The sequence below is a fragment of the Pieris brassicae genome, chromosome 9 (genome assembly GCF_905147105.1).
Source record: "Pieris brassicae chromosome 9, ilPieBrab1.1, whole genome shotgun sequence".
Taxonomy (NCBI): domain Eukaryota; kingdom Metazoa; phylum Arthropoda; class Insecta; order Lepidoptera; family Pieridae; genus Pieris; species Pieris brassicae.
Window position 1 is genome coordinate 10529916 of NC_059673.1, and position 72089 is coordinate 10602004.

General features: G+C 33.2%; 1 protein-coding gene across 1 annotated transcript; it reads left to right on the forward strand.

The window, feature by feature from the left end:
* Nucleotides 1–20375: 20375 nt before the first annotated feature.
* On the forward strand, nt 20376–46132 carry LOC123714707. Its single transcript, XM_045669105.1, has 3 exons — nt 20376–20445; nt 26961–27436; nt 44355–46132. The coding sequence occupies exon 3, from the start codon at nt 44374–44376 to the stop codon at nt 46063–46065; it is 1692 nt and encodes a 563-aa protein (XP_045525061.1). The 5' UTR covers nt 20376–20445; nt 26961–27436; nt 44355–44373; the 3' UTR covers nt 46066–46132.
* The last annotated feature ends 25957 nt before the right edge of the window (nt 46133–72089 follow it).

Genomic DNA, 72089 nt, shown 5'->3' on the forward strand with positions numbered 1-72089 from the left:
AATACCAATACAAATAATTCTGTTATTTAATATGACAGCAGTATTTTTAAGAAATATATTTTACCCTTGATAGTGTCTACATAATAACATTTATCAAAACAGTTTGGCATGACGCCAGTTACATAAAGACAATAGTCAAGTTATTCAGTAAGTTTTGATACACCTGCGGTCGCTCTTGAGAATATTAATATAACTGTATCTAAGCCCGCATTCTGTGATAATCTTATTTTGTTTCTTGCGCCAAACTGTTTATAGTAAGCTTAGTTATAAGTCATAGTTACCGTAAGAATTTTTATAATGATAGGTTGGAATTTAATCACTAATTTATCATAGTAATATCCTACTCTTATTTTTACAGGAATAATTTTAGCAACATGCCCTACAACTTAAATAGGCAGGGCACGTGGTCCGTTACACAGATGACAGATAGTCTATAACAGGAACCGATTGGACTGATCCAAAGGGAAAAAGGGACAAAAGCACTCCAATAGAGCAATGTGCCGACGGGGTCGAAAGCGTAGCTTGAAAAAAATAGATAACCGACCTCACCGACCTGGATTGGCCTAGTGACTTAAGTGACAACCTCATTCCCGAGGTGGAGTTCCGTCGAATCACGCCTGATCAATGGAATTATTGGTTCTATATACCAGCCGCTAGTACGGTGAAGTAACATCGTGAGGAAACGGGTATTCCTTATACCCAAAATCACTACGTGACTAAAAATTAAGATTATCCAAGAAACGCATGCAATTTTGGGCCAAAACCTGTATAAAGGGTTGTGGCGCCACTGGATTATTAAAAAATAGCGATACATTCTTTCAAACCGGCACATTCTTGCGTTATTATGGTATTTAGGCAATAAATAACAAAATTTTCAATAATGAAAATTAAGTTTAAAGGCTCATTAAAAATAGCTCTCAAATAATAAAAAATATATTTGTCTAATTTTCTGAAAGCTTAGAGTGGCAAACTTGATTATAACATCTGAAGCTTCTTATCCATCACAATTTAACAAACAAACCAATGCAATATTGTTCAAAGTTTCGTTTCAAATTAGCGATTCCCCCAAACGGAGTGGTATTCGGCTGTGGGAGAAAACTCCCCCCCCCCCCCAATAAAAACTTTTTGATTAATTACGTTTTACGGCGATGTTCCAGTCAGGTGTCTCCGATACAGAGACTTAACGCGAAATGAGTTTCAGTTTTGTTTAATTTTCGGACACTCCAAAGCTTTATGTTTTTGCAAGAAATAATGGGCTTTTTCGAGTTCAAAACTTTTCATGTTTTAGGGTAATGCTATTATTCTTATTAAGAACGAACAGAGCAAAGAAAAAGAATAATTATTTAGAATAAAAACGAATTCATTAGCGCAACCAAGTCACTTATTATCGATACGAATTGCTCTCCCCTGGAAATATGTTTAGCCTAGACTAACCATTTTAATGTTCTTAGTATTCTTTATAATCTAAAGACGCACTAAATATTCTATAAAAGCAGGCATACGACCGTCTTACATGATATTTACTGCAGAAATTTCAATTGAAATTTAATTTCAACTTACGAGAAACTGAAGATTTAATTTATTACATTTTTGTTACCTTAACGGTACACTATCATAATCATCATTGTGCCCTTGTGGGGCTAAGCTTTCTGAAGTACATTTCGCCATTGCAATCTATTTAGTTCTTGCGTGCGACTTCGAACCCCTATGGTTTCAATGTCCTTGACAGCTCCATCCCACCAACGCAGCCTTGGTCTACCGAGTTTTCTCTTGCCACTCGTCAGTAAAGACATTGTCCCAACCACATGAGCCTCTTGCATTTTATCAATTGGACGACGTTGGCGTAATCAAGGATCTTATAAAGTTTTTTTCTATTACAAATAGCAAACTAGACTTGTAGAATTACAAAATTAAATTGATTAAAAACGTAAAAGCTAATCAAAAGAATCTTGAGTCACAATTGATACGTTGCAAAATACAATAAATAGTATATTTGTAAAAGTCACCATAAAATTCATATAAAAAAATAAGAAATCACTATTATACCTTTATCTTTAATGAGAATTAAATTTATATAGCAATGTTATTCATAATTAATGTTTTCAATTCCTATATTTTTGTGTGTTCTAATATGTAAACCTACTAACCTTTAGATTTAAGTTATTAAGTTGTAACTAACATAGTTATGGAACCATGTTTTCTGAAATAAACAATTTTTATTTATTTATTAAATATATTATTAAATATTTTACAGAAATCAAATAACAACAGCTAAATTTTAATATATAGATATTGTAAATATATTTTGATCAAACTATTTGTTCAATTAAATCGTAATTAAGGTGTTATTTCTTGTTTGTTCTTCGAAGAGGGTTTGTAATTGAAATTCATCTTTAGAAATTCTCCAGAGGCATTAAACTTAGGAATCTGTTATCCTTTGAATAAGAATTCCTGGAAACAATTTTATGACTGAAATGTGACTTGTACTTACAGAAATACCTTTCGTTAAACAATATTGTCTACGTTTAAACTAGATCATTTATTTTATGCACAACATTTACACTAAATTACAGTAATTAGTTATTACTATAGTAATACGAAGTCCCATTTTCCATTTGTTGAAGCGTTTTAGTTGTCCAACCAGCTGCCTTTGTCTTCTTAACAAAAACTTTTAACGAGTTAAAATAGTAACCAACTTGGCCAGTGATCACCGCACCTATAAACTATTACTCCAACAGGCAGCCCAACAGACCAACGACCCTACGAACGAATCGCTGTGATGGGCCCCAGTTTAGGTAAAAAAGCCTTGGCAGACCACGGCGAAGATGGGCGGAATGAAATGAAAAGGCATTTTGCCTAGATGGGATTTACTCCTATAACAATTATTAACAATAATAACCTAATTTAAGTCAGTTTATAACAATAATAATATCCTTTTAACACAGATACTTTTACATTCAAACACGCTTCTATTTCCATCTACCTTTAGGTTTGCCCTTTTTGGAGGAGGCCTCCAAATCCCGTCATTCCTCTCCCCACCTTGGGCACCAGCTTAGTACATTATGGCCCCACTCTTCGGTTCCTCAAGCCATACCCGCCAAACCACTTCGGTTTATTTATTTGTATTGTAACACCTTTAATTAGTTGTTTTTCTTAAATCTGTATTATTTATTTTGTCTACATTTTCTTCCCTATCATACATCGTTCTATTGATCTTTGACAGAACTGTAGCAATTTTGATATCCATATCACAGTATACAAATATAGAAGAGCTTTATTTGAATTACGAGGCTTGTTTTCTTATTTCTCATGACTTCTTTAAACACCCAAAAGCCCTTCGATACTTATTGCCTATAAAAATTGGGCTTAGATATAGGACCTACGCATAGTAATAATGAAATTGATTCGAGTTTATCAGTGAAAGAAATTCCATGTATATATTAAATATTTAGCAAAACTTAAAATTTGATCCAGTTTCTTATGTGCCGTCATGCCTTTGATATTCTTGTGTCGATTTCTTTTATACTAACCCATACATAGTTAAACATCAAAAATTAACTGGAAATATTAAAGTAAATAAGATACTTATTATTAAAATATAAACACATACATCGCGATCAATGTGACTATCGCAACTTGAAGCACCGTTTATTTAATCATGCAATTTTTAATTAATTCAGTTCAATAGTAGTCACGTTGAGAAAATAGACCAATTACTAAAGGGAAAATCGTTTATTTCTAAATACATATTCAATGACTTGACCGGACGCATCAAAGTAAAATTTAAATGAACTTTGGACCCTTGGCTTGATTAGTTGTCCCCATGTTAGTAATTGCTGGCTTTAAATTGAAACGAATCATTCAATTGTAACTTTCTAAATGATTAATTGGTTCTTTGAACCTTGATTATAGACTTAAGACGATTCATTGTTTAATATAGATAATTATATTATAAAATAATTAATTTAATTTATAGTAAACTATGAAACTAAAACAATACAATTAATCACTTAAAATATAACCTTCACTTTACTGTCGTATGCCAGACATGTTTCTAGAGTGGACAAAATGAGATCTCAGTAGAAGAGGGGGAATGATGACCGACAAGTGTTTCATTTATCTCGTAATCTGAGCTAGAGAGATAGGGTAGGAGATGGCAGTGAGCACTATATTAAAAACGTATACTAAATTTATATAATTGACTTAATACAATTTTTTTAGGTTTCGGCTGACAGTATGTCGCTGTACGTCGACCTTTTTATTAAAATTTGATATGAGGCGTGTTAGCTAACAGCCACAGCTATTATTGGGCTCAATAGCTTCAGTTTCTAATGTTATCTTATGGGGTAACAGTGTAGATGCCACTGCCGTATTTATAAGCCGGTACAGTGTAAATTTATTCGTAAATATCCTAATATGTATAAAAAAGGGACGTTACAAAAGCCCTTACTCACTGGTCGTAAAAACTGTTTCCACCTACATCAAGACTAAAAAATACAAAAAAAAATTACATCAATCAGGACCATTGACCTACTCGATTGACCTACCAGAAAATTTGAAGAATGAAATAAATAACTTGTGGTTTAACTTTAACTTCTTTACAAAATGTAAGTTTATTAATAATGTTAAGTACAGGTTTAAATACATTTAAAGTTTTATAATAGCACGTTATCTAGTTAAATAAAGTTTATTTTAATATCACAAAAAATATTACATTATTAAAGAAATAGACATTTTTAATTTTAAAATGTTGACTATGCTAACTTCACGGTGTCAGTATTTTGTGACGGTGTGCGGGTGTTGGTTTTTCGTGACGGTGAACGCGCGCATCGTACAAATTTACTCTCATCGTTTTTCCCTAATGCGCCAAAAGAACTATAACTTCATAAGTTTGGTCCCTGTGGCTGTGTAGGTTCAATTTATTGTTTACTTATTGCATACAAAATTTGGATTTAAATATAATACGCATATCCTGAAATTAATTTGCATTTATCATTGAAAAAATGCATTCATACATATTTAACAAACTAACAAATTTGATCCAGTATCTAAGATAACACGTTGGTATTTTATAACGCTGTCAGGTATTTATACATTTACTCAATCTAGAAGTGCTACTTGCAACAATAGGTAAGGGCAGTTTATGACGTACTATTGAGACAAAGAGGCTTTCAATGTTTTCAATAGACATTTCCTCGATTCAGGTATTTGCAATTTCAATTAATTTACCCTATTTTTCAGCACTTTGCTTCCCCAAATAAAGGGTAACACAAAGAACACGTAAAGTTTTCCCTCATGCGTTGTAAACTACCCTCTTATTTCAGTACTGCTTGGGGTCGGGCCTATTGCCTGGGGGAAACTATCAACGAATAACATATTTGCAGATGCATTAAAACCTTTTTAATCACATAAATTTAGATTAGACACAATAAGTAATAGTTTATCTTGTGTGTATAATGTTAAGAAATAATCATTTGTATCGTAAAAATAAACAAATTGTTTTTTTTGTAACCGGCAAAACCTACAACCATACTCGATCGGGAACAGATCGGACTTTAAAGTCGTGTAAATTTTTTCCCCTGTAATATAATAGTGAGGCAAACGAGCCCACGAGATTCCCAAAAACATCAGTCATCGCAGCCCACGGACAGCCATTTTTATTGGGCTGTCGTTGCCGGCCTAAGAGGGAGAGCTCACTACTACTACTACACTCTAACTTTGGAGGTCAAATCTCTGTGATAAGATTCCCACCGGGAGTCCATTCCGCAGTTTGCAAAAGAAAATGCATTGTGAAACGGATTATGGAAGACTTCCAGCCATCAAGGTGATGTTGATGAAATTTTGAATTGAAACGGCTCGTACGGTGTTGAGACGAGTCAGGAGGGATCAACCCAAAACAACTTTTCACAACACTCATCACAATGCACTTTGTGGGAAATGCTAAGAGACGCAAGATTTATTTTAGTTAAAAAATTAATGTAATTAATGTAACCAATTGTGGTGGTATGGAATAAATAACTTGATTTAAATGGAGAAAGAAAGCCACGGACAAAGTAATTTGGAAAAAGCTGGAGCAGGCCTTTACCCGTGAAGGGGTTCCAATCGACGGTACTGAAGGTAGCTAGAATATATTAAGAGAAGAAGAAGAAGAAAAAAAATCTAAGCTGCTTATTATATGTTTGTAATGATTGGAAATTAAACGGGCTTTCATTATTATTAACTTGCTTCAAAGAGACACGACTTTTTGCCTACAAAACCATACAATTGCCTTATCTTTGAAAATTTTCCTTTACGGTCTATTTACAATATGGCAAGTTTATAACCGGTTTTTACTATTTTCCCTGAATTCTGCATTATTTTTCTGCCATAAGGTGATGATGGGATCGATATTTGTTATGTATATTGTGTTTTTTTTTTCAATTTAAAACCACAAAGATTAATTTTAAATCGTTCGATTATTATTGTATACATATTCAGAAAAAAATGATTTTAGTGAATTCCGTTTTTCTATCCATCGAGATGTCGAACAGATTTGAAACTTATATATAGAAGAGGCGCGTTAAAGTCAAAATACTTTAAAGAATATTGAAAGGATGTGATGTACCAATGAATGAAGATATGGGAGATCAACGGCGCGACAAGTTGGTTCATTAGTATGGAAAAATGTATAACATCTTAAACAAGACTCTCTCTCTCTTTATTAAGGATAATCAATGTTTAATCAAATGAGTTATGAGATACATTATTTATCTTATTTTGAAATGAGTACACAAAATAGGTGACTAGCATTTTGTACCTGCCACATGTCGTAGTTTTATCATAATGTACTCATTGAAACGCACAAGAATTTGTTAATAAAGGAGAAAAAGGACCATTATTTATTCGTTAGAAGAGACTAATCGTAAAAGAGATGTAGTTTATATTTTGCAAATATAAATTAAAGTTTCTAGTTAATAGATTACTATTTTAGTGTCAGAAAATATGTTTAATTTTTGTAAAACTATCTTATGAATTACGGACTATATTGTTTAGTGAAACCTAAACATAACAATGAAATATACAGTATTTATCTTATTGTTTAAATACTATAAATGTTCCACCATTTTTTCTAATGTCGACCTAGATAAATAAACCTCTTTGTTGGAACATAACAAAAGTTAAATAAAATAATATTACAAATACTAAGTTTAAAACTTCTATTCGTATAGTGAAGATAGACTAGTAATCATTTTACTGCTCCAGATACCCCGTACAGTGTTCTACAATTAGATACAGCACCGTACAGTGAGCAACGCAGCTCATTCATGCGAGTGCCTGTTAAGTTTTCCTAATGTTCGTCTGATACGCTTGCAATTTTTAAGCGACTGCTGGTCACTGCTGGTTTTATAAATGCATCGTAAAGTACTTGGTAATTGCGTTCAGAGACTATGTATTTTAAGTATCATTTTGGCATATTGAATACTTTATTATATTTATATTTTTCTCGACAATATCGTATTCGTATAGTACTTTTTAATATGTTAGGATGATGTATTTTTGTAAATAAATATCATCAGTGAACATTTCACCACCAATTTTGAGACTAGCTCAATATTATCTACAATAACGAGCTGATTCGTAATATATGCACAATTAAAAGCCTTCTTGTAAGTGTTAAACGACCTTACAGACCTCGTACTTTATTTATATATAACAGTTACAATTGTATACAAATATATTGAAAACAAATAATACGATACATAATAAAACATATATATCTCAAGAAAATATTTATTTATTAACACTTACATTACAATATAAGAATTTAACATTACATTAAAAGGAGCAGGCAAATGGCGGCCTAATCGCTTTCGAGCGATCTCTTCCAGGCAACCACTGTAAGAAGAAATAAAAATAAAAAATTACACGTAGAACACACGAAAGCTTTGGTGCGTAATAAAATAGTCAAAAGTCGATAATTGTTCAGACCATCCAGCTTTAGCCCTCTCTGTTCTCATCTATCCTTGCCGTACCCATTCCCTAAGCACCACTCGGTCTCTATTGCCATACCCAAGTGTAGGACGAGCGGACCATTCTTTGTACTTTCTTGCCTCAGACGTACACCGCCGACGCGAGGTCCCGCTTCTTGTGGTTACACTTATATTCGTGGTCGTAAGCTCAATTGTCGTCGCGTTGTAACCAACCTTACTTGCAGGCACCTGCCGGGCCAGACGTCAAATATCGATTATTCGAGAGGGAATACAGTCTCATTCGCCCGGGAATGCGCTTCCTCCACCAAAAATGTACATCTTATCTTTAAAGCACTAAGGTCCATTTTGACATAACCGATGCATAAATCATTTCAGCTCCCTGTACCATAATAATAATTTAAACTGTAATATTATGTGTTAGAGTGCGTTTTTGAGTGTGGCCCCCGGATGAAATCAATGAATAGTTGTATTAAGGTTTCAGCGGCTCTCAGAATGCAATTTGGTAAACGATGATATTACTATGTGAGCGTAGTTCTGATGTAAGGGATATTTTTGTATACGAAATCTTACTCCCGTTACAATCTATGGGTTACATTCAGAAACGAGACTTCGAACAATTTCTCCAGTACACCAAATCAATCCATAGTTTTTAACATACGGGAGCCATACTAAACTGGTTGGTGAAAATTTTAGTGAGCATACTTGTGAGCTTATGTTTTTACGTTTAAAAAAGATATAAATGCTAGATTTTATTCCCTTTGGCGTAGAGACTCTTGGACCGTGGGGTTCAAGTGCAGAGGCGCTTATTAAAGATTAAGTTGGTGCCTGGTAGATAGTACCGCTGACCCCAGAGCAGGTGATTTTCTCGCTCATCGAATATGTATCGCAATACATCGAAGAAATTCTGCCAGCGTTAAAGGTGCACTGGAACAGCGACCAAAGTTAAATTTATTTAATTTTATTATTATACATTTTTGAAGAGAAACTTCTTTATCGGCGTTGTAAAAAAAATTATTCCGTTACGCACCATATTTTCCGTAACGCGCCATCTTTTTGTTGTCCCTACCACGGATGATTCGAAGAGATTCGAAGCCACTCCATACATGTGTACTAGTACAAGCACACATTTTATGTTATTTTTATATTTCGATTATTATATTGTGTTTCGTTAGTTAGAAATGTTGTCTGTCGAGCGCCGATTTTTATCGATACAGAAATATTATCTTGATAAATAGTGTTTTTAATAGGTCATTCCGGTAACAAATCGTTAACATTTATATTTAAAATATCTTAATTGATTATAGAATGCCAAACCTTCGATCATCTTTCCTAGTAGAACGGACGGCCTATAATTAATGCAATTAATCGACCTTCAAAAATTTATTAAACTGTCGTTATAATGTTATATAAGACGTTTTAATATATAATAACGATATTAAAAACGATGAAGTTTGTTTACTAAACCATTTGAATGAAATAATACCGTGTGTTAAATTCGTGCAGTGCCATCTATTGAAATGTGCAACTCAATTATTGTAGCAATGTTAAATTTAAAATTTAGTATCAGTCAAGTTTAATACAAAACTTTTGTTAGAATTAGTTTGGATAGTTTATATTCCAGAAACTAAATATGATTATCTTATATTGATCATTAAAATTATAATAAATAATGGCCTTTAGTAGTACATTATATAATCGATCGACACAGCGCGACAGCTAGTTATATATAGTAAATATACGGGCTGTTGCGCGGTGCCGCTCGTAAGCCGCAGTCGGCCCGCGAGATAGCGGTGCAGGGGTGAAGGGCTCATAATACATATGAATATGAAGGAGAAAGGAAGAAGTAGGAAGGAGAGATTTTTGCAATGGCAATGAGATATATTTAAATGCTTTCACGCTTAATAATAAATACAAAATGCCTTACGTAGTTCGCAGTGAGTAGCGCGCGTGAGTGGAGGCGCGAGTTGGGGGACGGAAGGACGCCATATATATTACTTGAGAATTACGAAAATATTCTTAATCCCTTCGAATGATAATTCCCTGTCCAAGATGAAATGATTACAACCAGTCAAACGTATTTTCGGTCTCTAAACATTTATTTTCTAAATTAAAAAAAAATCCAGTTCATTGCCTTCTCAACAACATACCAGACCTCGCCAGGTATCGATTACGAGGGCTGTTGTTTTTTTTATTATTACTATTTAGATACTTTTTATCATATTTATATGCCAACCCTCGATTATTATTATACAATACTTGAATATATACATATTTTTTGTATTTATCCATAAAAAAGGAAAACTAATCTTTATAAAACATATATCAACGGATATAAATAAATCATTTGGCATATCTTCCCTTAACAGAACAGTAAGAAGAAGAGTTTTCCTGAGCGTATAAAATTCTTATCAGATCGGAATTTGTCACTATTTATCAAGTTCCAGGTCAATATTTTCATGTCAACCCTTTGGAGGTCACTTTCAATGGCATACGTTATTTGTACTGAGAACAAATTGGACCCCGAAAATACAAAGGCTTTTGTCGGGAATGTTGAAATTCCGTTGTAAAATAAGTCATTTTACTATTATTTCTTGCTTTACACATTATATACATTATGCGTGACTCTTAACTCCGAGGTTTTGTTGTTGTTGTAAAATACTTTTATTTTTTTGGAACACGTATATTATTTTTAAAACTTTTTTCGATTTTGCCCCAATTCAAGTATTTTTTCGTGTTTATTATTTATTACAATATGGAATGGGGTTTGTGATCGCCTAGCACAAAGTGAGTATGGAGCCGTTGGCCATATTCCAGACACTTCAAAAGCTTGGTATCAGCCGTAAGTTCGTATATCATACTATCAACAGACACAACAGCACTTCGTCTGTCGGAGACCAGAAAAACTTATCGTGAGAAATGAAAATGCCTGCTAGAAGTCCGTCGCGTATCATAAAACAAGTCCTGAAACTCGGTGGTTATCGTCGATATACAGAACATGCCCTAAATCAATCTTGACCATTGAAAGAGCCTTATAACAGCAACATCAAAACGCCTTCTGGTGCGATACGCAGTTGACAAGCACAGAAATATGATCTTTACCGATGACAAAATTTTCACGATTGAAGAACAAGACAATAAGCAAAATGATAAAGTGTACGCTTACAGTTCTAATAAAGCTGCTCAAGCTCCGAAAGGTACAACATCATTCTGCGTCAGTGATGGTTTGGTGGGGCGTGTCTTATCAAGGAGGCACATAACTAAATTTTTGGGAGAAAAGGATTGAAAACATCTACAGATACAGTCTTGGCTCATGTTAAAAAAATGGTTTATTATTGTATATACAGGTATCACTAATTATACCACGTCATTAAATTTGTATTGCAGACATCGCTAGTCATCGGCAAAGAAGACAGAGTGTGTAGACCAAGAGAAAAAGCCGGCGTAAAAATCTCTCGGTACTCTTCAACATCAAATCATCTTACAACATGACTATGGCAGACATAGATAGAAGAAACCAGAAAGGAGAGAGATACGGTCTGCTCTTTATTCGTATTAAATTACAATACTGAACGGAAACCTCGCAGTCCAGTTTCCGGAAGCAGCACCTGTTCACAGGCATGACGTGTGAGCCAGCCATCGTTTTACTCAAGCATATTTGAGGCAATTAAACGACCCGTCACACAACGCCACCGCCTCAGTCACATTTGAGTAAGCATGACTTCCCAGTTAATAAAACTAAAACTGAACAAGCTGGTACGACCAAACAGCAGCACAAGATAAGTACAAAAGATTTAAAAATAATCACAAGACAGCAAGTACAAAAGATTAAAAAAGAATCACAAGACAGAAAGTGGAGCCGAAATATCATGCCACTGACATTCGCCACAAAATTTATTTCAAAACAAATATCGCAAATTAATTACAAGTAGCCTGTCTAGCACTAGTCCCAGACCCTTTTATCAACTAGATAATCGTTAACTTTATAGTAAGCCTTTTTACACAACTTTTCTATAATACATTTCTTATATTTATTAAAAGGCAGAGATAAAAAAAGCCTCTGGGATTTTATTAAAGAAAGGTATACCTTCTTTCAAAAAATAATTATAAATAACTTTAGATAGTCTAGTACGGGGAAATTGCAGCCTGCGTTTGTTCCGAGTATTAACATTATACGTATGTTCTATTCTAGTTAACTTATCGCTGCTTTTGTATCCATACATAATATTTTCATAAATATATTGCGAGGGAAAGGTAAGTATATTCATTCCTTGAATTTATCTTTCAGAGATTCCCTACATTTTAAATTATAGATTGCACGATAATTCTATTCTTTGGATGAAAATAGTTTCGACATCAGCAACATGACCCCATAATAATAAGGCATGAGTTATTAAGCTATGAAAGTAACTGAAATAAACAAGCCTAGCAGTATCAGTTAGTGAACGAATCTTTTTAACCGCGTAAGCTACTACTATATTTCTTGGAATTGCCATGGATGCCAAACTTCAATGATTTGTAGTGTGACAGTTGTATCATCCAGATTAAATTCCATATTATTTATAATTGATCTTCAATTCATGACCCTTGCATGATTGCACAAAATTTAATGCATTTAATTTTTCTGCATTAAGCAGAAGGTTAATCTTACTTAACCAATGAAAACCTCTCAGCAATACACTTAAAAATATAACGTGGACTTTCTAGCAGGATTCTGCACCTGGTCACAAGACACAAATACCCAAGCCTGGCTTGAAAACAATGTTCCGGACTTTATAAGAGCTGAAGATTATTCTCTTATCTAGCCCAGACCACAACCCTTAAGACTTCAAATTATGGTCAGTTTTAGAGGACGTGCCTGCTTTAAACTATACGGCGCCATTGAGTCACTTAAAAAATGTTTGGAGCAAGGAATGGCGAAATATCTCTTGGAAACAGTGCGTAAATCTATACATTCGTGGCCAAACAGTTAAGTATAAAACTGAAAAAACCTGTATAAAAGCCATAGATCACCATTTCGAATAACTAAAAGAAGTTATGGCTGGACTAGGTACAGTGAAGGCATAGTGAGAATGCCGGTCATGTAATAACTGATTTTGATGTTCGCACCATGTTAGAAGACGTAGAATTTAATTTCGCCCTTTTGGCGGCAAGAAATTGTAAGAATATTCTTGAAGTATGTGTATTTGGGTATAAAAAAATACTGTTTACTCAATATACGGGTTTTGGTTTCTTTTCTTATATCTGATACTTTTATCGAGATAGGAGGCTGATAATTAATTGTGTCATTTTTGGACAACAATGTTATACAAATATATAGCGCCTTTAAAAAATTAATAGCAATTGGTTGTAATATGAAAGAGCCACAGTATGTATGTTATTTAAAACAACAATAGAAATTATCCGAGCGTTAAATTTAGATAAAGGATAACCCAGATTAACAAAGGCTATATGTTTTCACAAAAAGACAATTTATAATGAAAACAATGAGTTTCCCTACGGGCACGGTAAACATAATACATGTCATACAACTTGACGAGCCGTGTTAGGGATTAACAATTATAATATACTAAAACATTTTCACATTTTCAAAGATATTTTGGAATAAATTTGTATCTTTTTAAAAACTATCATTTTACGCATCTCCGTCTACTAACTATAATTTTTACTTTGAAATAAAAATAACATATAGAATAATAAAATATAACATTTGATTTTAATAGCTTATAGAAAAACCCATGCACGTGTAAACAATAAAATAACAATTACTATGACAGTGTCACCAACGTCTGGCAACATACATTAAATATAAAATTGACTGTATTCTTTGTTACGGTTAGATTGCCAACCGCCGAAGACATGATTTTACCAAACACCACTTAAAACGCCGGCAACGCACTCGCAAGCCCTCTGGCATTGAGAGTGTCCATGGGCGGTGGTGTCACTTAACATCAGCCTGTGAGCCTCCTGCCCGTTTGCCCCCTGTTCTATTAAAAAAAAGCCATCAGTACAGAAGCACTGCTAGATACGAATTTAATACTCAGAGAGGGCTGCAAAATATCAAACATCAATGGTTTAAAGACATAATACGATTAAAAAAATGCTTTTACAAAAATATTCGATTCCTTTAATAAAAAGTATTGAAGTCAATTAATAAAATCTATTGCATGTCAACACTAGGTATTTCAGCTAAGAGCCAATTAATATTTAAAATTGATGGACTCCACTTTTCCATTTTTCATTCCAGTATTAACTGGAATGAGTTATGAAATCGATTTATTACATGAATTGGTTTTGATAGAGAATTTATCAACGATATGATTTTATTTTGATATTTTGAATTTAAATTTAAGACACGAGGCCTAAAACGGAGGAGCTGGGTTGCCTTGTTATCAGTACAAATATTTAATATTGAAGTTGAGATTATATGTTATAAAGAGTTCAAAACTCAAAACATAGCGATGAGAGTGCCGGAGAGTTTCTTGCCCGCTCTACGCCCTTGACTTGCGAACTGGTAGCAAATATAAATTTACAATTAATTTAACAGCTTTTCTAACGTCTATAAGTGTACTTGTTTAGCTATATAAATAAAAATATTTTGAGTTTGAGTTATACAGTACCAGCGTAGGTTATAAAGCAGCACGCAACACTAACACTGTCAGGTATCCTTAACATATGATGAAAATGAAGATGGCCTTTAAAAGTATTTTATAAAAATTATTCCGTCTTCAAAACTGACTGGCCTATTTTAATGTATAACATATACTTCCTATCCTCTACAAAACATATACTTGACTACATCATATACAAAACAATAAATATACTTGAATTTAAATCTCAAAGGAGACGATATCTCGATATTTACGAGAAATTTGTGGGTACGAAATTTTAGCTACAAAGCTTTCAAAGTTTAATAAGCCTAAATATATACGTCAAATATCCAATTTCCATTATATTACAGCCATACATGGCCACTTCATATTATTTTTTTGAAGACGGTAGTAAAATAATAAAACGTCATAATAGTCGAGTGCCACTGGAAGTACCAAGACTAAGTTATTTCTCGAGAAAAATTACGAGAGAAATAAAAGTTTTGTTGTTTCTTCAGATCTATTGATTAAGCACGTTTTCACATGATTGAATACATAGGAAAGATGAAGGCATTGATATAGTATATTATTTATGTATTTAGATGTCCCTTTTGGCACATGGAATAGTTTACGAACTCTCCCGATTCTAATTTTGAACACCAGTAGTACAAGATAGTATCGCTTCCAAATCTATCTGAGTAGTAGTGAGTTGGAGTAGACACTTATTTGTTCTTTGATCAGTCTAAATTAACAATACTTTGTGTTGGTAGGCGACGCAAAAAATCCGACTTGTAAACCTATCCCAGGGTAATTGAGTGACCACTAATGCCGGGCGCAATAAAACTTAATGGACCAATAAACATAAATAATGGATAAAGAATAAAACGTCAGCAATAACAGACAATTAATGTTAAGTATAAAGATTTCATTGGGGAGTTTAAAAAGCCTATTGATCTTTGTGAAAATTTTTGATTGAAGATTATGGATATTTCGCCAAAATCCATAGTTGTATAAGTCTAATATTCTCTAAAAGTTTTAAATTACATTAATTTGTTTAAGGTATATAAGCGCCATCTAGTAACAACAATACCAACTACTATTTTCCATAACAAAGTTTGTTCCATGATTATAATAGTTGTATAGAGTTTCGCTAGATGGCAGTTGATTCAATTTTTTTTATAAAAGCGTTAGATATCCAACAGCCTCAAGTCAAGTTCTGAATAATATAAACAACAAAGTAAGATTTTTATTTAACCGGTCCCGTTATTTGTTAAAGAATATGGTGGGCCGTGAGGTGATCAATCAATAATTAATCCATTGAGTAGCTAAAATTCTTCAACGAATTGAATCAAAAGTTATTTGTTGATATTTGTTGCTTCCATAACACGGTAAGTACACGATTATGAAAAAATTTTACATTTACAATCGGTGATACTTAAATTTTGTTACATTTAAATAATTCATACCATACATTTCTTATTTCGATTTACTATTAATAATAAATGGCTTTATTTATTATTCTGTTATAAGCTAATTATTTTCAAGCGTTTTTGCTGACACTTCCAAAATATTGCTTCGCGTCGCCACTGCAGTTTCTCGCGGCATTGCTCCGGCTGCGAGCAAAGTGTTCAACGACAGAATTGCGTGGTAATAAGGGGGGCGTTTAAAGCAAAGGAACGTAGAGCTAGAGCTAGAACGAGAGCATTCTTTTTCTTATTTGTTCTTAGCGTTTACACCAAAATATCAGCGAGCATGAATGAGAACCATGAACTAGAATTCTTGCACGATAGATATTTAGATCATACGAACGAATGCTCATTGCTCATTCGTGTCAATTCTTTGGTTGATATTAATCGGTCTCAAAAACTCAAAAAGAAAAGAAGGAAAAGACTTTAGTGGGTGAAAAATTTAACGCAGCGAATGATAATGTAGGTGAAACGCTGACATATATGCAAGAAGAAGAAAGTGGTCTATTCCAAAATTTCTGTAGAATGGCGTCAGAGGATTTTTACCATTTATTAACTCTGAGAAAATTCGAAAATCAGGGACGAATTTCAGAGACTTGTTTTAGGCTCGACTTGACAGGCGAGCCAATTTCATTCCAACGAATTATATTTGATTATTATTCCCTTTCCTTAATTTATCGTAGTTGTAGATTATCATGTCATTATTTATTAAAGGTCTGCGAAAGAGCTAATTAGTTTAAAAATGATTTATGAAGAAAGGAAAAATATCGACATTTCTTAGTTTAAGTTACAAGCTAAGTTTGAATGATATGCAAGGTCAAATAGTAGTTTTAAGTCCTGTAAATATATATATTTACTTTAATAAATATTGTAACTGAAATTAATTTACAACAAAATAAGCTACCATTACAGATAGCTCCAATTCCGAATTTACATCACATACAAAACAATACATACAAATAAAAAATCAACACAATTCAAAAGTAATAGATATAAATAGATACAAAAAGCCAAACTATTTATTACAGTATAGAAACTGACATGAAGCAAACCTTTTGTCTGTTCAGTCAACGGATAATTAAAAATACAGATCGCAGCTGTAAAAATCCTGCTGCAAGATTGTCAGATATGTCACTAACACAAATAGCACGAGAGGTAACGCAGGTGGCGGGCTCTGACTCGCCCATAAATATTATGAGGAATTTCCGGAGCAGTTGTCACCCGGGTATGGCGGGAGACGGGCACCCTTTAAGTTAACAAAGTCCCTTTTTCGGAAAGGGGAGATTTCGACATTCCCCTGCTGCCTAGCTACTTGGTCACACATCTGCCTGATTGCGTGCCTGATAGGCTATGATGTAGGGGTCCCTGTATTTAAAAAAAGTATATGAACTTCGATAATTGTTTCCATCTGTGTCACGTGTGCCCTTTTTGAGAAGATAGTTTTCCCAGAGGGTACGAATAGTAACGGCGGTCCATGTCGCCTCCAAACGTAATCATCAGGCACCCTGAGGAACAGGCGCAATGCGGGATTGCTTTCCTTTCCACGTAACAACTTTATCAACTAGATTCATGGTAAGCGCAAATGCTCGGCGCACTACGAGTTCGTTGTAGCCCACAGAACCTTTTATGAATAAAGTTGGATACTAGAGTGCGTGAAATAGGTACACACCATACATTTTCCAATACAGGTGCCTGATGAATTTGTTTTGTACCCGCTCCAGCATTATCCTATACTTTGTTTCACCAGGAGCCCAGATTGCGCCGACATGCTCCACGTGACTTCTCACTCATTAATTATACAAAACTATCTAAATAATGAATGTGATAATATTGAACAGGATTTCCAACACTGTAACCAAACTGTGTTCCAAAACTGTAGTTATTACCAAAAGTCAACGCATGTTTCAAGCTGCGTTCATAAATCCAATAATTCTTGTACAAAATATGAAATTTGATAGGGTTAGGATTCAAAAACGGTCAGTCATTATTGTAAATAAATTTTTCAAATAACTTAATTCACAATGAAGGCCGACTCGGCTAGGGTTATTTCCAACTTCGAGATGTCTGCTAACAATTACATCGGCGCATGGCAATTATTTTGTTATATTCTCATTGGCACGTGTACCACGGTGACTTAGGAAGTTTAATATGAAGTCACTGTACGATCGGAGATCTCTTGCCGATGTTACGTTCTTATATAAATTGTTAAATTACGAAATAGTTGTAGTTGTAGGATGTAGTATTTTCCGTCTGCAAAAACCAACCTAGGAGTTCCAGGCACCTCTCATTTGAATTCTTCGCGAATATAACGGATTAAACATTACTTATCAGTAGGCACAAGATCACGTGGCTGTTCACTAACTAGATGGAACGATCAAGTGAAAGACTCATCGTCCACAAAACTGTACACTGTCATAAGAGAGGCGCTGGATAGAAACCGGTGGAAACACATAGTCCGCTCTAGATGCTTCGTTACTGATCACGACGCTCAGACATGAGTTGCCCATTGAAGGGAGAGAGAGAGAGATCCAAAGCTATAGGATATATTGGGTAAAGGGCTGATCAACTATAAAGAAAATAATGTTTAGTGCCTATCTCATACATAATCCCCTGTTTGCTGGCAATTACTATTTTATATATATTTGTATTCTTATTTGTAGCATAATTTGGTAAAATATTGATTAAGGTCATAAACCTGGATAGTGTTTATAACTAGTATATTATTTTGTTTTGTTAAAAAATATGCTTAGGACTACTGTTGTTAAAAAAACCGAAAGAACATATATGAAATCGCAAACACAAGACTATCATAAAGTCGAATCTATTAATCGTATATCGGAACGTGAATCAAACTCAACTTTCAAATGCATAACTTTTCTCTGATTTAACCTTTTTGACAGTACTCAAGACATGACTTGAAGTGGTATATAGTTTTGATTGTAGCTTTCCCTTTTTATTTAAATCTAGATCTAGATTATAGCCATAAAATTGCCCCTAGCAGTTAGATAGATATAACACTTAACAGGCATCCCCGTTTTAATTGTAAAAGTATACAGGTTACCTTAAAATTGAATCATATTTTTATCTTCTGATTCAGAAAGAAACATCCGTGTCGAATATTCCTCGGTATTCAAGTAGACGTCCTTCAATGTCAGTAAACCGTTACTACCATATACAGATAAAAACAAATTTGACCCATATATAATACCTGAAACAGGACAATGTGTATAATGTAATAGGTGTATAATAATTATTGGTTACTTTCTTGAATAAATATATACATAAAATAATACAAATAGATTCTTAATCTAAGAAGTGCATTATAATAATAAAATAAATAAAACACTAAAAGAAATCTAAAAAATTAGATCTGTGTACTTTAATGCTGTCAGAATTTCATAAAAATTGCAAGCTTACATAGAGCGAGTAAATCAGCAGGCACTTCCAGACGCCAACTTCAATCTTTAATTAGGGCCTGGGTACTTGACGCCCACGTTCCAAGAGTTGTGAATGTTCTTGAGGCTGCTAATCTCGAAGGCACCAATAACATAGAAGACAAACACTATTAATCTATGTTTCTCATGCTTATATCTCATGATTACTATTATTAATAATTTATTGCAATAATGTAATGGTAGAACAATCGAAACTAGCATATTCTTAATTTGTCTTAAATGGAATTTTACATTTTAAATTATGAGTCATTAATCAGTCGATTCTTATATTATTTGATATAAAATATCATATTGATAAAATATACATACACATACATAAATATATATACATTTTTAGAATAATATTATTTTTCCAAAAGTAGTACGTTAAGTCCATTTTTTAAAACGTAGGAAGATTTTTTAATGTTTTTGGTAAATTATTATAAGCCTTGATTGCCATACAAAAGATATTTTTCCTTTACAATCCTAGATTATGTTTGGCACAGCCAATCTCTCCCCATGTCTACTTCACGAGATCACGAGACTAGTTCCGCAGGCTAGTTCCGAGGCAGGTATTCAACAACCGCAACCCTTCTGACTTAGGCTTAGTGAAATTTTACTAAGAAAAACACAATTTTCACCCAGAAACTTGTTCAACATATTCAGATCAAAAGCATATCATACAATTATAAAACACAAACAATAAATATAGTCATGATTACAGCTACTAGTCCCAAATTGATCCGCAAAAAATCGCCATCAAATGTAATTGCCCGTATAACGATCTTTTAAAGTAACTCCAAACGAAACAGGACTTTATTACATTGTAATAAAGTTATTAATCGCTAGCAAACAATAAAGGCACTTGTATGGTGGTATCAAACTAGCAATCATTATAACAAAGTAAACAGTGATGTGCGGTCGCTTACTATGTTAAATATATATGTTTATAAAAAGTGAATGTGGAGTGAAATGTGAGAAAAATTTTGTAAGTATTATAACATTATTGTTGTCATATGTCATTGTTTTTAAGAAATCAATTGTAATAAACAAATGTTTGCTCTCTAATTAGAAGTTATATGTTTATATACAAATTTTATTGCGTTTAGAATTTGTATAGTGCCTAGTATATAATTCGGAAATAGTTCAAAAAAGTCATTTTAAATGAATTTCTATGTGTCCGATTAAATCTATATAATGATAGTTATTATGTCGTGTGCCATACTTAGACGACCCGGTTTACATACTATGCCTTATTAATATAATACTATCTTCCAAGCATCTCATTTTACTTAAATAATGTTGAGTAATATAAAATACACAAAATTGGAACAGAATACAGAACTAAAAGATCAGAATTATTAATAGAGGAAAGAAAATTATTTAGAAGATGAATAGTTTTCCGTCCACTGTAACTTTTTTTTTCAACAACTTTAATTACTGGAACCTGGCATAGATGATGTCCATGTGCAGCCGTTATCGCCTGCTCAAATGATTTACGTCCAGTGTAAATAATAATAATATTTCTCGTTTGCATAGGTATTCATTAACTAATATTTTAAGTACAAATACGTTTGATAAACTTTATCATTAATTATAAAATGAATCGAACACACGAACATAGTGTCGAAACTTTATAGAACACTATGAATGTTAATGAGCATTATCTTAGTATTCACTAGTATTGTAGAAAATTAAGTCAACATAATATTACTTATTAGTCATAATTATTGTATAGGCTAGATTGTAGTGCACTCTCTTCCATGAGCTTTACTGTAGGGAAATTGTATAATCATTGAATAAATATAAAACTCTTTTTAAGGTCGTTTAAAAAGATTATTCACATTGTTAGAATCTCAGTGACAAGTTATGCGCTTACGTAATTATGTTATTATTTAACTGTGACTTTTAACTGTATACGTGACAAAAGAAATTCGCAAGATATTATGAAAGTAGTTTTAAATAGCTTAATTAAAAAATGAAGTAAAATGTGTCTTTAAATAATGTTATGAATGTAATAAGCGAAAATCCATATTGTATATTGATTTGATTAAACTAAAAATTACAATCATCATCATCATCAATGGTTATACAGCCCCTTGTGGGCCTTCTCAAGTATATTACGCCATCGCAATCTATTTCGTGCTTCTTGTGTCCAACTTCCAACAACTATTGCTTCTAGTTACCAAGTTTTCTCTTGCCACCAGATTGTGAGTTCAGTAAGGACTTCCGTTGTCCGCCATTTGGTGTAAATGTCTCAATCACTAGAGCCTTGTTGCATTATATAAATTGGATGTTGTTGGCGGCGATAAGGAACTTATAAAATTCTTCATTGTTTCAAATACGCCAAACACCGTCGCCGCAAACACGACGAAACTTACTAATAGTCAAACAAAAGCCATCATATCGTCTCCTCCCAATCTTCTGTTTAGTATTTGAGGGTCAATGATTCCTAAGACAAAATGCCTTGAGGTTTTAGTAGGCTTGACAGCTCAGCATGGTCATGGCAAAAACTCTCTTACCGCATTCTGTGATATTGCAGTATCACTATAGGTCAACATGACTTTCATTATGATCTTTGTTAACGAGGTTTGCATGCAACCTGTTTTTTTCTTTTCACCACCGAATGGGAAAACGGAAATGGAAAACTTTCTCATTGTTTGTAAAGGAAGGGCCAGCTTTAATAACTTAAATTATACTTCATCCATCTTATCACTTATTTAGAAGTAAATTCTTTATCGACCGTCAAATAGACATCATTAATTTAACTAATAATTGATGATTAAATTAAATAAACTCTCAAAGCGATAATTAATGAGATAGAAACCCATACAAAACTTTCCAGATTCTTCATTTTTTTAATTACCTAAATTTTGGATTGATTCTGATGATTCGGCTTAGCTACGAATTCCTCTAGGAACTTAATGGTATCTAAATCAAAACTTTATGTCAAATATTTATTCATGAACACACTTTTTAGTTAATTTTGAAGGTCTTTATACCATTTTAATCACCAAGTTTATTGTTTAGAAAACTGTTAAGAATCTGAAACCATTACACCTTTAAGTAATTAACTAAAATTAAATAAAATTTTAATTATAAATAATAAAAACAAATATATAAACAAAAAAAGGATTTGTCCTATATCAGTGTAGTTTCTCCCCATGTCTACTTCTTATTTCAACTTCTACATTCGACTTAAAAACATGTTTCTGTGCACGAATAAGGACATTTCTAAAATATAAATACAGGGAAGAGATAAAATTTTCAGCTTCTTAAACAAAGGTACGCAACTATCAAGACAATTTGCTCCACAAATTGCTCTAATGCATTTCTTTTGATAATAGGACAGATAAGAAATAATAGAAATAGAAAGAATAATTATTGATAATAAGACAAAAGCCGAATAAACATATTAATAATCTCATTATTTTAAATATCATTTTCTTATAAACCTAGTTACCAGAAAACTAATACCTGTTGCACATAACTTTCGATTCAAGATTTGCTTACATTTCTAAGTGACGGAATAACATAAATCACTTCGTATGCGGTGCAGTGTCTGGCCTAGAAACAACTCACTTTCACGGGATAACAATGGACTATTACACATTTATAGATTATGCATATTGCAGATTTGTATGAATTGCAATCTGGAATATATTCCAGTTGAAACTTCTCTTAATGTCGTGATGGGGCAGAGGGCACAGCAAGTATAAATCTCGTTCGTTCTTGAGCCTTGTTTGCCTCGCTCCAAGTATTTCCAGCCGTTTTGGCCCCATCTGCAACTGTACGACGCTAGGTTTGCTTGATCCAGCCATGCGCCTGCTTGGGGTTATGGTAGGAATTGCCTCGGAGTACATGGCCTATCCATTTCCACTTGTAGCGCATGATCTGTTGCACATTGGTGATCTTGCAGTTGAAAGATCATGCTGTTTAATAACCCATCGATAAAAGAGGGTTATTTTTAATTGAGATTAAAACCCCGAAAGGTTTAACAATTCAATTGAGTACTTTTGTTTACATTAAAAACAATGTACGGTGATTTATTATTATATTTCGGCGTTCATTCATACGTGAGCTCTGTGTAGGAAATTCATTTTAGCTATCAATCAATATTATGGCAGTGTTTTTAGTTATAAATAATAATTCGTACTTCAAAGTTGATCCTGGTTTTTGTATACATTTAGCACTATTTATTTTATTTACGGAAAAGATAATCGGTATATTATAAAAAAACTCTTTTATAAATTTGAAAAAATTGTATTGTTTATGCTTGGTTGGAGCAATCTTATGAATTTATAATGAGTAATTATTTAATGAAATTAATGTTTATTTTACCGTACTACACCTTGTCTTTAGTTTTTATAGTCTCTTACCGAGTGCTGATAGATTAATTAAAGTAAAGAGATAAAAAAAACCTTTCATTTTTTTCATTACACGAAATTGATCTCAATGTTTAATTAAAAGTGTGTATAATTGGTAATAATAATACTTTTGCCTTAACTTGTAACACGGTGTCGGTAAAATATAAGAAATTGTCCAATTAAGCAGTCCGTTATCGTAAAAAAATATTTATCAAAGTTTAAATCTTAAAGTTGGAAAGCCATACGAATAAAATGCTAAATAAATGTAAATAATAAGTAGTAAAAGACAATTTTTTACATAATATAAATTGAAATCTGTAATATTTTAGATATTTAGAAGATATATAAAGATAAGAAATATAAATAATTGTTTATAGCTGTAGTATTGTATAGACTGCGGTAAGAAGCATACAGGCCGGTCTTGTAGCTGTTTTGTTAAGTTTCGATTGTGTATCGGGTTAGATTCCCAATCAGGGAATCATTTCCGCTTCTGACGCTCCTTAATAGTCATTGCTTGGCATGACATTTTTCCTAAACAAGCTACCAGAAATAGTAATTACATGAGCGATCTTCTTGCCGATAATATGCCTGGGCCACTTATGTAGAATGTCTTCAGCGACCTGCGAGGGCGTTTGAGAAGAAAATTTATATAGATCCTTTTCATCAAATATTTACCATATCATATAAAAAGTAATAGTAATTTAATACAGTCTTTATATTTATAATTTTTATAAAAAGTTGCTGTTTATTATCAACAAAATATGAGTTAGGTTATTTTATGTTATTTTTGGAAAAACTTCATTTTTGCTATCGTTTTGTGGTTCTTTACAAAACCTATAAAAATAGAAATGAAAAAATCACGTAACTTCGAGTTTCAAATACTTTAGAGCTTTCATCTCTTGCCACAAAAGCTATTTAATATATGTTCAAAGATTAGCAAAACCCACATAATTACTTCAATCAAATTCATATAACCAAAACCAACAAATCGACTAAATATTTAGAAATGTCGTGAGTTGTTGCTTCGTGATTATATTTGAGATTTGACCTCAATCAAAAATAAGTCGTGCATTTCCCGTCCTGGATGTTCGAGCCATGTAAAACGATTTGGTATTAAGAAAGTTAAACGAAAGTGTGTACGGAATACATTAACAATATAACTAGTTGTGCCCTGCGGTTTTACTCACTGTGATTATGTCCATGAGTAATTGTAAAGTATGATAAAGAGTTCGTCAAGAAATGGACAGCAAAATTTTCAATGGAAACCCGTCCTAGATCGCTCTCGTGCTGCGCGTTCAACTAAATTGATAAAATAACTTTTAATAAGAGGAATTGTAGCTTTAAAGTTAGTGACTGTTTTGGCGGGTCTTCTTATGCCTTAGCGATTGCGATTTGATATTAATATATTGGGCATTGTAGAATTACAATGCCGAAGTCTATGAGCTGAAACGAGGAAATTCTGAATTCCATAAAACACACACTCCAATGGTCCGAAATATCATGGGACAGGCGCAAAACCAAAAGCTCTCCGTAGTCAAAATGTATTGGTGTGTTCAAATTCCAAAATTCGATTATAAAGAAAGATAGCGTGTAAACTATGTGAATTGAAATTATTTAGTTAAAGTTATATACTTGCATGTACCGGTAACAATTATTTATACTTTCAATAACAATATCCTTAGTTATTCATCATTCAGTGAAATTCAAGTTGTCGCGATCATTAAGCCGATATAAAGAACTCTTTTTACATAGTGGAAACGTTTTTACATACAACATTAATAATAACTATAAATTTACATAGGTACCTAGAGGTAAAAGTAGCATTGTTATAATTTGGTTCCATGGTGAGCCTTTATAAGCTCAACTAATATATAAACAAAACCATATAAATACGAGGTCGGCTATATTTACACTTTAACTTACATTTTTAAATAGACACTATTAAGTTATTGTCAGGTTGAAATATTATATAGTAACGCTGATACAAACTAAGCCACATTTTTCGTACCTTGATTCTAATCCTTACCCATATAAATTACTTCGCATTCCAGATATTAGTACCTGTAAATTACTTTTGATTAATAACTGACACTGACATTAATAGCATCTCGTGCTAAGGTGCCGGTCAGCGGGCTCCGACTCGCCCATAAATATCATGACGATATTTCAGGAGTTGTCTCCCAGGCCCGGCATGAGACGCCAACCCTCTAAGTTTATAATGACCCTTTTTAAGAAAGGGGAGACTTCGACACTCACCTGCTTACCTAGCTACTCGGTCACATCTGACTGACTGCGTGCCCGATATGCTAGTATGTAGGGGTTCCTTTATTAAAAAAATACTATTAAATTATTTCAATCACAAATTTAATTCTAGAGTTATTTATAATATATAAATTATTAATAATAAAAAATATAAAAACGTGTTTTTTCATTTGAAAACAATTTATTGTAATTTGTAAGATTTGGGAACCCTTTTAAGTAAAAAAAACACCTGTTAGTGTTCCCAGTTCTTCCATAACACACTGAAAAGTAAATTCCATAAAAAAATATGTATACTTTAATAATTTTTTTGTTTTTTCAACTGTTTTCAACACGCCTGAGTGCATGAGTGAGTGTACTAATGATTAGAATTGAAATGTAATAAACAACGCTCGATGTGACTGTAATGGTTTTATAATAGAGAATAAACTCGACAAAGATACCAAAGGTTCCTGTATGATGAAATGAGTGTATATATGATGAAGGGTTGCTAAATAGTTTCCAATTATATACGAAATCTACTGCGAGCAGAAGCTTTTTTAAACATTTTTTTACAGTAAATATATCGTAATTTTATAAAGTAAGATAATTGAAAAGTTGCTTCAAGAGTCGTAAAACCCTTAAAATCAGTGTTGTTGGTGGCAGCAACTGAAAGCTGAGTTGATTCCATTTAACTAAAGTAATTGTATTTTTTTATATATGAGTGGTTTAATCAAATAAACGTCTTTTTCTTCTTTAAAAGTTTTTGAAGAATGCCATACATTTACCAATACGTTATTTTTAACGAATTGGTTAACGTAATATGTACTTTTATACAGCCTAGATATAAAATATATTGAAAGTAAAACAAGCATAATATGTAATTGTTTGATTGCAGACACCGGAGGTCGTTAAGAACAGCGTGTTGAACAAATTGCTGGAGTTTCTACGGCTACCATAAGAAATCTTGTGTGTCATCGCTTTTACTTTTCCAAAAAATGACAGAACCGGAAATTGAAAAACTTAATTAATACAAGAAGCCGACTATTAAGTATGAAGAAACTTTAAAATAACAGTGATTGATATGAGAAATGGATAAACATCTATCTAAATCGAGAAGAGAAAACTCAATGTGAATTAAAACAATAAACTGACAATGTTAAGAACAACGAACTGTTACGTAATACGATTTGCACTCACACCAAATGAAGATTAACGAGCAAAAACAATGCCCATTTATAGATATGCAATTGAAAGTGTGAATTGAGCGTTAAGAATTTGCGGATGATTGCAGTGAGTATATCAAAGGTCATCTACGCATCTTGAAATGAAATGAAGAAAGAATAAAGTGAGCAATCAACCGGTGGATGGCGGGTAAGAAATAGAATCTTTTTGAACTTGTAACATGGCAAAAACCATTCTGCGTGTCTTTCATTGATAATTTCACTGTCATCGATGTTCGAACATGCCTCGTACTCTTACGATGTTTTACTACATCAAACATAGATATAATGAAATGTATTTCTATTTACATTGCATGGCTGTACTCCCCAAAATAAGAAATATTCACCAGAGGCAAAAATGTTTCTAATTCCTTCTTGTACATATTATGAAAATTTGTTTGCAAAGTGATTCATAGTTACATAAAAGGAAATATATGTTGTTTTCGTAATAAAATTTATGTAGAAACGGGGTTTGATGCTTTGAAAAGACGTTTTCTTTCGTCGATCCGTTTATTGCAGACATAATGGAATTGGATAATGCTTTGAATCACACGCATAGCTCTTTCATCATCACACTGACCAATACCCTTTATAATGATTTGTCTGAATCATTACAGAGACTAAAATCAGTATCGGCTTGCTACTTCATAATTAAGTTATTATGTCTTTGAATTCGTTCCGCCTTTTTTGCTTCCATACTTATCGTAAATAACTATCTTTCGTTCAATGACGCTTTGATACGGTTTAATTACATAGGTACTGTTATATAATGCTATCACGATTATTAAAATTATTACTTATTAAAAAATATGCTTTCGATAAATTTTCGTATAGACAAAGATTACATAATAAAATGTTTTTCACTGAATTTAAATACAATATAACATAAGAAGGTATATATATATATATATATAATTCTACTGTACGTGTGTATGTCACTGAACTCCTCTTAAGCGTACGAGTTTGGGTGACGCCATGGATCGTTTAGATTTACAAATCGGCCAATCAATCAATTTTGATGATTTTTTTTGTGTGTGTTCAAGTGGAGTCAAGAATGAAAAAAAAAATTACATTATTAGATATTTTGTACATGTGGACAGGACAATGTCTTTCGGGTTCGCAAGTATATTAATAAAGCGCTATTAATTTAACTGTTATATATTATCTTTCCTAATATTCTTGGTCCCAAAGGATTAATGATTACAAACGGGCTTAGAAATTATATATTTTGAGACGTTTTGTGACGTTTACGTAGATGTGAAAAGTGTTTTATGTGTATTCTTCCCGTTACATTATAAAATCTCAGAGTATTATCCTTATCTCATAAATCCTCTTAGCAAGAATTGCCTTGAAAATAATAAAAATAATAAGCCCTTGAATATTAGATTTTTACTGTTTTTTTTTATATCTTTGCGTGTGTAGTTGTAAGTGTAGTACATTAAATATCATATGAATATTTTACTTTACGGCAGTGATTACTACAAATGACGTTATAATACACAAAATAGTGCTTTGTATGATTGAGGCTAGAAATTTTTCCCACCATTCATACCACTCATGACGATCTCACCTTGTTTTCTGTTTATAACGATTTAATATACTGGTAGATCAAATAGTTTTAAATGTTTTTTAATTATATTTCATGCGCTTAATGAAATTATCTATTTCGATCCGTTAACGTTTCACGAATTATTTTTTCAATGCTATTTAAAATTTATCAATGAAAACAAAAGCTTCGAATACCTCTAAGTATCACTGAAAATGTTTAGAAAATGAAAAACGGCTTAATGTAGAAAGTTGCTAATACTTTTATTATTTTTCGAAGTAATGTCCGTTCCTCTCTACATATCGTCGTATTCGATGAAATCACTGAGAAAAGCAGGGGGCGCATTCTTCCTTAGGGGTCTTTTCTATGGCATTTTACGCATTTTTACGCTTTCACCGCATCTCGTTTTAAGAGCGTAAAGCGAATACCTCGAATTTTATCTGTCTGTATGGCGCATGACTTATTATCTCGATACCTGCCATGGTCAACAGTCCTCCAATGAGGAGGAGGATCCTACTTCGAGGGCGCTGCTGTCGAATTTTTTCCAAGATAACAGGCAAAGCAGTTCTAAACAGCGATTGATATACCAGTTTGCAGTAACTGTCCTTTCATCTTCTAGCACAACTGTCGTGAAATGACATTCCAGACCAAAGAATGAGGCAATCATCTTTATTCCTTGAATTCTGCATTTATCTAACATTTGGCGACACCAGTGCATGCGAAGGTGTTTCTGGTCGTCAGTTAAAGTATGGGGAATCCATCTGGTACAAAGCTTCCTGACGCCTAAATGTTCGTGTAATATTTTTTGAACTTGACTCATACCAATGCCTAGGCTTGCCCGTATCTGCTGATAGGTCACTCTCTTATCTCCCTTTATCATGCGTCGCACAGCACTGATGTTATCTTCAGTAGTCGCTGTTAACGGACGTCCCTCACGCGGATCATCATTGAGATTGCTACGTCCACGCTTAAACTCGTTAAACCAATTAGTAAATAGTGGCACGAGATGGGGCTTCATTTAGTAATGCTAATCGCAGCCTATCATAGCTTTGTTGTTGAGTAAGCCCATAACGAACGTCATAATAAATCATCGATCGAAAATTTTCTCGCGTTAGGTTCATTTTTACTGTGCAACAAGAGTTTTAGATTTGCCACCAATTCACAAAAACAAACGACAAATAATACTACATTAGGTTACCAAATACAATTGAAATTCAAAAAAGTTTTCATTAGCAATGTTTCTAACTGGCCAGTTCTAATCATTTTCAGTGTAACCCACGTATTGTCAAAAGATAGGTCTGTAACGCAAAGAGGCAGAATTAACTTTAAATCGTTTAATCTGGTTTAGATTTAAATAAAATCTCTGTCAACTAAATTTTGCTTAATGAGCATATTAAATAATGCTTTACAGTGACAAAACAAGAATAATTGTATATGTGCAAGTATGTTAGGAACTCGTAAGGGCAGCATTTCAGGCCAGCTATAATGTGTTGAAGAAGAGCAGTGTTGGCCTAGTGGCTTCAGCGTGCGACTCTCATCCCTGATGTCGTAGGTTCGATCCCCGGATGTGCACTGATGGATTTTCTTTCTATGTGCGTATTAAACATTAGCTCGAGCGGTGAAGGAAAACATCGTGGGGAAACCGGCTTGCCTTAGACCCAAAAAGTCGACGGCGTGCGTCAGGCACAGAAGGCTGATCACCTACTTGCCTATTCGATTAACAAATGATCATGAAACAGTTACAGAAATCTGAAGCCTAGACCTAAAAAGGTTGTAGCGCCATTGATTTATTTTTTATAATGTATTGAAATACTAAACACACGTACAACTATTCCTAGATATTTCATTTCATTTATTTCCAACAAAACATTTACAGTTAATTCAAATCAAAAATCTGTTGGTACACTCTCTCCATTTACTATCAATATGAACCCGATGGGACAACATTCCCACAAAGTGAGTGTACATACAAACGTTTGCCAGGACCCATATAATGTGTTTTCTTTGAATTTCCGTTCTTTTAGGAATTACTTATAGGAATAAATAGTACTAGAATAACAGCTGAAATCTATTTTGGTTGGTGGATGATTTTGGTAATAACATTCCATGGTTTCTGAAAGGCTTGCTTATACATGTACAACTTTTTTTAATTTAAACATATTATCATTGGTTATAAATTGGTTCGACGTCCTGCTGGGCAGAAGGCTATGTTTTATACTGTATAAAGTTATAGACTATTTGAATAAAAAAGGTCATAATACAATTATTTATTTTATTTTCACGTTTAAAAAGACCAACTTTTTATTTATTTTTTCATTGAAATTTTTACTTCAGCCTAGCATTTTATTCTTATAATATAAGAATAAAATGCTACATAGAAGTCCCGGGTCTATATACATGAACATAATAAACTCAAGAACTACCAACAGTTTCAGGGTTGAAAGAAAACAATTTTTTAACCGGATTAAAGCTTTTTGTATTATAAACTTATAATAATTTTACATAATTTTAAATTTAAATTTTTCCGACGTTTCGCGTGCTTTACAGCGTGGTCACCGTGACCACGCACGCTGTAAAACTTATTTTACATAAATTTAAATTTATGTAAAATAATTATAAGTTTATAATAATACAAATAGCTTTAGTCCGGTAAAAAAATTGTTTTCTTTCAATGTGTGAAAGCTATGTTGACCAAAGACAATACTAGTTTTACTAGTTTTAGGGTTTTTACCAATGGTTAGTGTGGTACCTGCGGAATGTTTGGAGAAATTTTGAAATATAGCGTAGTTGTAGATATCATAAAGAACCTTATCAAAATATACGAAAACGCAGACGAAGCTGCGAGGAAGCCAGTCGTGGTATATTATATAAGACTATTGGCCGATTTGTGATGCTTTATCAACAAAATTCAATATTATTGAACCATGAAGCCCTTAAATAAACAAGAAAACAAAAGATATAAATAGCCACAAAGAAAGTGATGAAAGTGAAATCATTATGTCATTGTTATTTATAATTTCATACAGTTGTTGTTCTTTTAAATTAATTTAAGACATTTTATTCATATAAAACATACATATACGTATTCTAAGGCACATGTAAAATCAGTTTTGACACTGGCTATTGTCGCAAGAGACAGGTGTGTCCGTACCAATTGTCTCTAAGTTTAGCTCTCATAACCCCGATGAAAACAGCAGTACGTATAAAGGTTCGATAGCTTCATGTACTTATTTTTCAGTGTTTCAACTTGCCTAACTTTTAATAATGATAATTTTGTTATAAAAGAACATACATAATAAATATTTTGGCAACCGATTTGAGAACTCGTGGTCTCGAGTCAAACATGGTAACCGCTAATGAACCGTCAAAAGTAAATAGACAAAAAAAGGTGAAGTTCCTATTAAATGATTGCCCTCCGATTCAAAACTTGCGCAAATTTTAGTGGAATCGGCTCCAAGTGAATTTCTTTCCAAAGGCATTCATTCTGCAACACAAAAAAGCCTACTCCTCCATCAAGGGGCTCCAACGTACCCAATAGCACGTGTGTGCATGAGCTGCTGGAACTGCCTATCTGGTTGTCCCGTAGGCTCGATTGTCTATATCCTATATTACATCATTTTCGGAACACATCCTTCTTTGTTTCCCAAACATGTGTAGGCAAAAAAAGTATTCATTTGCCTAATTTTTTAGCAATTTAACCTATTTATCATTACAATCGGCCCCATGTTTACGTTTTACGGGACTTAAAAACCAAAAATAATGGTTGCATGTAACATGTATTTTCTCTCAATAGACCATGAAATTGTCACCGGCTCACGGTTAGTACGAAAGCGAGGCAAATCGAGTCACAGATTACGTCTACTGATCTAATCTGTACGGTTGTAATTATGATGATAAATTATTGATTATTTTAATAGACCCAAATAAAATTACTAGGAATCCAGTCGTTGTTAACGTTATAAAAACGAGGCATTGTTTTTTTTTTTGGTTGGAATCCGAGTTGGTGTAGCACTATAATGGTGATGATTTTTTGGAACTGATTGCAAATTATACATGTCCAGTCCCTCGGCTCATGTTTCTGCAGCCAGACATGACATTTAAATAAAAATGGTTTAACGAATATATACCGAAATTAATTACAATATACTCGTTTCATTGTTCAGCGAGAGACCACACTGAAATACCACTAAATAATTTATATTGCACCGATTGAACCTAGGAAGATTTTAATAATCCAAGTACTTGTCACTAAGTCACACTGTTTCTTAAATTTAATAGCCAAAATTTATAGTCGTAATGCTAAACTTAATATAATTTAACTTTCAACTCTTACAATATAAGGAACAACTGAAGAGAAGAAATACATTTCTAGATACTCTATAAATAGTATGTCAGAAAAAATTAAAATTTTCACAAAAAAATAATATTCACTAAAATTTAGTAAAAATCTACGAATATCAACGCCATGTCCATTAGAAACTTAAAGAATAGTGAAGCGCCAACTAGCACAACACTTGGTAAGACACTTCATAGAAGCATTTTCTGTGCGCGTAAAAAAAAACGAAATAATCATAATGAAACAAGAACACAAAAAGTAATAAAATATTTTTAAAACCAAATAATCAAATTTAAGATCGAAGTAAATTAAAAAAATTGTACAACACTGGCACTTTGAACAAATTATTATTTGCTCAGAGCGCCATCTCTACTTCGGTATCAACACTAATGTGAAATTGAACACCAGCTGAAGACAAGCATTGTCATAGTTCGTTTAACTATCACAAGATGTCGTAATAATATTCAAAAATGTACTTTTGTGCGTATTTTAATCTTTAATTAATTAAACATATTTTTTACTACAGTTACTCAAAAAGTGGCGTATTGCAGGGACGTATAGTGTTTGGGATGTGGGCTATTACACACTCGTGCTTTTTCTTTATCTTTTCCGCACTCGCGCGTTCTCTTTGCCAACTGTCAAAACAATATCTATTAAAAAGAAAAAAACCAACTACGAAGTTTTTACTCCAAAATATTCATAAAAGTTGTTATGATTCATGCAAATACTCTAAAAAGAAGCTACTAATTTGTTTCAATATCAGATTTAATGAATTGATTCAATGAGTTAGGTTAGGTTTCATTTCATTTCATTTCATATCAATAAAAAAAATATACTGTACTTGGCTGTATGTGTTCCCTTTGCGTACCCCGAATGGGAGAAGAAAAAAAAACATCTGCTTATGCATTATTTTATTTGGATTAACACCAACAGAACTCTGTATAATTGCACAAAATGCTTCGGAGACATATCTAGGTGAGTGAGTTTAGAGAATTTAGAGAGATAGTTTTATTAAATTCCTTAATTTTTTCGCAACTGTATTAAAAATAGTTGTTCAGTACACGTGCGGAACTGTCATTGCAACTTGTTCCGACTGTCAACCCTCACCTTCGCCTGGGCCTCGGCTGGTGTAGACAATTGTCAGAACTCTTTGCAATGACAGGCTTTCCGCACTTGTAATGAAATATATTGCAGTTATTACTATACAATATATATTTGCCGACTAATATAAGCGTAATATTTGTTAATCACATCACATCGTATTCATGAAAATTTAAGAATTTGCCTGGTAAATTATATTTTTATATGCATATTTTGTCATTGACCTTACTTTCCGAAAATTTTCTTATAAAATCTCTTGTTTATATAACTTGATTGTATTTTTAGCCAAAATTTGGCCATTCAAAAATGTAAATAGATTATGTTGAAACATTCATTCTTCATTCGTCCGTTCTTGATGTCGAATGTTAAAGAAGGCTGGTGGAGTGGAGTCCTCTGACCTAAAGGGAAGATCCACGACTAGTTTAGTCTAACTCGCTGGCCCAACGGTTCCAGTGGCTAAAAACGTATCGTAATCGTACACGTAATCGTCCTAATTCGTAGCGATGATTTCTAGGTCTTGAAAGGTCTAAAGATTGGTGCAACTTACTAATATGCTTAGCTACGGTGTCCACTCTGAATCTGAGACTTAATGTCAGATTAGTTAAGAACTGATTTATGTAGGGCACCATTGTACTTCTTATATGTTCTTACATAGCAGTACATGACTGTTATAATAACTTTACCTCATAATTTTCGTGATCCTTATAAAATGTATGATTTTTTTGTGTAATAAGTGTTACCTACAGGCTGTATAACTAAATGATGTTCGATAAACAAAGTTAACCAAGTTACCTTAAACAAAGTTACCTTAAGTCTAGCTAAGTATGCGTTATACAAGAAGTAGTACAACATACCGTTGGTAAATGTTCGTTGGACGATCAGTTTGTCTGTAGGCTCAGTTGTTGACGCGTGTGTGTTGTGAACGATTTTAACGGTGAGTAACGGGATCTTCTCCTATGGGAATATTCGCTATTTTATTATATTTATGTAGGCGATTATAACTTGAGAATTTTCAACTATTAGTTTTTTATTAAAATTTAGTAATAATATAATTAATACATCATTTTATGTATATCCTGATAATTAATGACAAAGGCATGATTGATATATAATCCAAATAAAATTCTTTACTTTTTGGGTTGGTTCTTTACTTTACGTTAAATATTGTATAATTAACCAAAAAATATTATTTTTACCTTTAATATTTAATTTAGATCTTCTATCTGAAATCATAACATCTATTCAATCTATTAAATTATAAAATAATAGAAATATTACTGCAACTTAGGTGTAACTAGAAAATATATAATTATAACTTATAGTATCGTATAAAAATAATTACATTAAAATATATTTATACACTTCTATTTCGCTACATTAAGAAAGTGATAATTATATATAATAATTAATAAACAATAATGTAACAACCATATTACAATAATAAACGGGTATATTATTACGAAGTTGATTAAGAAAAGCTGAATTTTTATTACATTAAAAAAAACATATATAATCTATAATCTACCGCTATGTGCGCATAACGAGCAAACATCTGGTAATAAAAAACTCGGTCATTACAAATGATAAGTAAATCATATATATTTATCATAGTTATAAGATGCCGAGAAATATTTACAACTTAAAATAGGTTTAAAGTTTCTAAAAATGTAGTAAGATGTAAATGCAAAGCTATATCCTATTATTATTGCTTGATTATTTTACAAGTTTCTTGAAAGATACATTACATCAAATCATATACATCTTGGTAACTACCAAAAAAATATAATACAAATTTCGTAAAATTATAAACAAACAATTTGAATTTTGAATAAGGAAGGCGTATTTTTTCTTATATCGGTTTCCTTTATCTTAAATTAGGTTATACTCAATACAATATTAATAAAACGCAGGTGAAAGTATTAATTCCGATGTCCATCGGTGCAGTATTTCCCGATAGTTCGAGAAATTAAGGTCACTTTCGCTCCGTAACTGATATTCAATGTTACTTTGGATCATATGATATGGTCTATATTATAACGTGTATAATTGAGGTGGATTTAACAATTTCAACTGTGCATTACAAATTTGAATTACCATTGGCTAAAGTGGATAAAAAATTTATAATTTGTATTGTTATTTTAATTCATTATAGGTCAAGAGTCTCCATAGTCACATAATTCATTTTAATATCTGATTATTATTCTTTATTTATATCATCGATTGCTATCATTAAATTGAGCATAGATACGGACCACATATTCAATATTTTGCTTCAGGCCTTTGACATCTGTTTGACGTTGACTATAAAACATTGACTTAACGAAGATATTTTTTTTCAGAAAGTTTCTTTGTGTTTGATATGAAACCCAGCTTAGATGCTTGTTAATAATCATAATAATTACAATCTAATGGCACTATTTTAAGTGAAGTAATATTTCGTCTCTCTTTGAAAAGTTTTTACTCTAAAGAAAAGAAACAAATTAACATTTTAGTTAAAAGTTATACAATTAGACTCATTTAGGAGCTGGGTGAATCTAGTTTTTTTTCGTGACAAGTGCAAGTCAAATCAAAACAACAAACAGAAATATTTGTTGTTTTGATTTGTTTAAACTCAGCGTGTTAAGTTAGGGTACATATTATTCCTTTTCAGGGAATTTAGTTTTTCTCCGAGTATATAGTTGGTTCCGTTTAAATTTGGTGTTTTAATTTTGTTATATTCTTTTTATTAACTTTTACTATAAGAAAGAAATTATAAACCTCAATACAAACTCGTGCTAAATTCCTGTATCGTTCGCTCGTCACGCTTAACGGGACTATTGCCTGACCTTTGATTTTAAAACAATAGAACAACAATTGTATAGACTCGATTTCGAGTTTGAAGAGAGCATTTGTCATAGATTTCATGTGTTAAAGCCCCCTTGAATATAATCTAAGATATTAATCGGACTCTTTAAATTAATTATTACATATAAGGTTCTATAACAACGTTTTTAGTTTTGCCTTGCCTTTATTTACTCATTAACACCTCGCAAGTTTACAGAGATATAGTACAATTAAAATAATTAAAAATAAGAGGGCGACTGTTGGCCTTTTATCCAGGAAATCAATATGATAAAATAAACTAGATGAATGTAAGAAGTGCATGACAACAGACATCTTATAGTTATTTAGACAAAACTAATGGAATAAAGCAAAGCAATTAAATATATATAAAGAGTGAAAATAATTAAAAAAGGAGAAGTAAAAGAGAAAAGATTGACATGAATTACAATAATTTCAGATCAGTCATCTAAAATAAAAGGCAAGGTACCTTTATAGTGTGGGAGAGCATTTAGACCATGATGTTTGATAACATTTATTATTAACTGTGATTATTATGACATGATAATTGACACATTTGCATGCCTATTTTATTTGACTGTGCAGTGATTTTTATAATTAATCACAATGAAAGTACCACTTTCTTTGCAATTAAACCATACATTATTATTATTAATAAATATATATACCAGACCTACATATTGCATACGGAACTTAGGGATAATGTAGCACAACAATCATAGAATACAAATCTATTCCATTAGTTCTGACTTTATTTGTTTCAGAGAAATCATTAATTGCTAAGAGTAATGATTACTTAATTAAACTGCTAAGAGTTTAATTAAATGGCCTGACTTATTGTCGCTTTAACCCCTACTTCATACAAAACAAGGTAAACCCAACTCTTTCAAATTCCTTGGTATAATACAAACTATTTAGCTTCAGATCATAAAACATATTACCAGCAAATAGATATATTTAATGTATCTTAAAATATCTGGTATCCTTTATTAGAATGGCTTTGTTATTTCTCTTATTTATTTAAAATAGGAACCATGAGGTATTTTATAAGTTTCTTCAATCATTTTTATTTGAGACATGCTGGTTTCGTATCGATGTTTACCTTCAAGGTACGAACCTGTAGAAAAATGCGCACACGCAGAAATTCCATTGGTGCACAGCAGGTGCCGAACCTTCGGGATCAGAATCACATGAAAATTACAAATTATTCCCCAGTGACAAATTTAACAAAGAGACCGTGAGAACATAAAGTTATTAAGAGTTTAGTAGCTGACTTTTATTCGAGAAAACTAGATGTAATTTAAATAAAATATTTTACTTTTATAAGAATAAAAAAGGACACGTTGAAACAGAACTACTTTAATATATTGACGGAAGATTAAAAATAAAAGAAATATGGAATGCTTAATTCTCTTCAACATTGACTAGGAAGTTGAAAGGGAAGAAATAACTATGATGACAAATTATATAAATATTTTTGGGAATATAACTGTTGAGACGTAAAATCCTGAATCCTGGTTTCTATCGGTGAAAAATAATTAAGCCAATGTTGGAAGGCTTTACTGCTCATGTTCTATGTATGAAAATATATCAGTGAGATGCAAAAATATGACTTGAGATACTTAATATAAAGATATATTTTTATATAAAAAATTAATAATACAAATGTATTGTAATTAACATTTAATATAATATCTAGCAGTAGGTACTCATAATTCTCAAATGCTCAAATTAAATGTATATCGGACTTATAAACATTAGATATAGGAAGTTTACGTTATTTCAATTTAGTCATTTTTGGCACTTTTCTGTCTTACTCTTAAGGAATAGACGTTGGTATAGACATATATGTACTTTAATTTGCTGGTGCTATATATATTTCATGGGATGCCGAACCATCTGGTGGCTGCAAAACAAAACTGTTACATTTTCATTTATTTTAAAGACGCTGAACTATCCGTCCGGATAAATCCTTTAGGTACAGTTTTGGGGTGTGTCATTAACTGGAACATTGCTTTTATCAGAGCCATGTTTATTTTCTGCTCTCGTTCGTACCTGGATGCCATGGGGCGTCCACGGTCCAGTGACACACCAACAGCATGGCCAGCGATGTTTGTTTAGTGTTGCACTGGCCCGAAGTTAAATAATCAAGAAAATATGTTTATTTATATTATAAGTGTATCTTATAACAACATAATTAGGCCAGAAAATATAGATGGAACCATATATGGATAAAAAGATTCATGAAACATGTCTTATAACAGTCATTATATAACAATAACGGTCACAGCCGAGCGATGGCAACGTTTAATGGTAACTTGTGGTAAATTGTAGTTCTTCGAGGAAATAATGCAGCTGTCACTTAGCTATACGTTGCGTTAAAATTATATGGTTGTTTGTTAAGTCTAGCGCGTAGCGGAAGTTGCGACAAAATGAAAATTTTGTAGAACATAAATATTAAATGAAACATGCTGACTGAAAACTGTAAATAAGATTTTTTTATTGGATTTGGATGTTTTTAAATTAAATTAAATTTTTATAGTATTAGACCGAAGATGATATTCGAATTTTAGTTTAATATCTTCTATTTTGGTGCCTCTCCATTACTGGAGGTTTGCTGTCAGTCTCGCGAGACGTGAATTGTCCTGTGTCAGATTCAACATCAGCAGACGCAATAACTCCATAACTTTGCAAAGCAATGATTGTTCCTTCTTCTAATTGAAGGAAATGGTAGTGGTCATAGCGGAACACGTGACAATTATTTTACACACATTAATACCAAGTTGTTTAGGATATAACGTATTCGCTGCGTCAACGTTTGTGTTTTGTTCGCACGAATAAACCAATATTAAAATTGACATAAAACATCACCCCGTATACGATGTTGGAAAACCTGTATGTGATGGAGTGGAAACAAGAACGCATTCCGATACACGCAGCTCTGTTATGTGATTAACATAATACTCTGGCCTGCGGGACCGATAGGTTAACTTATAGTTTTATCAACGGAGAAAGAGTCGTTGATTCTTAGGTTTTTGAGCATATGTACTCACCCTAATTATATAGTCTTAAATATATACATATATATAATTTAACCGGAGTCTTATGAGGTTGTCTGATTGATATTATTAAATACTACTGGCGTTTTAAGTTTAATGTTCTTGAGAATGTATATGAAATTTTTCCAAACCCTATTATTCCTATGTGGAGGGTTCCCAGTCATTCTGACTTTTCTAATTTAACGTGATCATTATTTAACAATATGAAACCATATACTTTTTAGTTCAGCTGCGTTATTTACAAAAAAAAGTAGAACTTTAATGAGATCCATTTTGTTAGTAAACCTAACAGTGACTCTAACAATACCGATAGATAGAAAACAACTCTGGTGGAGTTGTTTTTTGTTTATAACTTTAAAAATATCATGTCATATGACAAAAACATATGATTCTATCTCTAGTAAGTCATTAAAATTTAAATCAAACTTCTTTTGCGGAGTTAAACAGGAATATATTACATTATTTACGTAAGAACAACTATAGTAGTTTTCAGCAATTCTTGCGAAAATGTGTTCATGATGATTGTTGTCTAATTAGTGTCTACTATTGTACTGAAATAACACCACCTATCACCATGAATATGCACCACAAACTACTTAAAGAAAAATAAAAGGAAAAACCGTTTAAATGTGACCACTTAGAAGAAATCTCTTTTAAATGATGGGTGAATATTCAAATTCGAATACCAAATTACCGTTGAGGAAAAGTAAAGTAGGCTAATGAGGCTTCTTTTTATTGTGTGACATCCTTATTTGAACTCTGTTCTTGGCCTTAACAAAGAAACTTTCGAAAGGTTAATTGTATCAGATACCATAGGGGCTGTTCACAGAATTGTATGCTACAAATACTCAGCTGTTAGTGTATAGCTCGGAGGAGGTTTGATTACTTCAAAAAAATGGTTTCGTGTCCGTATGATAAACAGCATAATGACCGAAAGGGATGCCACATGCCATAGCTGTTAAATTATTATAATACATTCTATATGACCAAAGTTTCATAATCAAAGGGCATGTATTTAATTATATTATTTTATAAAACCGTGGACAACCGGGAAGCTTACTCGAAATAAATGGCGCGACTGGAAGAAGCGTTGTCGGCCTTCATGTTCAATTGTAAATTGTATGAAGGAAATAATTTATCAAATATTCAAACAAATACTATTTATTTTATATTAAAATTAAATTTATTTACAATCATTCATTCACCATATTTATAAAAAGTATATAACGCTGAAGCACAATGATGTAAGTTAAGATCAGTCCGCTTTTTTGTTTTCTTCGTTACTAGCGGTTTCTTTGTTACAGTTAAGAATATTTATATAGATTATCGAACGGTTCCGACGTTCTATTAGCTATCGCATAGTAAATAATAAATTATTACATGAGCTTTATTGAATTTTTTACATTGTTTAATGAAACTTTGATATCTTTAACTCCAACACTCAAATATACAGTATTTACAATTTTCTTAACCTATAATAATAATTATAAAAAATGAATAAATAGAAAATTAAAACAAATTTAAAAAGTTTGGTTTCTGTGTCAGTTTTTCTTTAACGCTGGCAGCATTGCTTCGCTGTATTTCGATACTTATTCGTTGAGCGAGGAAATCACCAGCTCTGGGGTCACTGGTACTATCTACCAGGCGCCAACATAAATTTTTAATTAGCGCTTTTGAACTTGATCCCCACGGCAAAAATCTCTACTTACACGAAAGTTTGTTACGAAGGTAACAAAATTAAAGTCGAAGGACACTTTTATATTTCACTCGCTCTGCGTTCGCGCCAACTCTTTTGCTTGTCCGAGAGAGGTGAGACGGACAAGTAGCATCCCATACGAAAGCCCGTCCCATCCTTCAAGGGATAAGCACCCCATCTGGCCCATTGTCTAGCAGTGCCTGTTGGTTCCAACATGGCTTTAACATTGACGGAGGCAAGTCTAATTCAATTAAAATAAAAAAAATATCTTATTAAAATAATCTAAACAACGAAGTCAATTGCAATAAATTTTACCGATATTCAAATGTATGGATTATAATCCGTCGTTTAATGCGTATACAATTATAGCTAACAAAGGAACCTAATTACCGTTTGTAATGAAGAATTCAAAATAACTCCAAAATATAAGTATTGAGGTCCATAAGGATTTAAAGTAACGGAAAAGTAAACGGGTTGCAATCTAGGTCAGTAATGCGGTGTTTACCAAGTTCTGTGTCATGGCCGAGAGGGCATTCACCTATAATGACGTCGCGCTAATTGACATTAACTTTATAGAAAATAAGTAATATCATTTATATTTCACCTGCAAAGAATCGAGAAGAAATATATATTTTAATTATTATTATAAGTCTAGTAAAATGTTTTATAAGTAACGTACAACTATTAAACAAAAGAAATTTGAATGAACTCTTAATTAAATATCTTAAAAATAATTATTAAAATAATCATAAGCATGTCTGTCTATATTATTTAGACTTATCATAAAATATTTTTTGTAATTTTAAACGGGGCAGGAGGCTCACCTGATGTTAAGTGATACCGCCGCCCAAAGACACTCACATTGTCCGAAGGCTCGCAAGTGCATTGCCAACCTTATAAGAATTGGTACAATCTTTTCTTGAAGGACCCTAAGTCACCACAATAAGAAACCACTAACTGAAGTGAGGAGCTGGTTCCACATGGTGGTGGTGTGCGGAAAAACCTTTAGAAACGCTCAGTTATTGAAGGACGGACGTCGAGGTGATACGGATAGTATTTTGTATTCTTTCTTGACGTCCGATGATGAAACCCAGCTGCTGGTATTATTCCGAACCACTCCTCTGAACACTCTCCATGGTAAATGCGGTAGAAGATCCAGAGATTTCCCCATTTCGGCAACAGTGCCTTGGCGAAGGATGTGCATAGCTTTACCCTTGACCACTATCTACTACTCTATCTCTCTATCTACACTATCTACTCACTACTATCACCAAAATAATGAGCCTTATATCCTTTCCTCTTAGAGGACGAAAAAAACCATACATGTTTCTATGTTGAGAGTATGTGTAACCACCAACCATCAACAGAAAATTACCCTTGGGGTCGGTATTTACAATTGCACTGCCTTGTGCATCGCAAACAGTTATATAAAATACTAGATAGTATATTTAGATAGCGGTAGTATTTTATAGAGTTTGTACCGTACTTTAGAATAACTACATACTAATGAAAACCGCATCAAATTCCGTCTAAAAGTCTAACCGTACAGTATACAAATATTTCCTCTTGAAAATATTATTATAGACAAAACTTTTTCATATTATTTCACATTATTTATTAATTTCTTGGTAATAGTAAAATGAGAAAACGTATTGAAATACAAAAACAGAGGAATTTATTATTGCACGTAGAAAAATATGCAGATAAAATACAAAGTTATCGTGACAAAGAAAGTACGTGAATCAGTGGGAATTTCTTTGTAAGAAAATATAACCACAGGAATGTGTGTGTTAAAACTGAGAGTTCGAAAATTAGCACCTGCTTATTTTTTGTTGTTTGTTTTACAGATTTATAAACACAAGTCAAGTAGATTTTTATTACAGTATTTTAAAAATTAAATTATTATAAAGGATCATCATTTGGATTAAGTCTTGACTCCGAGCTAAGCGTTTTTATTTCTACCTTGGATCTCTGGGTGTCATTAAACTGTGGAACTAGTGTATTTATAATTTACATAAAAATTAATATGCCAATATGAGACCAAAAGAAATTTAATTTTTTTCTCAAGTGTGGTTTATATAGATAAATGTATAAAGGAGGTGTTTTCCCATATTTACATTTTTCATTAGGAATCTCACAGCTTGTTATTTTATTAACACGTAACGGTAAAGGTATTTGTACGAAAGCAGGTTTTTGATGGTTATTCCGGTTTTCTTCTTATTATCAACAGTTCATTCTCGAGTTCACCACTGTTGGATGTGAAATGCATATACTTTTTGTAACAATAAGACATCAAACTAAAGCTTTGAAGCCCAACTATTCGTACAAAATAATTAAATTCGTTTTACGTTGCAAGGCCTTAACAGATTAATATGTTTCGAAATTATAATAATTTTGAAGACTTGATACTACGTCTTATCATTATTATATGTATTTATGTAATGTAAGTGGAATCAAAACATCGACTTATATTTTTTTTCTTTGTTCCAGGTATTGCGCGGTGTCAACAATGACGCGACGAAAAAGTGATTTTAAGAGAACTTTAGTTTTAGTTGTATTTCTGTGTCCGTTTGTGTTTTCGCGACCTCAAGAATCATTAACCACTTCAATTAGTTATGCTGAGACGACAGAGTCACCGTTAAGGTATAGATTTAGGGTTGATAGTTCTAGATCATTAGATAGGGTACATAAATCAGGTAATTTTTACAATACGAGTTTTTTACAGTACATAGCATCTTTTCTTATAGATCAATTTCCAGGGGGTAACCAAACCAATAGAATAAATAGATTATTACGTAAGTCATTTAAAACAGAACAAAATCCCACCACTCCAAGAAAAATTAAACCAGTAATTAAAAAAGTTATAACAAAATGGACTGATAATGTAAAAGATGATAATTTAGAGTTTTCTCGAGAAGATGAAGATATTAAGTCGGATAGCATATTCCACAATTATTATACAAGTACAGAAATTAATAATGATATAAATACACGCATATCAGATAAACGATACTCACAAAATAACTATCCTCATTCGCAATACTCTGAAGAAACCCATATTTATTCTAGTAACTTTCAAGTTATTGATAAGCATCCATACGCTTCTCCAACTCGACCATCATTTATATATAGTAAACCCACACCTACTCCTATTATAACAAATGTCGGCTATCCACCATCGTGGCATGATCGCTTTCACAATACAAAAAAACCAAGCACTGTAAAACCTATAAAGTATACTAAACCCCCTTACAATAGTTACCCAAATTATCCCAATATCTTTGAAGTTACAACTTTTCCTCCAACCACAGGTTACACGGATAGAATAGTGATAAGACCTGAAGAATATGCTGCAATTTCTGATGACTGTCCAACAATATTCCTTACACTTAACAACACTTTCCAGGGCCAGGGCAAAGAAGCTTGTCCTGATTTAAATATCGCTGTTAATACAAACGTTGTGAACAAGAACGTTGTTGTAGAATCAGAAGAAGATACTGATAGCACATTAACTGATATATTTGGATTACCAGATGGTAACTCTGAAAGTGAAGAATCTTCAAATAATTATTCTGACGAAAACGAAGAAGATGAAAGTGCTGCTATTGAGAGTCTAGAGTTATCGAATTATAATGCAGCTAATGATGCTATACAAGCAGAATCTGCTGAATCTGCAAACTTTGCACAACAGAGTTCTCCTGTATCTGCGTTATCTCGTCCAACAAAAGATGACGAAGACGATGTATTTGGTTTGTCTTCTATAATAAGTTTCTTTCGCCCTGCAATAAGTGCTTTCAGTTGGCTAGCTTCAATCAATCCTCTTAGTTTTCCTGCTCTTTCCTTTATACTGACCCCTGTACTTCTTTTAGTTGCTAGTACTTATGGGGTTGCTGCGTTATTCGCTCCATGGGTGTTAACTTATGCGAGAAAAGCTCCAGATATAGGCTTCTATGCCCCTCAAAGCCGGTGGATTGATAATTATGAGACGTGGAACTCAAACGCTGCTTATAATAACTGGAAGCAACGTCGTATACTTTCTAGATCCAAAAATCTAAATATACAAAGTAATGTAACTCGTAATAGACAGACTTGGTTTAGTAAACTTAAACAATGGATGACTACTGTTACAGAAATACTAAATAATAGGAAACAAAGTGTTAAAAGGAAAAAAAGAAACATTATAACCTACTACAAAAAATAATGACAACAATTAGGAGTTAGAAATAGGACAATAATATAAAATATTTTTTAAAAAAATAATAAATTACGATACCCGTTTAGTTTTTCTAAAGAATATAATTATTTTCATTAAAAAAGTGACTGACGGCAATCGTAATAAAAAATACTCGTTTTATTGTTAAATGTTGTTACCGTTACTTTTAGTACTTTCTTTATGTACATATTATTTAACCTTTAAATTTAATTATTAGAAATTATCTTGTCTATAAGATATTCGTAAATCTTCAAAACATATTGTGTGATTATAATTAATTTATTTATAATTAATTATAATTAATTTATTCAGTATTAGATTTAAGATATATTTTATTATTTATATATTTATACTATTTTATTGTTACGTATAGTGTTATTTTAAGCAGAATATAATTAAAACAATGAAAAACTATTTTTTGTTTTATTTTGTTAAAAATAATTTATAATACATTAAGACAGCGTGTTACCAGTTGAAAGAAATAGCTGTATTATATATATCGTATTTATAATTTCAGGGTAACTCCAGTTAAAGCAGAAGCACAAAGTATATATTCCACATCGATTGGAGTTCCAGTTGCTGCATTAGAAAGTTCAGCAAGAGAAGTGAAAAATAAGTCTCCAGCTATAAAGGATTCTATTAAGAAAGTTGCAGATCAATTACTAGAAACGGCTGTTAATAATTCATTAGGTACTCCACTCGTACCTGATACGAGAATACCCCCTAAGATAAAAACTCAAGTCGTACAAAAAAATAAAATTCGTACAAGAAATGAAGACGGAGATGAGATTAATGATTCACACGCTGGAGTTGCCGTCCCTGTGTCAATGGAAGAGTTGGAATTAGAAAACAGAGTTAGCCCTTCTCATACTGAATCATCTACATCCAATGAAGGAATATCTACTTGGATTTTGTTAAATAACCCAGTTAATAAAGAAAATTCTACATTAGCTACCGAACCAACTAAAATTGAAGAAAACAAGAAATCTAAACCTACGAAAAATAAACCTAAAAGACCTCAAAATAAACAACCTATGCCTAAAAGACCGATTATGGGTAGCACAAATAAATCGGACTTGGTTGCCAGTGGTTCTGCAATAAATGAAAATGTCTATAATAAAATTAAAGATACAGTGCTCACGAATGTTCAGAAAAACAAGAATTCGCCACCCCGAGCAGCCTCTACAACTACAACAACTACGACTACAACTACTGAAGCACAAGTTAATGAAATCACCAGCAAAGAACAGGGTCCCATTATTCCTGTCATAAAGGTTCCTTCGAAATCAAATAAAAAGAAGGACAAACTTAAGCGTAAACCTAGTGCTACATTAGCTACCGTCTCCACTCAGTCAGCTTTGCTACCATTAGAAGCAAAAGAACAAGAAATTGAATTAGAAGTAAGTACACCACCTAGCACTACAAAGAAGCCCAAGCGATCGTCTACTAAGAAAAAGACAAAGAAACGTAAAGTTTCAAAACCAAAACCAGTTCAAACTTCTTCGTCTACGGAATTAAAAACGGCAAATAAAACTACAAAAACATCTAAAAAACCTACAAAGGCCACTGGGCCATTCACAAGTCAAATTTACAACTACTTTTCTAGAGAAGTCATGCCTTCTGTAGGAGTAGGCGTAATTGGTTTAGCTGGCTTAGTAGGTATTGCTAGTTATTTCTTATATCCTTTTGCCACTCCAGTTAGGAGAACTTTCGAAGTTGACAAAAAAGACGACATTTATAAAAATAATGCCGAAGAATACGCAAATGAAGGCAATGGTCAACCAGAAGAAGAAATGTTGGGAACAGTGCTTGCAGGTATGCCCGCACATGCTAAACAGAAATTAAATCCTTATGCGGCACAGACTAATTACAACGCCCGTTACCCGGCGAAAAAGGAACAACAAGATATCAGGTATAGGCATGTAACCAAGTACGATCCTAATTATGGCATGCATTACCCACAACAAAAAACTGGTATTGCTCATGGTGCTGTTTATTCAGAGCCTTTAAATTACCATCGTCGCCCTCAGTATGAAACAAGGCATGCGTATACTACATCTTATCCAGCTGTTGAACCTATCTTTGCTGCCCCTCAAACCGGGCCGTCAGATGCAACTCCTTATGGAAGTGAGTCATCGGGTTCCGTTGTTTATGGAGTGAAACCATCAGCGGACACAGATTTTAAACCTGTGTATCCGTATGATCCTCAGTTTTACGGAGAAACAACAACAAGTCCAGTTACATATCCTCAGACATCTATGTATCTTGGTTCTAATAATGAATCTGAACTATCGGAAGACAATAAATATAATGACGATTCAAATAATGATACTGAAAGTGAGGAAAACAAATTCGTTGTTGGCAATGTACCAAAAGAGTTAAGCGACTCTGATACCCCTGCAGTTGTTCCAGAACATGGACCCAGGAAACTTAATAGAAAACGTAGAAGCTTACGCCTGAAAAGAGGTGTCGCTATTGAAGAACTTTTAGAAGCTGCAAATAAAAAGGAAAAGGAAGTTTTTTTAAGTAATGAAATAGATGAGGCTCTTAGATATGTACCTCATATTCCTCAATCAATTGAATTACTGCCTTTTAAAACTGAAGAAAATAACAGTAATATAATTCCAGTAGAAGTAGTAAACCCAAGTAACGCATTAAAAGGAGAAAACGCCAAAATGGAGGAAATAGTTGAAAGCGTTTCAACTATTCCTATTGAGGACTCGAACAACAAAACAACAGATATGTCAAACGATATAGAAATTACAACGCAGTCAGTTAGAATTTATGACATGTTACCATCTTCAAGTTCTCAATCTGATACGGAAAAAATCAGTGCTATTACAAATACAGATAAAAAATTACAAGCAGATACAACAACGGAGATAAAACTTGAAGGTACTTCAACAATGTCTACTGTTCCTAAAACAACTAAACAGCCAACAGACTTTCCAGAAATCTTAACATATCCAGCACCATCTTCTAGTAACGGATTTTTTGGCTTTTTGCAACGATTGGTTGAGTTTAAGTACAGGTTAGGTCTAAGTATACTACAAAATACTTCAAAATCTCTAAATAACTACTTAAGAAGTATGGAGGAATCGATACAGAGGGCGGCATCCGATGCATCTCATTAGGGTAGATATATATTGCTAGAATTGCATTTATTTTAGATTACATATAATTTGAGATTTTGATTGAGACTGTATATAATTTAACAGAAATCTAAACACTAAACTACTACTATTAAAAATAAATATAAGACTATTATCCAAAATGTTAGTATTGTTTTGTTAGGCTTTACTTGCAGAAGACATTTATTTTTTCTTACAGTCCACGTTATTTGATTTAAAGCATTAATCCACTAATAAAAACCATCTCGAGACTGTAAAATAGGCAGCTTATTAGAAGCTCACGGTTGTTAATTATAAAGAAAACAATATATATAATGAATACTTAAGCAATAAACGATATATCTTCAGAATGTTGTCCTCGATTTTCTGAAATTTGAGGAAGACCTGCTGAATTTATATATATGATGGTAGGTAAGTTTTTCTACTATCTTAACATTTAAATTTTTAATATGAAGCTAGACTATTTATATATAATGTGATGTATTTTATATGTATAAAACTTTAAAAGAATCGTTCTTCGCATCGATTATTCTAATTTGTTTTGTGTACATGAGCAATTTTGACAATAACGATTAAATTTTTATGATGTTAGTTATGAGTTTTATTTATTTATTGCACAAATTAAGCCAACACAAGCAAATTATTAGTACATTGTCATTGTTAGTACAGAATGTTCGTCGTAAACATGGTGTAATGGGTTATGGTTTTTAATATTATCTTGTTTTTAAAGCTGTGGATTATCAATAAATTTCATTTCTTTATTTAAGTTCACTACATTAAATATAATGCTATGTCTACACTATACATACGAGCTAACTTTTCTAACATACATGAAAATTATGGTAAAAATATAAAGATTATACTTCCAATTTTAGATTTTACTAGTATTTTTTTATAAGCTAAACAGATGTTAAATAAAGAAATAAATTATCACCCTTCTTATTTATTTCTTAATATTCTATTCTAGGGTCTGAGGTTCTCTTAAAGTACTTACAATATTATACTAGTATTACACTTAACACGGAAAATAAATATTTTACTAAACTAATCATCTCTTTCTTTTCGAGACATTTTTAACATAAAGAGACGAAAGAGAAATTTAGTGAAAATAGTGCTTTAGTTTTTACTTTTTACGAATAAGATGCAAGTAGAAATTGTGTACTTAAAGAAGTGAAATAGCGACAATGTGTAACAGCGACATCTTTTAAGCGGAACGTATACGCTTTATACAACATCACACAATATAAAGTCATAGTTATCTGACGGGCCGTCAGATGAAGCTAAACTGGAACTCTACTACTCTAGTTGTTTTGCTTGTATTGAGATCGGAATACTAATAGACAACGCCTAAAGGTGCTCTGGACATAGAGAACCTAAACTTATTCAGGTAAGTATTTTGTAAGTATTTTAACTAACGTATGACTTCATCCCTAAATTTATTATATATATATATATATATGTTCATTCCCATACTCCTCCGTTACGGCTCGACCGATTCTTATGAAATTTTTTATGCATATTCAGTAAGCCTGAAAAATTTCAATTTCAAATGCATAAAAGCCTGAATCGGCTAGTATCTATATTTCAAACCCCTAAGTCATAAGGGGTGTCCTCCCAAAAAAATGCATTTTTTGTTTGTTTTTATCGTTTTGTTACTGTCTTGAGTGTCTATGACCGGGTCCAGGTGTTTGTGTCCGCCTTTATGACCGGGTCACTTCCATTCGATAGCAATAAACATTGTATATTTATGAGAGTCCATGGTATCACTTATCGTCACGTGAGTTTGTCCCGTTTGCTTCCTGTTATAGAAAAACCATACCTAAAAGTAATTTAATTACATACAAAGGGTACAATGTGATGTTAAATGGATGAATAATAATTTTTACAGATGTTATGTAACTGTATGTCCTTGTTCACAACGAATTTTGTAGGAATACTGTATTATTGTTAATACTAAACGATAACTATGAGCCTGTCGCAATGCTGTCCCTGACTATTTCACGGCCGGCAAGACGGCCGAGCATTTGTAACGACTGCATCACTGCCACTGCTTACGAAGTAAAGTAAATATAAAATTGATTTAACCTTGCCTACGACATCAGACGTAATTTATTATGATCTAAAAGAATTCTATTGAGCATCAAATTAAAATCCTTGAATAAATTATTGTGCTTGGTGAAGTTGAATGAAGCAAATGAAGCAAACATGAATGAGTTTCTTGAATCTTTATTAGCCGACGACTTATGTGGGTTTAGATTTGTCGTATCATTTTTACTTATATGTTTCTAGGTAAAGTCGCTGGTTTTGTAATGTAATAGGAGGCAAACGGGCAGGAGCTAGAAGGTTCTCAAGTGAAAAGTCGGCCTTTTCAGAATTGGTATACTCATTTCTTGAAGTATCTTAAGTCGAATTGGTTCAGAAATACTTTAGTGGGCAGCTGGTTCCATATAGTCATGGCGCGCGGAAAACTGCTTTAGAAACTCTGAACGACAGACGTCGAGGTGATACGGATGGTATTTTGTATTTCACCTTCTTTTTATGTAATAGGAGGCAAACGGGTAGGAGGCTCCTGATGTTAAGTGATACCGCCGCCCATGCACACTCACATTGCCTGAAGGCTCGCAAGTGCTTTGCCAGCCTTTAAAGAATTGGTACGCTCTTTTCTTGAAGGACGCTAGGTCGAATTGGTTCGGAAATACTTTAGTGGGCAGCTGGTTCCATATAGTCGTGGTGCGCTGCAAAAACTGCCTTAGAAAACGCTCAGTTGTGGAACGAAGATGTCGAGGTGATACGCATGATATTTTGTATTCCACCTTCACGAAACTCAGCTGCAGGTATTATTCCCAACAACGAATTAATTAAGAATAATTTCATGATTTGACTTTTCTTGAGCCTGTAAGTAATACTAGTACATAATATCAGATAGTAAAAGTTTTAATATAATTGTATTGAATACCGACACAGAATTGTACGTAAAACATGAAGACAGTATTTTCGTTATCTGCAAATCCTGTTTTAGTGAAATTTCTGGTCTAACTTTCTACATAGAACTCTTAGTCTGTCTAACTCACTGATTCCTTCATATATTTTATTAATTGTATATATAATAATTTATATAATTGGAAAAAGAAATTGTATAAAAATATATATAATTGGAAATCATCTACATAGGTTGGCATGATGTGGATGATTTCGCAAGTAAACCCAAACTTAGGAAAATTACTCGTAATAAGAGTAGCTTAATTGACCTATTTCAAGGAAATAAATTTAAAAGTTGGGCGAAAATAGCGAAATTAAGAGAGTAAATAACCTCTGAATGAAGTGCGGGCCGAATCCGCAACAGTGCACTCGACTTCAGCACTAATTTTTCACTCGCTTAATCAAATAATAGGGACTCTTGTTTATACTGAAAGTGTAGATAATAGTGTTGACTGTCGACTAAAACTATGGGAGAATTTAAAGAAGCTTATTTGTGCATCTCTTTCGTATTTATTTTGAACTGTTCGAATCTTTTACGAAATGATTTGTATAGAGTTGCTTCACTCCCGTATATCATAAACCTATTGGATCATGGCACACGTAACGCTAGATCAGGATCTGTACGAATGGTTAAACAATATTTATTATATACAGGTCTTGGCCTCCAATTTCTACGTCTGTTTTATTGATATTGTGGAGGACGGTAGGTGCTGCTCTCGTTAGACCTAAAGTCTAGGTAACACAATGTACACTTATGAATGTCAATAAAAAGAAATATACATTAAATGCTTCTAATTTTACATTGACTGCCAGTTTTTAAATCAAGGGCATGGAACGTAAGAAAAGAACTGGCAATAAACTCTCAGCCACTCTTTTTAATCGCCAAGTTTTTTTTGTATTACGCAATGTTTGTAAGGAGCTGCGACCATTATATCATATTCCACATGACATCTTAAGTAATAAATAATAATAAAATAAATTAAAAACAAAGATTTGTCTCAGTTGTCAAAGATCCTCTATCAGCAGGAGGCATGGTGAAATAGGAGCACGCACTTACATTCTCGTGGGAACCACTCGCAAATACATAGTCGGAATAACTAACATCACCGCATACACGAATTCAAGTACGACCAGTCACCTCACGTAGGACCCGTTCACGAGTATCACGCATGGCCAGGCATCGGCCCCCTCGCCATATTTTAGGGAGAGAGACAACCCGACGCATAGACGCAGCCACAAGCAGTCATTGCTTTTATGCGTTTAAGCAAGCATCACGATCCTTGAAATGTGAACTAAATAATAATAATACTAATTATAAAATAATTTGATACCTCATGGATCACGGTTTGTTCCCACTTTACATTAAAACGGTCATGAATGTTGACGATTGCCCCTAAAAGGAGGATCTTCTTGACGAGTCACTATCCATCACTATCCGGACTGAAGTGGATAACATCAGAAGTCATTGTGGTGATTAGTTCAAGACTGGTGTAGGTTAGGTTATAAAGTGATTTGGAGTTTGGAGCCATCTGACTCATGAGTTGGAGTGGGCCTAAGGGTTTTAATGTGTAATACATATGGGATATGAAACGTTACACAAGCCTGGACTCTAGACGCTGTATTTAACCCTGTCACAAAGTTTTGCTTTTACCGTAAAGACTAGTAATCGTATTAATTTGTCCCTTCACAGTTATGGCTTAACCTATTATTTGGGAGATGCGTATAAAATGTCTCAAAATACTTACGGCAAGTGGTTACAAGCCACAGGGCATATATGTATATGACCTAAGTAAACATATAAATTCGCCAAGTATTGAAAGTTTCTTAGGGTAAACATTTTTAAAGATTGGGTATCTTAAATGTTCCCACAGAATATCCGCTTACAAAATCGATGTTATCGTTGCCTTTTACACCACAATATTTCGCGTCACGGCATTGCTAAATTTAATTTTAAGGCGCTCTGTATTCTGTATAAGCACAAAGGGCATGTTTCATGCCATCATAATTTAGAAGAGCTCGCAATTTTAAAGACAAAATGAGGCATACTTGTAAGATAAAAGTTATAATGGATATATCTATGAGAAGCTTCTTGCTTCTAACATCATGTGATCCTGTTGATGTTATCTTAAAAAGGATTCTCGTAATACTAAACTATTAACTATACGATCTTTCTATGTGCTTATTTGAAATTCACTCAAATGGTAAAGGAGTCAAGCCAAAAAGTCGACGGCGAGTGACAGGTGATGCTATTTGCCTATTAGATTGATCATGAACATATACAGAAATCTGAGGCCCAGACCTGAAAAGATTGTGGCGGCACTGATTTATTTTTTATATTTGATTTATAGTAGTTTGATTTGTTCTAATGATAAGTTAATTCAACTATAAGGCTTCTATGACTACGGATTCGAAACAGTTGTAGTTGTATGAAACCATATTTTTCATATTATTTGCAATTATATACTAGGCTATGAGTGGACATTGAGGTTCTCAATTTAATATAATTTAAAAAATAGATTTAAGTTATGTATTTTTAAATTCTATCTAGTAAAGTTTACCTGCATTTTCAGTATTTACCATATCACTTCACTTCACGTTATTTTTTTAATTCTGTGTAAATCACAATTCCGCCAATGTCGCGTTATAAACACGGCGAGGATGGACTTGATAGATTGAATTTAATCTAAACAGAGTTACCTCAACAAAGATGACGTCACAATAAAGACAACACACATATATATAATTATATATACTACAAGGTATGCTTTACCTTATCACAATCAAGTAAAACTGCAAAATGTGTAACAGTATTAGTCTCGGAACTTAATTAGTAAAAGAAAAATTCTCTCGATACACAATTATTAGTTAATTAAGAGTTGAGGGAAGTAATGTACATTTCATTGGAGCTCTGAATGAGTTTTTCATGATAATTTCATAATCAATTGCTAATTAATATGGTACCGTTTGCTTCGTTTTTCTATTTCAACTTTTTAAATTACTTATTGAAAAGTTCTCTTTATTTTGGAATGGTACACACCATCACACAACACAACCAAAATAGGTATTACTTAGTCACAACCGAATTAGGTTTATACGTAGGCAATCTTATATTGTAATCTTGTATATAACATTTTTGTTGATTTTTCTTTTTGTAAATGTTTAAACCTTTTTGTATATACTTAGTCTGGCCATAAATACTGTTACAATTGAAAATTAACAAAATATTACATTTGAATTTAGAATCTGTCATTTTTATATCATTGTGTTTTTACATTTGGCGCCAATACATTGTACAATATTTTGCGATATTAAAGCGTTGTTTTAAAGGGAACCAAGTCGCTGTGATTGCATTACATAAAGTAGGTATGGAGCCAAATGCAATTTTTAAAACTCTCCATACGCTTGGAATTAGTAAAATATTTGTGTACCAGGCTATTAATAGGTAGAACGAGACTACATCTGTTTGTGACAAAAAAGATCTGCCCGTCCACGTAGTGATCGTACAAAAAAAGTAAAAGTAGGTATGGAGCCAAATGCAATTTTTAAAACTCTCCATACGCTTGGAATTAGTAAAATATTTGTGTACCAGGCTATTAATAGGTAGAACGAGACTACATCTGTTTGTGACAAAAAAGATCTGCCCGTCCACGTAGTGATCGTACAAAAAAGGTGGTCAAAGCAGTAAGGGAAAGAATTCGAAGAATTCCTGTTCAAAAGCACAAGATTTTATCTCGGGAGATGAAGATAGAGCCTAGAACCATGTTGTATATTTTAGAAGATGACTTAGGACTTGTAGCCTATAAGAGTCGTACAAGTCATTTCTTAACTGATATTTAAAAAAAGAAAAGTGTGGTAAAACCGAAACAAGCTACTGAAGCGGTACGCAAAGCGTGGACACATAATTTTTTTGTCCTCCACGCAGAATAATGTGGTTTACGCATGAGAATTTTTTACAATTGAGCAACATTTTAACAAACAATATGACCGTATTTATGCTCAAAGCTCTAGAGGAAGCTTTCCAATACGTCGACGGAGTGCAACGTTGGCACTATCCGACTTCAGTGATGGTTTGGTGGGTGGTGACGCTATGAAGGCGTGACTGAGCCATACTTTTATGAAAAAGGTATAAAAACATCGGCACAAATGTATCAAGAAACGTATGTTATGTAGAAGAAACGAACGTTTCGGACTTCATCAGAGATGAAGACTGGCCGTCGTCTTGTCCCGATCTTAATCCGCTGGATTATGCTTTAAGACCAGTTTTAGAGATCATGGATTTCTCTAAACGCCATGATAATTTGGAGACCCTAACACAATCTGTACGATTGGCAGTGAAGAATTTTGCCATGGAAAGAGTTCATGTTTCTATTGAGATCCGGCATCAACGATTAAAGGACTGTATTACAGCCAATGGAGACCACTGTGAATAAGCTTTTTATATTTTAAATTGTTTTATGTTTATGTTTTAAACTGTAAAAATAATAAATGTTATTTGGAATATAAAACATTTTTTTACTTTGTTTCAGTATTTATGGTTAGACTAGGTACATACATATTATGTATTTCATATTTAATATAATTATTTTTAATTACGTAATAAAAAATTAGGATGTGCTAAATCGTTTATTTGCAAAGAAGCTTTCAGTACATTCATTCATTCATTGATTAATAAAAAAAACCATATGAATATAGGCAGATGTGATATTAATAATTATGTCATAATAATAAGTTACCTCGGACAAAGAATTAATCTAGCTATTCAAAGGGGATTTAAATGCCTAAAAGGACTGCTTTTAATAATATATTTTAGTTATTATATTTTAAGCTTAGTTATGGTTTTTTGTTATATTAATTTATATTAGCAGTATTATGTTATTTTTATTTTATTTAGAATAATAATAATATATAATAAGAACAATTAATTATAATTGTAATAAAACTTATGGTCAAAATACTCTCCCATGCTATAGCAGAACCAGAAATAATAATCATAAATATCAACTAAGTTGTAACAGTCTATATAGAAACATCAAAGGAGATTGCCATACTGTGTTACTTAAATAAAATAGGAGCAATATTTATCATTATTAAAAAATATTCAGCAAATTTTGTCGTGACATTTATAAATGAAGATCGCATAAAGCGTCATAGCCATTTAAAAGTTTACGCGGCCAAGATGGAAATTAAAACGTTCCAAGACTTTTGAGGGTTCTACGTAAATTAATATTTCGCGTATACGAAGCAAGAAGCATAATTTATCACCGAAATATGAAAATTTGCACGGTAAACACTTTAATTTTTTTCGCACTCTCGTAAAACTGCCTAGTAGAGCGCAAGGTAGCATTAACAAATAGAAGGCAAGAATAGTCACTCAAGAAATCCTTTGCTAATTAAAAATTAATTTAATTAAAATCATGTATTTGTTGATGTAACTTATCTTGATACACTTTGGCTGAAATTATCGGCACAAAATCGAAATAAATTTTTATAACAATATACGAGTTCCAAATTCAAAATAATTAAAGAGTTGAAAAAAAGAAAAGTTTCAATGTAACAGCATTTATGGCTAGACTAGATGTTGAAAACATTGATGAAACATTCAACATATATGAAGAAAAATTCATGTCAAACTACAAAGCATAGAAGCAAACAAGACCCAAAAATCGACGATATGAGTTAAGATGATTATCAAAATATTGTATGGAGTATACCTTGTATCCGTTTATATATACTTATGTTCCAGACCCTGTTTGTTCTGGGTATGGTGGGTTATGACCAGTTATGACCACCTACGCCTCAGAAGAGAGCTTTCATTGACAGTGTATTTATTTAGCATACTATATATGTATATTATTGGGTTCATAATCTGAATATAATGGAGACTGGGTCTACGTAAACACCTGAGTACGCAAAAACCTGAGGTCTCAACTTTTGATGTACCGCGCGTATACCTATTTAGCTTTTTTAATTGCAGGAAAATCAATGTATTTGTATCGATATCGGTATTATTGTGTAGTTCTATCGCATTAGTAGTTAATGTAGAATAATTCGGTGGAAATAATAAGAGATATCAGTTTAATACAATCTCAGATTGTCAGATATTTCAGTTATGTTATGTTATATATAGAACTTTTACCGCGTATTTCAATTTGTCTTTTACGAAATGGCACAGTTAGAACAATGAATACGTCAAACGGTGCATGTGTCTGACGTTGATAAACTAGCACAAACATTACTCCGATAGGCATTAGTAAATTCCCAGTATTTGTCGAACTAAGCATGTCACGATTTAATTGAAGCATACACGTAAATTAAACTATCAGTTTGTTAGTGATATTCAAAATTTATAAAAAACTTGGTACCAAGTAACAGTAGGCTCACCTGATGTTATGTGATACCGCCGCCCATTGACACTCACATTGCCACATTGATTTGGTACGCTCTTTTCTTGAAGGACCCTAAGTCGAATTGGTTCGGAAATTCTTCAAGGGGCAGCTGGTTCCACATAGTGGTGTTGCGCGGCAAAAACTGCTGAAAGGCTTATTTGTAGAACGACGGACGTCGAGATGATACGGATGGTATTTTGTATTGACGTCCGATGATTCTATTACATAAAAAGTATATATTATAATATCGATGTACTTTTCATTGCATTTGCGTGACCTATTAAAATTATATAAAGTTATTTAAAGACTATTCATGTATATTTATATCTAATCTATGTCTAATTAAGTCGCTGTGATAAATATTAACATTTTTTTATCTGAATAATTATAAAATTTAATTTTAAATGTCCTGTTGCAATCGTCAAGATAATTTTGCAGCCGATAGTAATAGTTAAACTTCACACGATTTTTTTTATTATATCAGTCATTAATTATATCCTTCTTATCAATTTTATTAATTAATACACAGTGGAAGTTTTATTGTTAAATATATTAAGGAACATTTTCAAACCTCCCAACAAGACGTGGGCCTAAGACCGTTAAAGCCTTTAATCTCCCCATTTATAAAGATTGCTCTTAAAATAGTCGTAAAATAAAATTTAATTAAACAATCAGAGGTCAAAAAGGATCCGTTCGGCCCATTATTGAATGAATTTTCGTATGAAATAAATGCCTTTATTGTGGCTCCAATTTGAGAGATGAAATTTTAACCCTGACTTTTGTTGAATGTTCGTAATTGTTTTTACTTCTTTGCTTTAATTAAAGTTGTACAAGTTGTAGCGCCAAGGACTTCTGTACACCAAACAGTTGTAGAATTTTTAATATTTGAATAGAAATTGTTGGAATTTGTTTAGTTTGTTATCTGTCGAGTTTTTTGAAATGAAATTAAATTATTAACAAGGAAAAAAATTTTTGCGAGCACATTTCTCTACAGGGTTGTTCCAGTAATATTACTTCGTACATCCACGTGGGTAGGACATACGACACACCCCTAATACTGTGTAACGCCAGTATAATTGCCATTGGATGAATCTGCCACGTGAGAGGATTGAAGAAGACATTAAACCAAATATGTAGGTCATATTCTCTGTACTAAAACAAGCTAACGATTTCCAAAGTAAATAAATGTTAAGAAGTGAGCTTTTACGCAGGCAAATCCGTTTGCATTGTAACACCTATTTAACATAAGTTGTCGTAGGGAAGCTCGCAAATTGAAAGTTTTAGACAAGGCTAAAGTGTCACTTTCTAAATTATCGAGCTATAATGTGTTTTAGACTACTTAATGGTAACTCCAATGTCCTTTCGCAAGTTTAATGTAGTTTAGTTGATTTGACTTAGATTGTTTAATTCACAAGATTTTGTTTTGTTTTTGTTAATTGTGGGGTTATATTATAACATTAATACATTGACTGTTTCATATATTGACATTTTTATTGAATAAAAAACATCTAACTATAATACGATATACATTACAAAGGCAGCCTCGTAAAGGGTTGTGCAATATTTCTGCGATTATATTTATAAAGCAAGCGGACTTTCGGTACTTACCAACTAAATACAGTTGCTTTAAATTCAAAATCATTTATTCATATAGGTAACACAAAGTACACTTATGAACGTCAAAAACAGAAATGTATGTGAAATGCTTCTAATTTTACATGTACTGCCAGTTCTCAAATCAAGGGTGTAGAACGGACGAGAAGAACTGGCAATAAACTCTCCGCCACGCTTTTTATTCGCCAAGTTTTTGTTTGAGACATCGTTTGTACTGCAACCATTATACCATGTTCCACATGCCATCTTAAGTAATTAATAATAATAAAATAAATTAAAAACAAGGAGTTGTTTGGTGTCCTCTAACAGCAGTAGGCATGATAAATTAGGAGCACGCACTTACATTCTCGTGGGAAGAGAAACCAGGACTTCTATGTTCTATGCATTTAACGACGACGCGCTATTATTGTAAATGTCAAAATAAGAGTACTAGAACCACCTGTTTCGTTCTACCGTATTGTTGTTGTTATATCATTATAATAAAATGTCACTTTTAGGCAGAAAACAGAAGGCAAACGGTCTGCCCGTTAATGATTACCAGATGTTAAGTGATACCGCCGCCCATTGACTATATCAATGCCTGAGGATTAGCGAGTTTGTTGCAGTCATTTCAAATATTGGTTCGCTGTTTTCTTGAACATCACTAAATAGAATTGTTCGCAAATACTTTGGTGGGCAGCTGGTTTCAAATCAATTGTCCCTTAATTTTTAATTAAATTTTTTGGTTGAATTTTTGCCCATCTCTTGTTTGTTGTATCTTCTCACATGCCACACATCAGATTATCACATTAAATATTGTATTTTATTTTTCAGTGTGCTGAGGGTTGGCAAGCTTTTATAAATAAATACATTACTTACTGAAAAATTGTATTGGAAGTTTTTCAGATTGTGTGCGAATTTCAGTCTTCAATAAATGTACGTCAACAGCAAAGTGAGAAGTCAACAAATACCGGTTCTGAAAGCATTGTGTGAGACAACGATAAATCCACGCGGGTGAACCGACCGCGCCTTGTTTATGGCTCGAAACTTAGCTCGGATTTCGCTTAATAGCTTAAATTTTACTAAACGCTCCAGTTGTTGCTATTAATGCTGGCGTGGCTTAAGGTATCTAAAATTAGAGGGTTTGAATTGGTTCAAACATAAATAACATGTTCATTACTGTTTCTTTTATTGCAAGTTTACATGAAGTATAAAATAATTCAATCGCACAAGATTCAATATTGCACATATCTTTCACTTTTGTGATAATATACTAGGGACTAAGGAATTATAGGTGGATATTTGTTTCTCTGTTTCATAAATATTCAATTTCGATATTTTTACTATAACCACAATATACGATCTGATTAATCTTTCTGTGATTGACATTTTGACGTTGCTCAACATGTTTTCCTTCACATACCAAATGGCCTACCATGACCTTTTTGACCGAACGAAAGAACGATAATTTTGTTTGAGGTTCTATCTGGGTAGGTTTCTAGGAGTCTATGCGTCGGGTTGTATCTATCTCTATATTTGTTTTTTTATTATTTTGTATTATTAATTAACTTTTAATTACTTAAGAAGTCATGTGGAACTTGGTAAAATGGTTACAGCTCCTTACAAACATTGTGTAAAACAAACAACTTGGCGGTTAAAAAGAGTGGCGGAGAGTTTATTGTCAGTACTTCTCTTCCGTACTACGCCCCTGATTTGAGAACTGGCAGTAAATGTAAAATTAGAAGCATTTATTATATATTTCAGTTTTGACGTTCATAAGTGCACATTGTGTTACCTATATTTTGACTTTGACTGTATAAGTTTTGAAATTTTATTGTCTAACTTGCTTCGACAGATGTTTTTGTAAAAGTAAATAAAATTATTTTAAATAATTCCTTAATCTCAATAAGCTTTATGTCTTAATATATATATATTTATTTAAAACTAACTATTATTTGGATATAGTTTAAACAAAGTTTTCTGGCGCTATGATAGTTGACACTTATTAATTTTTAACTTTTTGGTCAAATTTTGATAGGAGCTTTCAATATTTTACAAAATTTCCATTTTATAAATATAGTCTAACGAATTGTTTAATTTATAAAATTATTTCTTAAAATTATTACCAATATCCTGATATAAAACCCTATATACGACATTACAAATCAACTTATAACTCAAAAATCTTATAATAAAAATTAATTCCTTCAAATTGTACAAATTTACTTAATACCTTAACTAAATCATATAATATAAACAATTATATTTTCTTTAGCTTAAAATTGACTAACTCGCGGAATTGAAAGACATGTTGGCAAATAAGAACCGCAATGAAATTTATGAACATATGTTTATACACAATTGAACATTGTTTCAGACAATGTTCACTTCGTTTTCTATCTTCATGGCTATATATCTATCGTTCTAACTAAATAAATACTGTTATTAGACTATTTTAAATAGCTTATTTTTTCAAAAAACAAAATAATTTCCGAGGAGAATAATACAATTCATGAACATAATAAGGAAAAGTTTGACTATAACTATAATGTTGTTTTTTTTGTTCCTGATTAGTTTTGTCTTAATAAATGTGTATAACATGTATTTTTGCACTACTTGCCTATCTTATGTAATTTAATACATTTTTTTCTTTACTCACAGTGGTTGCCTGGAAGAGATCGCTCGAAAGCGACAAGGCCGCCAGTTGCCCTCCTTTTGATTTAATTATGGTAAATTTTTTATATTGTAGTGTAACGAAATGTGAATAAATAAATATAATAAATACTAGTGATATAGTATTTTTATTTATTGTAAAATGAAGAACCAGGCGGCGGTTATTTTCGCAGTGTTTACCCATAACAACGATTCCTAATGAATGTTTTAGTGGTGTGTAATTAGTTATGCACTCACCTATAGTCCTCCGTCTCTTCACCTGGCTCCGTGGGAGAAGACCACAAATAAAACTATAAGCATAAGGAGCGGAAGCGTAAGCAAACGAAGGGTAAGGGTCTTCTCTAAGGCGCAGGAGCATGTAGAATAGTCCTACACTTAAAGATGGCAAAAGAGACAGAGCGGCGTTTAGGGAATTGGTGCGGTAAGGACAGAAAATGTGAACAGAGAGGGCTAGAGGTGACTGGATGGCGTGAACATAGTAGATACATCTTATTATTTTAACTTTATAAATAAGTTTTAATTAAAATGTTGAATTATCTATGTTATAAACTATTATTTGTACATGTTCAATACAAAAAAGGTTGAACTAAAAGTAACTTTTTTAGACTCAATTATTCCGTCATAGTTTGAAGGCGCATCGGTCATACTTTGGTTTAGCCGATCGGTCATGGTACGAGTTTTTATGCAAATTGAATGAAAGACATCTGCTAAGGTTGCGCGGCAAAATGAACTGTCTGCTTTTTTCGATGACATGGTACAAATAAGCGATGCATCTCAGTCCTAGGTAGTCAATAGGCTCGCAATAAGAGCTAGGCCAGCAAGTGAAACATACGTACTTTAAAAACAAATCCTTTAGTACAAAACGTACGAGCTCAGGTTTAAGTATGATTGAGCTACTAAACCAACACAGCTTGCTTTTGCACTCTAGCAGCTGATTAGAATTTATGGATAAATGTCTTAAATTCACATATTTAAATTTTTTATGAATTGGCCTAGTGGCTGTGTGGGCTAGTGCCTTGCGTGCCCCTTGGCGTGCGACTCTTATTCCTGAGTCGTAGGTTCGATCCCCGGCTGTGCACCAATGGACTTTCTTTCTATGTGCGCATTTAACATTCGATCGACGGTGAAGGAAAATATCTAAAGAAAATCGGCTTGCCTTAGACTTAAAAAGTCGACGGCGTGCGTCAGGTACAGAAGACTGATCACCTGCTTGCCTATTAGCTTTGTAGCGGTTGTAAGGTTGTAGCGCCATTTATTTTTTTTATGTTGCATGTATATGTCCCATAGACTATCAATAAATATTTTTAGAAGTTTTTATACAAGTTATAAGTAGCTTCAACGTAATAATAGCTGGAACCCTTGTCATTCATATTGAATATTTTCATAAAATGTTTTCTTTTGCTCCATTTTCATATTCAATACGGCTAGTTTGGCTTCCGGCGTTTCTGATAATATGAAAATGTTTCGTACTTTTTCTTAGATCAATATTTAGAATTGTTTTATGTTTGATTATAATGAAATAAGTTTTTTTTCTAGTTCCTTTATGTAATTTAATTTTGTTTACACTTATACATATTAATAATATTGCGTTAAACACAACATTGTTTGAGTTATGTAACTACATAATAACACTGAAATTATTTATCATAAATAATAACTTTATTGTAATAATAATTATTAATAATACATTTTTACACTTGGTATCATTATAACTATGGCATTGTGATAGAAAAGTGCGGTTGGGATGGATTATATCACTTTTATCTCACGAATACTAAATACAACTAAATCCTAAAAAAGTATGATTATAGGCCAGACATAAGATCTGTTGTAAATGAAAATGCAGTTTTAATGAAGTAATGTTATATATAGTATAGTACTGTACTTTATACCTACATATTTATTAAAATCTCAGCAAAAAATATTCTATTCGAAATGGCCACCTTTGCCTTTTATCTGTTTGGCCACGAATTTATGGACGCACTGTTTCCAAGAGAAATTTCGCCACTTTTTGCTCCAAACATTTTTAAGAGTCTCAATGTTGCCGTTGAGCCGTAGCCGAGCGTACCAAGCTTATGAAGTGTCTGGGACCGGCGGCTTCATACCCGCTTTGTGCAAAGCGATCATTGCAATCGCATTTTCATTAACACCGTATTCCATATTCTGATTTGATTATGAACACGAAAAAATATGTGAAATGGCGCAAAATCTAAACTTTTTAAAATATTAAACGTGTTCCAAATTCAAAATTAATAAGGTGAAAAAAATAAACGTTTCTATGTAAAAGTATTTATGACCAGACTATCTATACATGGTATATGTAGCCACGGTACACGGTAGCCCTTTATTGTATGGGCTTCTGCGCCTGTCATACATACCCTCATTTGAGTCATAGGCAAGGATTATATTAGTTTAGAGATAGCAAAATTATGATATCACCACTGATATCATAAATTTTCGTTTTAAACTTCAATTACTCATGAGTTCACACTTCGACACTGTAGTTTTTGACATAATTTAGTGCATTTCTCTAGGCGAAGGATTTCTAGATAAGGGTTGCTACTTTAGCAGCTTAAGTTTAAAATTTGATTTCAACGCAATTTTCAACAATATACGGAGTATTATAACCTAAAACCCGTATAGTGAGTATAGTGATTTGTTGAAGGAACGATTTTCGAATACAGAATATGTACTGTAGATATAATAACGTTAATAAACTAATTTTAAATAAGTGCAAACGATAGTTTAACGCTGCTGGTATATGTTGCAAGAAATATATTTGAAACCTTACACGCCAAGATTTAGTACTTAGGAATTACATCTAATAACGACGGAGGACTGTATCATAATTTGGACTTATACGTAATTTTCTGTTAATACATTTCTAACAGTAAGTTCTAAGTATTGATAGCAAATATTTAATATAATATGTCGATAAAACGATTTGGTTTTATAAAAAGAGTAGATTGACAGCCCTGTTGTCACCACAATATGTAGGTCGTTGGTCGGGTGAAGGAGGAATGTTGGAACACATCCAAAGAGATGATTGTAGGGCTGGACCTGAGCACGTGCTGAGGCTTTTACGCAGTTTATACTAAACCTTGTTAGAGAATGTATATTTTAAAGCAACTTTCTTACAACGATGGTATCTTAACTATATAAACTCTATTATAAAAATACGAACCAATGAATTAATCAGAAGTTTTTGACCATATGATAAAAATGTATGTGTGTGTGTGTGAATGTGAATAAATAAATAAATATCGCAGTTTTGTGGGGCTTTGAACCTAGATTGAAAATGTATACATACTATATAAGAAACAAAGATGTAGGTAGTTAAGGTAACTTAAAATATTGTTTTAAATATGAGGTCAGACAGAGCCAAATCCATTTATTCCGTTTTTAGAAAAAGACACAAGTTATAGTACCTCAAAAAAGTTTGTTAAGATAAAACCCAAGTTAAAAATAAACTTAGCTTAAAGACGAATTTAATGATTAGTGACATTCGTGAAAGTGATTTTAAGTTTTACGATAAGACTAAATTGAGCTTTCAAACACTTAGAACTTATATATTGTCGAAGAATGTGTGCGTCTGTACATTGAATATAATTTAATTAGGACATACGTTCGAAATCCCGTAGAGAAAATGACACAAGAGGTATATATTTTCTGTAGTCATTGAAATCTTAATAACAGCCAATTCTTGTCAATAAAGTAAATTACCATAGATTATTTTACTAACAAGAAGGTAATGGATCAGTGTCCTGTACATGCTTATTCCAAAAGCGTCTCTCCACGAAACAACAAAACCTTACGTATAAAATATTTTCGATTGAACTTGAAAAAAAAAGGACAGACGTAGCAAGAACATACGAAAAAACAAACCAGTCACAACCTCCAAGTTTTGGCCTTATATTTCTATAATAGTTTCGTGATCATTTATTTCTCATACCTACTTGCCTACTAAGTAGGTGATCAGTCTTTAGTACCTGACACACTGTTGTAGGTAAATTTTTGCAGACGTTCATTATCTTTGTATATGGCAAAGATTGGCTCCATTCTGCTCAGCTCTACTTGGTTCCGGTTAGGTTATGATCTACGATTTGAATATATGGTCTACGACATAGAAAGACAAGTCGGTTGAATTGTGAGCAAATACGTGCACAAAGCTAGTTCGCTATAAATCAGTCGGAGACGAAATCATTTTCGCTTTTCATTCACTTTCAATTTCTTTAACAACTTGTTTACTCTGTGACAAAATTGTAAATGAGCTTCGGGAATACGAAGAGCTTAAAATTCAAGAGGGAGCGGACTTTATTTTTACCAACGTAGTTTTAAGATTGAAAAACTTATGAACTTTCTAGGTAATGTTTCTTTGACATAGCTGTCAAAAATATATATTAAATGTACTAATTATAAGGAGTTTCATTTTGTATATAGTTTTAATAAAAATAATGCTTTATTTCGATCCATTGCTTTATTTCGATCGATTGCCGTATGTCCGTTGCCCGTGGCAGCTTACTATTGCTGCTCAGTTAACAATAGCCAAATTCTCAATTGAAATTGCATACCATTTTGTTAATTTACAGGAGGCAAACGGGCACAAGGCTCACCTGTTGTTAAGTGATACCGCCCATGAACATTCGCACTGCCAGAAGGCTCGGAAGCACGCTGCTAGTCTTTTAGGAATTGGTACGCGTTGTTCTTGAAGCAGCTGAAATTTTCGAAAGAAAATAAACGCTCAGTTGTGGAACGACGGACGTCAAGGTGACACGGATAGTATTTTGTATTCTGCCTTGACGTCCGATGATGAAACACATATTAATCCGACCAACTTCTATGAACACCTTACCTACGTAAAACTATAAGTGGTATATATAATCCACGAACGCAGTGCGTGACAGGTTAACGGGCTTATCATGATGTTTTTAAAGGGTTTACCATAAGGACACGAGATAAATTAAAACGTAAAAGCAATTTCAGTCATAATGTGATAGAGGCAAAGGCTACTAGTTTTCATAAAAACTGACCTATGAAAACCCTATAACTTACAGCTAATCTATCTTTGGCTTAACCGACGATCAATCAGTGACGAAGTGCCTCCATCTTAAGCCAAGTTTATCCGACTGGCCACTTCGCCTAACGAAGCTGGCCCCCTGACGAACTCAAGTTATTATAAATGTACAAACAGATCTGCAATTGAAATGTAATTTAGTGTGATGAGTCTTCATAGGTTTTAATTATTCATTTCATGCTTTTAAGATAATGATTATTGGTTTGGAATCTGTGATAAACAAATATTTCCGAACCAATTCGATTTTAAGCCGGCAACACTCTCACGAGCCCTCTGCCTTAAGTCCTGTACATGGTCGGCGGTATCACTTAACATAGGATTGATTAAATAATTGAAAAAAAAATCTATCAATATAACATTTGAATAATTACAACAGTTTAAGTTTGTGTTCATGTTTTTAAAGAAAATATTATAATCCAATTTTAGTTATTAATTCAAATTATTTAATCTTCTTAATCTAATTAGACTATCGTTTAAATTGGAAATAACTAGATAAATTTAATAAACATTCTGCATTTTTCTAAAAAGTTTACAAGATGTTTCTACCAAGAGTGACAGTGGGAGCCCTACTGTCACTACAGGATCTGAGGTGGTGGGATTAGTCAAAGTTATGGCAGGCACTCTAGCGGAGTGAAAGATATGATAGTACATTGTGGCTTAGTTTTATTAGCATACAATTTTAGTGACGGTTTCAATCCAGGCATGTTACAAAAAATTAAGTATAATATTTTTCAAGTGAATCTTCTTTATCGACGTTGGAACAAAAATTACCGTCACATTTATCCGTTTCACGGTTGATTCGAAGAGATTCGAAGCCATAAATAACAAAAATATATAATAACGATAACAATTAATAAAATAGAATTGTAACGGAAACAATTCTATTACAATTAATGAAATTCTGTAATAATCTTGGTAATAAGGTAAAATGAAATAATTGTATTATTTGTATTCATGTCTATGATAATAAAATCCTTTTGTTAAACTTTATCTAATTTAACTTTATTTAACCAATTTCTGTAAAGTTAAGTAAGATCATTTTTCGAAAAATAAGGTCATAAAGAAGTTTCACTTCTTACGTGTGTACACTAGTACACGCACACATTTTTTTTGTTTCTACAATAATTCACAAAAGAATGTTCGACTTTACATGAATAACAATCTAGCTCATACAATAATTATGGGTAATAAGTAATATTATGTTGATCTTATTTTCTACAGTATTAGTGATTAGCCTAAACTAAGGTAAAGTTCATTAACAATCTTATTGTTCTGTAATGTGTCCGAGATACCGCACTTGCATTTATATTCACTACTAGGTTTATTAACTCAAAAGGTTGAGTTCTCTTCAGGCGTCTGTAGAATAAAATAAATAAATGTTTACAGATTTGTATACCATAATAACATTCTATGTTATGTCGTAACGAAGTATTTCTTCAGTAAAATCCACCGTAGCAATAGTAATATGTCACTTGTCATCTTAGTTGGCTTATACAATATTCCTCGACGTACGCTTTTATTATGGTAAGTTCGATCATGAAAAGACATGGTTTAACTCAAGGAATATTACACATTCTCTATGTGTAAACCAAAAACTGTTTCGTTTGAACAACTATAACTCCTTTGTCTTAGCCTCAGAATGTATTTGGTAGTTTGATTTACTTTAAAGGCATTTAGACATATGTCAATTGGTGTCTTAGTGCTCTTTCGTCGGCATATGCGATATGTCTCACATTTACAGCGCATATAGATATTTACAACATAGCCAGAGTACGAACGCAAATCGGTCGCGTAAATATAAATAGCTTTACATAAACAATTAAAATAAATAAATAATTCAGGGGCACTACAACATTTCTTTAGATTTCTGCGGAAGGTAAGTGATCAACCTCCTGTGCCTGACAAACACCGTCGCCTCTTTGGGTCTAAGGCTAGCCGTTTTCCTCACGAAGAATTCCTTCACTGTTTGAGCGAATGTTAAATGCGCACATAGAAAGAAAGTCCATTGGTGCCGAGCCGAGGATCGAACCTACGACCTTAGTAAGTAGAGTTTTACGCTTAAGCTACTTTTTTTTATGAAGGAGATAAAAATACACAACTGCATGCCCGCGAGCGCATGCAGTCGCTATCGCGGGGACTGTGGGGATGGTTAACTCTTATCCTTATCTTAAGGGGAGAAACCCGACCCACTAAAATTTCCTCCTGAGCCCTCCATATCGCCTGCTATGCCGGACACATTCACTCTGAATGAATGACGTCCGGCACCGCATTGAGTCCCCCGGGGGTCACACTAGGCATTCAACCCAGGGAACTCAGGCGAATATGACTGCATACGGGCTCAGCGATGGCGCAGCGGGATGCTGTTGGGCAAACGCTCCTCGCGTCTTGCCCCCGCACCCCCGCCTCGCCGCCGCCGAGCACAACCCCTCCGGCCATCGCCACGCACCTCCCACTGACGCTCGGCAGCCTTCTTCTGCAACAGAACACGCTTACAGAAGAAGGCTACCGCACGCCATGCCTCTTGGCTACCAAGCATTGCTGCAACAACGCTCGGTAGCGAGAGGTCCGTCCCACCGACCGACACTAGGTCATGGCGTTGCCTCGACCAAGTGGGACAATCGGCCAGGGTGTGCTCCGCCGTGTCCTCTGGGGCACCACAATGGTGGCAGATGGGAAGGGTTTCCCGCCTCGCCACCTTGTGCAGATACCGTTCAAAGCACCCATGCCCAGTCAGTATCTGCGCCATCCGAAAGGACACGGCTCCACTCGGGCGATTCACCCATTCCCGTAGGCATGGGCGAATCGTCTCCATGGTGTGTACTCCCGCCCTAGGCATAGCCAGATCATGGGCCCATCTATTAAAGGTGGCCTCCCTGGCTTGCCTCCTTGCCGGTCCGACCAGTTCAGTTCCATCGGCCACCTGCCCTAGTCTCACACTTGAGACGATACAGGTCGCCTAGGGCCAACGCCTCTAACTCCCAGGGGGCAGTCCCCGCCAACAGGCACGCCGCCTTGAACGAGACGGTCCGGTAGCATCGAGCCGCCCGAACTCGCTGCGGCCTCCTGAGTAGGTTCCTCGCCCTCAGCCTATCATCCCAAACAGGGGCCCCATACAATGCCATACTGCGTATGATTCCGCAGTACAGCCTCCGCACACTCTGCTTAGGGCCCCCAATATTCGGCAGTAGCCTACGCTTAAGCTACTAGGCCAACTCTGTTCATAACTAACTATACCCCACTATTTAAACTGACTAAATTATTATTTATTATTTTCTATTATTATCGTAACTTAATACCAGATTGCATGAGTAGATTAAAAGTATATCTAGTCTTATTTAGTCTGGGTACCATTACAAAAACATTCCATTCAATTGAGAGTGTAATTTCAATAAATTCTAATTTAAAGTTGAACATTAATATTTTTTAGGCAAGTGTAACAGTAAATTTTAGTTATGCTGATAATCGAACCCTAGATAAAGCCATGGAGGTGGATAAATAATAACGTATGCTATGCGTAAGAGAGCAGGGTTGATCTAGTGGCTTGAGCGTCCAACTCTCATTCCTAAGGTTGTAGGTTCGATCACCAGCTGTGCACCAATGTAATTTCTTTTTATGTGCGCATTTAATATTCGCTCGAACGGTGAAGAAAAACAACGCGAGGAAACCGGCGTGCCTTAGACCCAAAAAGGCGAAGGTGTGTGTCAGGCACAGGAGGCTGATCACCTACTTGCCTATTAGATTGATCATGAAATAGATTCAGAAATTTGAAGCCTAAGTTTAAAAAGGTTGCAGCACCACTAATCTATTTCTTTGTAGTTATGAGGTTGGGTTAACTTTTAAAAATGGAACTCTGACTAAATTCGTAGCGTGTTTGCAACACATACATGTGCTAAACTAGAATATGATTACACTTGTGTAGTCGAACTAAACTAGCATTTAGAGGGAAAGTTTCCGCAACATGTTAATATTCACAAAGCTCAAGACTTGGGTCAACTTGTAGTTGGGCATGCTTCATATGTAAGGGTTGTTGGTTCGAACCTAATAACCTTGTTTAAGATATAATTATTGTTTTCAAAAAGTGAAAATTGTATATTATTAAATGTATATCGAGACTAACTTAGAGCCCTATTTTGATAATGACTTTTCTTTTTAGATTTTTTTTGACGTCAGCCAAGG

What these genes read in the sequence shown, in the direction of transcription:
- LOC123714707 (XM_045669105.1), top strand. Translation starts at nt 44,374, where the DNA reads ATGACGCGACGAAAAAGTGATTTTAAGAGAACTTTAGTTTTAGTTGTA.